The following is a 61492-nucleotide window of genomic DNA, read 5'->3' as shown; positions in this document are numbered from 1 at the left end:
GCACATGTATCACAGAAGAGCAAAGAGCAGGGTGACATTAACATCACAAAGGAGCAGCTCACAAATGAAATCATGAATTTGAAGCTAAATGGTTAAACATAGTAACTACATTTTTTGTTTGTTTGTTTGTTTGTTTGTTTGTCTTTTTTGTAGATTTCAAAACGCACATTTCTCATTGAGGACATCTCCATAGGTTGACGCTGTAAGGAAACTGCAAAGAATACAAGCTTGAGTCTAAAGGCTCTAAAATGGACCTTGTCATATGCTTAAGGGCAGAAATGCAAACACCTATGAAAAAGTGTTCAAAAAGGTTTTGGGGGCATCAGGTCAGTAAAGGCTTATTGATGTGTACTGTTAGTTATTAAAATCAGATTTTTAAGTCTTGATTAACATCTGAACAGTTTATGCAGAGCAATGCTTATGCTTCTGATATTTCTCCTTTTGAAAAGTAGTTGGGCAGTCATCATGTGCCCATGTGTTATAGTCTATTCAATGAAATTCAACATCAGGGCAGAAAGTCAGAGAGACTAGGCCGACATGCTGCTCTCATGGAAACATTTTCCAAATGTGGTGGTTTATGATTTCGCAAGGGGCTTAGTATACCACTGCAATGTGAGAGATTCAGTGAGGCTTCCATTCAGTCCCAACGAAGGACAACTTACAGAGGCATCCCCAGAGAACATGTCAATGGCAGCAAAAGAACAGCTTGAAATCCATTTGCCCTGGTTGAACATTAATCCGGATATTAATGGTCATCCAGTCACAGGATCAGCAGAGCATTACGCTCTGTATGATTCCACCAGTACAACACAGAGGGTGAGAAGGATGTGCTGGGGAGGATCGGCCTGGTTCCACAACTGCGTGGCTGGCTAAATTCTCAGAAGGCAGAGCAGTGTTTTTTTTAGAGGTATGGAAAAATAATTATTTCATGAACATGGTCTCTCCAACCAGTTATGTGTTCCTGATGACATGCAATATTCATCACCATAATTAATCAGATGGCACTGGCAGATTTGAAGAAAATTTCAGGAGAGAAGACAATCACTATTAATTCTCTGTTGTTTTTAAATATTTTTTGTCATAGCAGTCTGTCCTATGGGTTTCATGATTGTTATAACAGACAACAGGTTTGCTGTGTTAAAAAGATATTTCTTTAACACTACACCTTCTTTGCTCTCTTTTGCAGCAGTTCTTTCAGCTGTCCTCCCAGCAGCTCCTCCAGTTATCAGATTACCCCATATATGTGTCTATATACATATATATATTTATGTGTGTGTGTGTGTGTGTGTGTGTGTGTGTGTGTGTGTGTGTGTGTGTGTGTGTGTGTAACCTTGAAGTAATTTATATTTTGTGAGCATCCCTGATCAACATGGAAATCATTGTGAAGCTTTCACCAACCTCCAGAATGTGCAAGCCAGCGGATTGTGTTGAGGCTTTATCAAACACCCCAGACAGGAAAGAATTGTATGGACTTGAAGCAGCTAGATAGTAGCTGATGAGTCATGCTATTGCCATGTCATATGCCAGTTAAGTGGCTCCTGCATTGATTAGTTTGTAAGGTGTACAGCACAAGAAATGTCACTGTAGGACTCTTAATAAGGGGGCACAGCGATTGTTGCTGATTGATCATGAGGTAACAATGTTCACTGGTTGCCAGTGAAGAAATGGTGTCCAGGGAGGAAACAGTCTACCCAGCAGATGATGATTGTGTAAACTCCTATTTCCATTAGTTTCTGAAGCATGTAATCATGCTAAATATTGTGCTGTTTATGTGATGTTAGAGGGCTCTTATGTTTGATTGATATTCTACAGCCCCTACCACAGATCGACTATGTCATGGACAGCAAACAGCCACAAAATGAAAGGCTTTTGGAAGACAGAGGAGCCTGGTTAACATGAAAAGATCTCCAAACTACTGGACCAGAATCCTGGCTGGAATCCACTGTCAGTTAAGAAATAAATGGTAGATTGTATGTTGTTTTGTGAAACTGAACTACTGTTGAAATTTTTGTTTTTGTTTTATAGATTGGGAATGCGTGCTTGCACTTAGTACAACAAATTGCAAGCCTAAAGGTATGTATTATTATTACTAGGTATGTCAACCCACTTTGTAGGGTTTCACAAATCTATTTTTTGCTACTTCATGCTTAGCTTTGAGATAAAAGGAACAAGTTTTAGGCTCAAATGTGTGCTGATTTTTGCAGGGAAAAGACATTTACATGGAGGATCTCTACATCACTGCCCCCTATGGACTGACAAGTGTGGACCCTCTTAACGCTTCCCTGTGAGTAAAAGCAAACTTTTTTGATGTGTAATTGGGCCGACCTAAGCACAAACCAAAAAACTAAATGCTAACTTTTTGCTGGGTATGGAAAAAGGGTCTTCTTTATCATTAATTGTCGGCGAATGCTCACATGAAGGATGCACCTGGACATTATTGACTCTGTGTAAGTGTGGACCCTTTTTTATGCATTCACTATGATTGAAAGTAATTGGAATATGGTGTTCTCGGTAATGGGAAGAAGGTGTTGTGTAACAACTGGTCGGGCAAAGGCTAAATGGATGAAAATGTTATATTATGTATTGTTCTCCAATTTAGTTGATTAAGAGTTTTGAGCAGCAAGACCTTGCCTACTAGTTAAAGGGGAATTCCACTATGAAGCAATATTAAACTCATTTATCAGACTAAGGCATAACTGACTAATTCTCTCTACGTGATTGGCCAAAGCGATTTCTGCTCAGAAACATTGACCGCCAAAGTTGCTAATTTGGTAGAGCTATACGTCAGAATGATGCATGGCCTTACTCTCACTCAATTTTCAAAAACTACAACAATGGGTGGGTAATTTCAATTGCCTCATACCTCGATCGTCTTTCTCGATCTGCTTCCCACTCTCGCGCCATAAGGAGTAACTAGAAGTTAATGTTCAGCCCCTCCACTCCTTGTGTGTGTGTTCGGTAAGGATGGCAACCTTTGGCTGGCGTCTGACGCCCGCCATTTTTTGCTGTGTAGTCCTTTGTAAGGCTGGAACATGCACAGTAGTTTAGGGCTATTTCACTGGCCTGAAGATATGTAAAGACCTGGCTGTGAGCTGATTTTACTCTGTAGTAGAGCTTCCTTTCTATAATTAAAGAGAGACTCCCCTGAGAATTCCCCTGTCCACAAGTCAAAATTTATGGAATTATAGAAGGTGTTAACTATCTGATTTAAACATTGCCTCTAAAATGTAGGTGTTGAAGCCAAAGCAGACAGAAAAACTGTCTGGATTCTTTTTATGAAAAAAGATCTGACCCATTTGGATTTGGTGACATGTCATATGTTACTGTATGCTGGTTTTTATTTGACTCATTTTGTTGTGCCGTTGCGCACAATAGATTTCGCGCTTCATTAAAGCATTGGGTCCTGTTCAATTGACCGTTTCTGTCTCTGGTTCATTTCACAGAACTTGGGTCTTGCTCCAGACCTTTGAGTATTTGCAACAATGTAAAATGTCAATGTTTTTATTTACTTTTTATTTAGGTCTTGTTCCAGACCTGTTAATATTAAAGATCCAATCAGTGATCCAAACATAATACAAATGGGTAACCCCACCAACAAAAAGAATGCAGAGATTTTTTTTAATTCTCTAATTGATTGACTGGGCTCTTGATGCAAGGACTAACTCTCGACAGCGGGTATTAAGAGTTATTAAACTGGATTTGCTATAGTTTGTGGCTGTAAAATGTTTGTTTACACTGATAATGTCTGTAAACACTGGAGTAAAATGGATCAAGCCACAGATAAAACACTCAAAAATTGTACCTGGATATACCTCACACTGATATGGTCTAAAATTCACTGCTTGGGGCTTTAAGGTTTACACTGTTTATGTCATTGTAAAATGTCCCTGTATTTCCTATTATAGGAAAATTGATAGAGGAAATATAGTTGCACACTCCTCCTGTATCCACAAGTGACTTTATTCACCTCACACCTGACACTCTGATGAAGGCATATTCACACCTGATACCCTGCTGACGGCATATTTGAAATGTTAGTGTGAGGTGAATGCAGTCACTTGTGGATACAGGATGAATGTGTAACTATATTTCCTCTCACCTCATTAGGTGTGTGTCCTTGACTTAATAGGAAAATGCAGAGGTGGAATAACTTCTCAAAGGGACCAAATTTCATCCAGGATATTGATTCTTTTAATAAACTCGAGCCTTTTGGCCTTGGGAGATGTCTCTGTTTCCTCAGTGAAACCCCTCTGCGATCCAACTCTTTCATAATCAAGCAGACATCTTACTTGTAGGCCATGCTCTCTACATTTAGAATACATCCATCTGTATCCGCACAGTTGTCCTGAGTATAGTAACTGGTCACAATGAAACCGTCAGCATCCTGCAGATTACCATACTGCTTTCTTCTGGAGAGACCTGATCTAAGAAGTTGTTTAAGTTTACTTTCACTAATTATATAACCATGCCACGCTCATGCCTGAGTGGTAGTACTAATCAGCATACTTAAACCTGCAGTGCGGAACTATTACATATAAATGAACGTCCATTACATTCAAGCCCCTGCCAAACAACTTCACACAATGCTGGGAGCAGCTGAGCAGAAATAGACATATGGCTCAGAAGGAATGGAAGAAGAAAAGTAGTGCAAGGTAACGCAAAAGTATTGCAAGAGAATGCGAAACATATTGCAAGGTAGCACGAAATTTATTACGAGGGAACACAAAAAAAGAAAATCTCGCTGTGACCCTTGGGATGCTCCATAATTTTAACGTTATTCTAGGATATACTTCAGCAGTCAGAGTATCTCCCGGAAGAAATACTCCTTGAAGTGGTCCTGCAGGAAGGCTCTGGAGCTGTCTTGACCCTGGCCCCTGTGGGTTTGCACTCCAGAGATATGGTTGATACTGAGCATTTCAAGAGATGAGCACATTTTATTTGGCTTGATAGAAAGTGGAAAAAGTAATGATTCTGATTGTGGTACACCCATTGGGGTATGATGTTTATGTAAGGAAGCATAGTGCTCAGTTTTAATCACAATTTTTCTATGCAAGTGTTTCTACCTGGAGTAATTCTTCAGCAGCCTACAAGGAAGAGTTCTACATAGTGCACTCCGCTGAGGCCTGTTTGCTGTGCAGAAAGGGCTACAGAAATTGCACACCAGGTATGCATACAATACTTGGAAACATGACTGTTTCAATTCTCAGTTGTTAGTAACAAAAGTTAAAAAAAATATATGCATACATGTGCACTGTATATATTGTATTATGCATGAGGTGGTGAAGACTTGTAGCATCTGAAAATAAAATACAAAAAAGCACAAAGGCTAATTTGGAGATGGCAGAAGAGGAAAGCTGCGGCAGATCCACTCTGAGAATTTGCATATTGGTGTCTGCAGCAAATTCTGCACATTATGTGCCTGACTGAATTGATGAAAAAGGACACAGTCATAGATGTAAAGCAATGCAGGCTTTAAAGAGGAATGCGACCCATTTTAAGAATTCACATATGTTCTGCCTGTGCCCCAGGACAGTTCAGTCAGTATTTGTGAACATGCACCACTCTCTCCTAGAGTGAAGTCTACATTCTAGCATTACTGAACCAGAATTAAAACCTCATTTAGGTGTAAGAGCTCACACAACCATTTTATGGCCTCATAAAGTCAGCATCAATGAAGGAGTATAAATTCTTTAATCACTAACATTTCTACAGTGAACTGTCTTCATCAGGGTATCTGCATGCATGAATAAAATTATCATTTTAACACATTTGAAACATGACTTTTTCTTCCTGAAAATATCCTGTGTGTAGTCAGTTGTGTAGCTCACCACTTACAAGCTCACCACTGACTCTTAGAAGTATTAAAGCCACATATGAACAGGTTATTTGCCACTCATACTTAAGCCAAAATATAAGGTTCACTAGTACGCAATCTACATTTATAGTTCATTAGGTGTTCAATCACTGAGAAGTGTCAACCTACTCATTGGTGGAGCTGGAATCAAACCAGGAAACTTCAGACTACCAGATGACTGCTCTACCTCCTGAGCCACTACTGTTGTATTGAATGGTATGAAAAATAAATAATAATTAATGAAGATGAACCACAATAAATAAATACATTCATAAGTTGAAATGGTCATTGTTTAATAGGGTACAACTGCTCCATATCCCAGAATGTCACATGGTTATTTTGCAATTACTACACGCTGGGCCAAAGTGTGAACTTCTAAAACAATGTAAAGGTATAATGCAGAGATGAGCTATGTTTTTTTTGGAACAAGCCTTTTTTCAATACTAGTCAATGTAGAGTTAAATGAGAAATGCCAGACTGTTATGATCAAAAAAGGAGACACATCATGTTGAAGAGTTAACAAAAGATAGTTTATTAAATAAAATGAAACAACTTAACCAAATATTAAGAATATTGGGTGTGGATGTCCATATAATCAGTGGTGTCAGTGTGCATGGGTGGTAAATGTGTGCGTATGTGTGTGTGTTATAAGGTGCATGAAAGCAAAGACCAAGAACTAAAACAACATAAGGTGCCTGTAGGGGTGAAGAGCAAAGCTGCAAGCAGCAGCAAGCAGTCAGAGGAGGGAGAGAGACTGCCACAGCTGCAGCCCAACCTTTAACAACCTGGCAACCCTATGGGCCCTCGGGTGTCGCCAGTTGCCCTAATGAACACCTGCAAAGACAGAGCAGACAGGTAAACTACAAGGCCAAACAAAGATGACACCAGGGGTCATCACAAGACACTGAAACCTTACCAGGCTTGGCTATTACATGTCCCTGATGTGTCACCCACGACTTAAAAAAAAACAACTTCAATGACACAATAGACACTGAGTCATCCAAAACTTTTCTTTGTTGGTAGTCAGCACTGTTTGTGACTTAAGGAGTATCTACCTGCATCTGATGTGGCATGTTGTGCTTCCTATACTATAGGAGCCTGTAGCCTTTTCTGCAACAATGTTAGAGAGCAGACAGCTTTGTATTTTGTATTTTGTATGGTGTGTTCTGTGTGGGTTTTTTTTTTTTTGTTGCTTTGTACTGTTTGTTGTTGTGCTGTTGTATTTTTGATTATGGGGGACTATGGATGCAAATTAGCTTCAAGCTAACTCCTAGTGCAGTGCATCTTTAATGTTTAAAACTACTGTCCCAATCAATAAATCAAATCTACAAATCTACAGTAACATAATCAAATTATGTTGCCCCTAGGGATGTCAATAATTAATCAATCATCAGTTAATTGCCATTAATAACTTAACTGAATACAAATATATTAACCGATAACAGAGAAGATGGGGGATGTGTGGTGTACTTGTCAGAAAACGCTATGTAGATTTGCTGCAGTATGCAGTTGTGCCACCAGGTGGAGCCTCTTACTTTTTAATGAGGCTGAGTTACAGGTGTGTTTGGTGACCGTCTGAAAAGGCCACACAAACTGTGCAAGGAGGAAGCAAAAAGTTGCAGTGTGCCTCGATCTGCTTACTGTGGCAGCCATGTTAATAAACTCTGAAGCATAAAGTTGTGCAAATTCCAGAGTTGTTGTTTGGCAGCTGTGAAGTTTAGCTAATGCTAATGCTAAACTAGCATCTTGAACAGAAGCGGCTGCTCGGTTAATGCAGGAGATCTGAGTGTCAAACAGCAGGACTCTAATTACACATACTGACAACAAAATCAACACAAAAGTGTGCTGTATAAGTAACACTCCCCTGCCCTGAGTCTAAACGCATTTTAGCAATGGCAGTAAATGGTCTGAGCCACTGTTTGCAGCAGCTGGACTAACTTTAGCTACAGTAAACACACACACATCCATCATGTAGATCAGGTCTGCAGATTATTTTAATAATAAAATAATTTAATAATAATAATTTATAAACCAGTCAAACTGAAGTCCATTGTGGGGAGAATGGGGTAACCTGTTTCACATTTACATTATTTTGAATTGGCCGGCTAAATGTGAACTTGCCAAGTGCGAGGCTAACGTTAACTGGCCAGCTAACACCTGTAGCAAACCCTTATCAATCTGTCCATCGTTTGTTAACTTGTTTTCATTGACTGAACATTCAGCAACAATAATACAAATCTTACCGTTGTTATTCTGTCATGTTGAATTCCTTTGTTTGGTTCATGTTCAAGATGTAATTCTTTGGCCCTGAAAGTTATAAAAGTAGTGTAAAAAAAAAAAAAAAAAGTACAAACTTTCAGTATCTGCTTGAGCATTCATTCTGAAAGAAATATAAGCTATTGCCTACCCCCCTTTATTTTTTTGCCAAATTGGTAATGCAAATGAGTTGTGTTACTGTAAATTCTAAACTTATGTACTGGTTAAGTAAACTAACAAGTAGATGGACTTTAAGACTCTTAAATAGGCCTAATTAAGACAAAATGAAAACTTAGAACTGAATCAACTCAATGAGAAACAAGGAACTAAATAACAATTTAAAGGAACCTAGGTTGAAAATGATCTCAAACCTTAATAAATTCAAACCAAAGTGAGATAAAATAGGGAGAAATACTTATTTTTCTGAGATTTAGGTTTCATTTTGGATGGTTTCAAGGGATTAAATGCACAATTCCTCTGTGTGTGTGAGATGTGTGATGTGGTACCAGTTTATGTGTACTACTACTTGTCTATATAAATAAGCCAGCAGATCAAACTTACCCCTTGGTCTGCGGTCATTTATTCCTTAGTTTTAGTTATAAACTGCTCCTCTGAACCTAGACTCTGGTCCTATCTATCTATAAATACCTACAGTGCTACACTTATACATTCCGCTGTCACAATACCCTCCACTTAAAGTAATCTCTCAGTGATTTGTGTTTCTGTTATCTTTTCACTGGAGAGACTCTCTGGATGGCTTCAACCGTTTTTTTGTCATGGGATTTTTATTATTTTCCTGCAGCAACAGGCCATTTCAGGGCTGCTAGGGTCACTTTTGTGCTTGTGGAGAAACGTTATTTCAATAGAGTGCAGTTTTTCTATAACAAGGAAAGAAGCTCTGCGTTGGTAGATGACAGGAAAAGAGGGGGGAGCAGTCAATGAGAAAGAAATGAGAGAACGTCAGGAGGAAATTGAATTTTGAACATACAGTCGTACATTTCTGTTAAGGTGACTACTTCTTAGCCTTGACACAGCTTTGTACAAGCAGAAAAGCAACAGGGTAGTGTTCGACTGGTTGCGCATTTTTTTTCTGAATGCAACATTTTAGCATTCAGCTGCCAGGAGTGGATAATTTAGAAAGGTATTATATACCACATATATATGGTATACATATTGTAATATCTTTTTAGTGATGCTTTTACCAGAAGCTCAATGTGACGCACTGCCACCACCTTCACCCTCGTCCCAGCCTCTATTCATTTGCTTCCCCTCTCACTATTTGATGACTCCTCATCAGTATCTCAAGCTCTGCAAAACAACTACTTACTGTTTGAATGTCTGGTCTGTGATTGCTTTTTGTCATCTCCTCTACTGTGAAACACCCCTCACAGTGTCAAGAGAACCAAATCAATAATTTTAGACATTATCTCAGCTGTCTTGTTGTCTCTCTTAGATAACGGTATGATTATAGTTTTGAAGGGAGTTGTATAAATAAAGTTTACAAGGTGTGTTCATTGTGTCCACCAGAATACTTGTAGTGAGTCTAACAGGGTAAAGAAAAGCCTCTAAAACTTTTTTTTTGTAAGGCACCTTTCATACATACAGAAAAGCTCTCTATGATCAAAACCGAATGCTGATGAAATTGAATGCTGTAATTTGTATCTGCATTTTGATTTTTGGAAAGTTTTCTAACTCTTTCTGTCTCTGATCAGCCTGGTTGTGGATGTGTTGAGGGTTTGTGTTCTTTGAATAGAAAATTACTGTCAAACCTCTGCAGATGATACTGACAGCATAGTGGACAGAATTTAAGTAATTGTCTGGACAGTGGTCTTATATCTGTGTGTCACATTGCAATATCAAACCTGACAGAACTGTTTAAAGTGGTAATCCAATGACTCCCATAAAGTTCAGGGAACTCACGAGTGACGGTAAATAAATAGGAATAGTCAAAATGGAAGCAGCAGACATCAAGATATCCTGATCCAGCAAAAATGCTGGATCCTACATTTCCCACAGTGCAACCAAAAGCATTTGTTATCTTTTTTGTTTGATTGTCAATCACAGTCCTCAACTCCAGTTTGTGACTTTCTGTTGACAATGTTGACAGTTGTAACCTTTACGGCCAAACCGAGATAATCCTGGTGACATCAGTATTTTACATATTTAACAAAGAAGTAAAATAAAGACACTTCAGATAAAAACAAACAAACAGAAAACAACGTAGAAACAGTCATTTCAAAATGACTGTATACCTTGACGTCCAAGAAACTCCAATAAAGGTTTCCACACTTTTTCAAATTCTCCTGCCCTTCCTCTTGTTATGTATGTCAGTCTCTCCAATACAATACAATATGCCATTTCCTTCACCCATACATGTATTGAAGGTAAATCCATTTTTCCATATCCAAGATAAAGCTATCATCCTCCTTGCCTGCAGGAGTCCAAAGTTAATTAAAGTTACCTGTTGTGAACTAACAGTAAAGTTCTTTGGATATATACCTAGCACACACAATTTTGCTTGGTGAGGGAACTTCACTCCAACGATGTCAGATATCATTCAGATATCATCATTCATATCAGTGTTTTTTTAATTTTGGGCAGGCCCATACACAGTGAAACAGAATACCCTTTCCTTCTAAACATCTAATACAAGTGTCCGAGACATCAGGGGACCAATGGTTCAGCTTGCAGCTTGCAGCAGCTTTTCTAAAAAATTGCGATACAATTTGCTGTTGTTGTTTTATGTGCTGTTTTTGCGGTAAAATTGCGGGAATTGGGAAAAATTACAAGCAAAGGAAAATAATGCAATTTTTTAAAAAACTATTACCAGTGAAGAGTCATATGTAATCACTTCCTTTGATAAAAAGCATACTTCATATCACAGAAACAACTGTATTTCAGTGAAAATTTGAGAACCATGGGCTCAAAGTTATATAAAAAAGAAAATACTTTACTTGAGTTCCATTTATAAGCCTTTAGTAAATAAACCTTCACCTCAGCATTAGCACCAAATAAAATCAGTCAATAATGCCATTAAAATAATCCATTAACATAAAAATATTGTTTCATTTCCAAAGTGCCTATTTTTGTGCTTGGGGTAGATTATGTCCATTTTTGCTGTCTGAACAATGCATTCTTCTGACTAACTGAATGCATACCAAAGGCATAGTGCCGGTTAAATGAAAAACAAAGTGTAATCTCTTACACCTGTAGGGATGTATAGGCTACAACTCATGTATGAAACTACAATTCAGTGTCCTCTGAGTCATACTCCATCTCCTCTCTCTGAAAAGCTCCACTGTTGAGTCATTGGTTTTAGTGAAAGAAAACCAAGGCTCAGAGGTTCTGGTTTGTAGTTGTTTCTGCTCCTTGTTGAATGCGCATTGTGATGATGTAAGTTATCACGACACAAAATGCAACAATTGGTCAAAAACACAAGTAGCCTGTTGATTTGGCCATTTCATGTGGAAAAGTTACATTAATTTAGCAAAATTGCAAGCTCTCACAAATATTGTGTGAGATTTTTTGAATTTACATTAATTATTGCAATCTCAAAATGTCAAATTTCCTGGAAGCACTGACTAGTAAACTGATCTTCAAGTGTAAAAATCAATTTAAGTGGACAGCACCAGCCCCTAATGGTTGAACAATTGAATTGAACAAAATTTCCTCTGCCTTTGGCCTACTGTACCTACACACCTCTGCGTGGCCTCTCTTTTTGTTGCCAGTCTGGACTTCATTTTGGTTTAGTTGGTGTAGTTGCTACTTGTTGTGGCAAACTGAAGGCATTAGTTTGGGGAGTCTTTTGTTTTTCTTCTGTAGGGAGAGTAATTTCTAGCCCCATGTCCCCATTATGCATTTCGTTTTATGGTTTCTGTTTGGCTGCTGGAGTTTTTTTCTATTCGGCTTTGACAGCAGGTACTAATAATGAGCTTTTGTAGACTGAACTCTAAGAGTGGCAGTGACAGTGGGAGTTATATTAGCTCAAGATCATGTCCATGGCTTACTGGGGGCACCTCCATAGAAGGTGCTTTAGAGACCTGCATAGATCCACATTAAAACATACCCCCTCATCTGCACAGTAGCTGCCTAAAGATATATATTTATATATATTGCAAATATATTTTGCAAAGGACCGGATGCCTTTTTGTTTAAAAGTGATGTGGAGTCATGGAGTTGGCCGTGTCGAACATTATTTTCTTGTGCATTGCCTCAGAAACTCTCTGCAAATTACAAGTCTGAACAAGAGATGTTTTCAGTTTTTATGTCTTAATGGGGGTGTGTGACCCAGAGTGAGGTAAACTGGAGGTTGCCTTTTACTTCATGGGATGTGAAGTACAAGGAAACATCATAGCCTTAGTCTTTATTTACATATTTTGGGGTCAGGAATACTCAATTTTTCTCAGGAAAAAATCAAAGAACTGTGGTTGCAATCAACACTACAGGCTGGGACCAGAGCTGATTGATAGTGTGACTGAGCATATACTATAATTTACTAACTCAAAAGTGCATTTGATGTTATATAACTTATAGAGCTAGAGCAGTCAGCCAGTCTCGCCATATCTCTCCACTTTTGGTTGGGTTGCTTTTGGTTTTAATTTAAATTACAACTCAAGCATGGTCCCTTTGTGCATCCTTGAGCCTGGCCGTGACACTGCATTTCCAAAATGAAGCACAAATTCAACTCTCCAAGACTCTGATTTAAATCAAGACTTTTCATTTTAAAATCCACAAATTTAAATCACATTCAAATGAATGCTCAGTTACCTAATTAAGCTGTTTTTGTTCAGAGGTTATTTCTACACTGAGCTCATGGACAAACATACAAACACAGAGACACAAATTCATTCAAGTCTAACAGAGGCACATAATTTCACTGTCCTTTTAGCAAATTGAAGTAATTGGCCTGTAACCTTTAATAACCAAACAAAATTATGTTTCACTTTGTTGTCAATACATCTAATGTGGATACTGAAATATATGTACAGCTGTAAGGCGCCGAGGCAAGAAGCCCAATACTGCCATCCTGTGTTAGTTTAAAGATACTGCATCCCAGATTGCAGACAGTTTCGTAAGGTCATATTTTTCCGTCCTCTGTTGTTGAATCATTTTCAAATTCACCATTACTGTTCTGTTCTGTGTTTTTGTCACTGTGGCATTCCTCTATAGATGTAAAAACACCCCAGTAATTGAACTTTTTCATCCAAAAGTTAATGTAATAGTGAAACTTAAATATAGAACATACATACACACCGCTCTGTTAAACCACTGTGGTGGAAGTCTGCTGCTGTGTTTCAGTCATCGCCCTCACACGCAGATATAAAATCCTGTCTGTTGGCAGCCCGGTGCCATCCAAGCTGAGGCAGATGGCGGTTTAATCATGACTGACAAAGACTCAAACGCTCCTGTCAGGTGACATCAAACCCCAGCCAGTCTAATCACACCAGCTGACAGATACAGTATGTATGGGATAACAAATGAAGGGACTTTTGGTAACTACCAGAGTTTGTACACTGTTGTAGAACAAACATTTCAGGTCCTTCATTTAGTGTAAGTGAAAGCAGCAAAACCACAATGTAAAAAACACAACATCTGTCTTGTATTTAAAATTTTGCATGAGTAAACCACCTTTTAAACTCTAATATATTAATTTGTAAACAGTATTTTGATATTGTAGCTTATTAAGGTCATGCTGACAACTACATTAAACATTTTTGGCAGGCTCTACGCTGGTATAAGTTAATCATGTTTTGCATACCTTATTCTTCAAAGGAACTTAAATCTGGTAAGCCTTTTGATATAAAGTACAAAGTACAAGTACAGTGCAGTGTGTGATTGCTGAGCCTCTAACAGTATTATATAATCAATTGTTAGAAGAATCAATTTTACCTTGTGAGTGGGAAGAGGCCCAAATCAGTGCAATTTTCAAAAAACGAGACAAATCATTAGCAGGAAACTATAGGCCAGTTAGTCTGACATCTGTAGTATGTAAAACAGTGGAAAATCTAATCAGGACATATATTATTAACCATCTGAAGTCAAGCAGACTTTTTAGCAATAAACAGTATGGATTTATATCTGGACACTTAAGCTTCTCACGGTTCTTGATAAGTGGTCAGCAGCTTTGGACAGAGGACATTCAGTCGATTTCATATATATGGACTTCCAAAAAGCTTTTGATGCAGTTCCTCATAAAAGACTACTGTTAAAATTAAAATCCTGTTGCAAAGACAGAGTTACAGACTGGATACAGGACTTTTTATGCAATAGGAAACAGCAGGTGGTGGTAAATGGTACCACCTCAGGCAGGAAACCGGTAACCTCTGGAGTTCCACAGGGATCTGTGCTGGGCCCTGTACTCTTTATTTGTTGTCTATATAGATGATTTACCACGTGTCAAAAAGATGCATATCTTTTTGTGGATGACACAGAAATATTTAGAATAATTACACACATGCTCAAGGTATCAAATAATTTTGAACTTACACTGAACCTGATTGAAACTTGTTATTTACAAGCTATAACCTAATGGATCATTCTGTGTAGAGGGGTTTCCATTGACAACAGGATTTATGCCACGACATAGTACAGTCTCAGTCACTACATTTGTATTAAATGATATACATTCTCTGGACAGGAAACCGCACTGTACTTTTGATACTGTTGACAACTGCATTTACGAAAGAGATGTCACCATCTTTGTATGGATGGTCATGCTCAGAGCTGCTTTCATGCATATAAAACACAGATGATCTGTACTGATGATCTCACATCAACCTCCCTTTTAATAACCAGGCGGTGAAACACAAGTTTCTGTGCTTGATCCCTTATTATTTACAATCTACATAACAAAATTATTACTCCATTACAGACTCACAATATCAAACCATATCTAGATTACAATCAGCCTTTAACCTTCTTCAGACGTCATTGCAGAACCTCAAACTTCTACTGAATGTTGATAAGATGAAATGTGTTTTATTCTCAAGAACACATACAATACTTCTATCTTACATCTTCCTGCCATCCGTACACACAATGGTACTGAAACTGAAGTTGTTCAGTCTTTTAAATTCAGTTAGAAGTCTGACTTTTAAAGCGCATTTGGAACAACTGGCACGTATTCTGAAAATAAAAATGGGTTTCTTATATTGGAATAGAGCACGTTTCTCTATTGAGGACATCACTGTGCAATCAACCATAATGTCTGTGCTTGACTATAGAGACTATATATAGATTATATCACGTACTCTCATGCTGCTCATTCCACCTTAACACAACTTGATGCAGTTTACTACTGAGATCTTGTTTCATTACAGGAGATAAATATCCTACTCAACACTGTGTACTGTATCAACACAACTGTTACTGTTCATCAACTCTTGACACCCAACAAGTAAAAGAAAACTGAACTTTGGAAAATTGCCTTCAAGAACTTTGCAACATAGACATGGATTTAACTGTGAAGGACACTGAACGATTTTAATTTTGAACGAGATGTCTGTTTATTCCAGACACTGTTTGTATGTGCTTGTGTATGACTGGCTGTATTCTATTTCTCCTGCTGTATTCAGGTCTCTCTTGCAAAACATCTTGATCTCAATGTGACTGTCTGAATAAATAAAGGATAAGAGGTACAAAAAAATATATCATTTGATTATAATTCAAAGTATAAGCCTGTTTTAGTCAAGCTTTAATGATATATAACAACAGTAAAACTTAACATTACTTTGATCAATTCAGGAGTGATAGCAGGTCCCAGTCCTGTGTTTTTAATTTTTCTGCTTGGACAACCGTTTTTTTACACTTGGACAACAGATTGGGAAGCTGTAGCTCAGGTGGTGGAGCGTGTCAGCGATTAAATGTAGGGTTGGTCATTCAATCTCTACCTCCCTCTATCCACATGTTAAGGTGCCCTTGAACAAGACACTGAACCACTATATGTATGATTTGTTTGTACATAAGACATCTTCCAAATTAAAATGTAAAGATTGTGGCTTCAACATACTATTAGGATGCCTCATTATCTATTCCACCTTCAACATGTGCTTATTGTGCTTGGGTCTTCTAGCACTGGGAAGACTATTTATTACTGCCCAGGAGGAGTAAAAGATTTTTTTTTGTTTTTTTTTTAAACCAATAACCAATGGGAAAGTACAGATGACAACCAATCACCCATTCGACACATGCTGTTTTAATATTCTTCAAAATTTTTTATTGAACAAAAGTATTTCAATTCTCATCACGTTGTCGGCGATACAGTACCATAGTTTGATCTTAACGATTCATTTATGCACCTCATCTTATTCTGAATATATACATACAGTGGAGACAAGAATTAAATAACAATGCTCAATAACATTCAGATATATCATATAAAAGCTGAGGACCCCATGATCAACACTTCCATTGGTAAACGAATGCACATAGAAAAAGAAATAAATGTAAAAGTAAATGTTTGGTAGGACTAGAACTTTTTTCTATTACAGACCAAATGACAGTATATTTGGTGTCTTGACGGTGGAGAGATGACTATCAATAATAACAGCTGTTGCCTTTCTCAATTGTTGGGCTGGTTTTGTTATTAACATTGTTTGTTGACCTATGAATGATATTTTATTTAGGATTTATAAATGTATAAATGTAGAACTTAGGGTTGCCCCTTCTTTGTTGATTGGTTATTGGGGTCTCAGTTTTTATAGTTTTTCATGTGTGATGAGACTTTTCCTGCAAACTTCTTTGTAATCACAAAATTCACAAAGATATATTCTTCCTTGAAAAATACTCGATCAGAAGAGGTACTCTTTTATAACGGCATTCATTTGCAGGAGCTGGAGGAGATCAAGTGTAGTTACTCAAAAGTGTTACCAAAAGGTTGTTTTTTTATTATTATTCTTCAGTCAGTATCCTCATGTAATTACAGACATACTGGAGAACAGAACAGAAACATGTTCAATGTGACACAATATAAAGCATGAGCATAGAGCTATGAATGAATGCCAAGTTTAGTGAGTGCAGTGCAGACCTGGAGCCAGTAGTATGGGTACAGGGTGGCACATTTGGTTACATTGATAAACATTCAAACTCTACAGGAAATCAGAGGTCTCCCCTATTGCATTAACACTTCCCCACTGCCATTCAGAAACATTACAAGAAGTATTGTAGCCAGCTTTTTAATAATATTACTAATAATGACTGGAGATGAAAACATGGCGGAGTTTAATAAAAGTGAAAGACAAAAGTTTAAATGGGGAGAGAAATCAAGTAGAGCAATGGTGAAAATGAGGAGAAAAAAGGCAAGAGAGTGATTGTGGTCACTTTGTGAAGTCACTGAATGAAAGAGCAATGATTGATACCACCCAAGAGGAATTTAAATTAGCTTTAAAAAAAAACAAAATATTAACTCAGGAACAAGCATTTAGACATCTTTTAAAAATAAATGAACAAAACAAAATAAAACAATAGCTAACAAGTTGACAGGGCAATACTAGAGTAAGGTCCCTCAAAGGTTCAAGTCCTCTGAACTGTTAAACATTTTGTCCTCCTGTGTGGATTAAGAGCAATGGTGTAACCTACAATGTGCATGGTAGTAAATGGACATTATGTATGACATCAGAAGGAGAGCTTAACCCCCAACAAGGCCTCAGGCGTTCTGTTAGCGGCAGATGTGGTCACTGCAAATGTTAGCACATCCAAGACAGAGAGGCTTAGTATGCATTGTGCTGTACATGAAGGATGTGGCTGGATATTTGCTGACAGTGCATGCCATCTTGGGGTTAACTGCTTGGTTGTAGAGCTAGAAAGAATTTCATCTGATCACCACTGGAGGGCGACAGATAAAACTTGACTGTAGTACAGACGCCATAGCGAGAGGGTCCACAGCTAAGGCTTGGATTAAGACAGTTAGGGAGTGGCATTTTTATTACGTGTGTGTATAGTGTGTATGAGAGAGTGTGGAGAGTGTGTGTGTGTGTGTGCATGTATGTGTGTATGTGTGAGATCCAGTGTAAGTGTGAGGATGTGTGAATCACAGCAGCGCTTTGACCAGGTACAGCTTCTCTCCATGTTCGCTGGTGAAGATGGGGGCTTTCTTGTAGTGCTCCAGTAGTTCGTCCATGGAGTTGAACCTGCGCTGGCCGATACAGTACACTCCTTCTGACAGCTGCACTTTAAAGTGCTTATTCTTACCCACAGCCTTCAGAGACACAGAGAAATCACTGGGCTGAAAGACAAAGAGGGAGAGTTGTTGGAACAGTTAGAAATGGAGAGAGGAACATGTGCAGCAGGTGGCAGTATATTCTCACATTTAAAGATCTGGGTTCATTTTCCAAACTGATACATGTGAAAGAAAGAAAAGTAAAAATCAAGTAGCTTCAGAGGTCTCTTAAGTTGCTGAAGAGTAGATTCTAGATGGCTGCAGTACAAAAACACGTTTGACTGTGAATAACATTGGTTATGATAAATAAAAATGTTATGTTATTCAAATGCAATATGAATAATAAGCTGTAAATTGTAAGCTGTAACTTCCAAATGCACATTTGATAAAATGCTGAGCCACCTCTGTGGATTCATTTTGTTTGCAATCATGTTCCATGCAACTTCACTGTCTGCACTTTATTATACATTTTCTCTTATGAACCTCGCCTACTAGTAGCAGAATTTCCTTTCTGCTCCAGTTCAGTTTTATTTTTGTTTCCATTACAGCCAATTTGTGATTATTTTGTCATGATTTATTTATTTATGTTGTTTATTACACATATTAATTGCTACTAGACTCGTGTCTGTACAGTAAATCTGAAATTAATTAGAGAGTGGTCTGACTCAGCAAGACAGCCAATAAGTGTATTACCCAAAATGTCAAACTATTCCTTTAAAGATTTCAAATAAATAAAATTAACATCATTGTGAAGACTTTTTATGAGTGATTAATCTTGCAGATGTAGGTTACATCCCTGTGTGTGATTGGCTATTTCTTCTCTGAGCATGAGAGTTACATGAGAATTATGATGTGACTTAAGAGCGGCTGCTTCTACTAGTATGCAGGATGTTGCTAAATGTTTTTTTAAAGCATTCGAACTTACAATATAATTCTTACATTTAGTAAACACAGGTCCACAACATGCCTAGTGCCTCTAGTTCCAGAGTTCCTCCCAGCCTCTTTAAAGCAACTCTGTCATGACTTACACCGCACAGACTCACCGATGACTCGCTGTCTCGTATGAGGAAGTCGCCCTCCTCTCCTCTCTCATTGAGTATACTCTCAGCCTGGTGTCTGGTGATGTTGCCATAGTACCAGTCCCTCCCAGCGAACTTCCCTGAGCGTGCCGGTGCCACAAAGCGGTTCTGCGGGGAGCTCGACGTGGAAGAGGGCAGGCCGGGCCGCTCGTCCAGCACCATCACATAGTTCTTAGGTACCAGGCCCACCATGCCACGCGAGTTCTTACACCTCCACCACTCCGGGTCATTCTCTGGCTTCTCCACCACCTCCATGACCTCTCCCTTCTCAAAGTTCAGCTCCTCCTCGGTCACAGAGCTGAAGGGGTAGAGTGTTTGAACCAGGTGGAGCACTTCACCACGGCCGCCTGCGCGCCCGTTGGCCAACAAAGTCCCTTGAGAGCCTCCGTGGTAGCCCAGTGAAGAATCTCCCTCCCCTCTGTCATCTGCTCCTCCCATCTCCTCCTGGACGTAATTGGAGGGAAACCAGCCCACACGGCCCGCCTGGGTGCCCCGCCACCAACCGTCGCTGCACTTCTCCATCACGATGACCCTGGAGCCCTTCACCAAGGTCAGCTCGTCTTCCCTCTCTGCTGTGTAGGCAAACTTGACCACAGCGGGGATGTTGAGGTCGTAGATTCTCTCCGCGGCTCCTCCTCCCATCCCTCCGCCCCCGCTGCCATTGGAAGGATATTCTGTGTCTGAGCTTGGAGTTGGGGAAGCATCACGGGCGCTTGGCTTCCTCTTAGTTTTTCCCAAACCTGCAGCAAGAACAGAAACAGAAGAGAATGATGACACAGACATAGAGATTAGTAAAGGCTGCTTTTGTTTTTTAAACTTAAATAAACTTTACATTGACACATTATCACATTATAAAGTAGATATGGCAAACATGTTAGCAGCCACTGTACTATTTAAACATCCAGCAGATGTGGAGTAACATGAGAATTCATTTGGAGTCGTATTTGTGTCCATCTGACAAATGCAAGTCCAATATTCACTCTTTTTTTTTAGCTCTGGTCTGGTATCCACCAGCTAGTCTATAACTTTGTCTCCTGTGTAGTGCTGGTAAGTTTGTGTGTAGCAGGTTTTTCACTAAAAAAACCATCTGCGTGCTGCGTCTCGACACCAGGCTGATGAAAGTGGTGGGCCCAAACCAAAACTGTGAAGTTGTGTCCCTAAAACCTAAACAACAAGCTGAAAGACGCTAAAATGCTCTGTAGAGCTGTGGGGAACTGAAGAGCTGGGTGATAATTCTCTGTAGGTTTACTACTACAAGTTAATCCTTACATGCACACATGAACACAAACACACATGTAGTCATTTGATTAGGAATATAAAAATATTGAGTATAGCAGCTTTAAACTTTAAATTTTGGCATTAGAGCAGTGGTGAGAATAGATAACTGATAGCCAGGAAAAACCCGAGATTAGGTCGGCAGGAAACTGATTGAGGTTGCAAGTTCCACTTAAGGGCCCTCAAAAGCAAAGGATAAAGGATATCCTATGAGAAACCTCAGCAGTGAAGGACAGATCGATACTCCTGATAATAAAATTAATACCAAGGTTAAGTTTTTCTCATACCTGAAGAAATGAAAGCGCTCATTTCTTTTTGGTATTCTGTCGACACCGTCTACACGCAAGATACGCATCTATTCTAATGAAGGCTGAAAATAGATGATGCAGACAGCGAAAGAAAAGTGGAGCAGGCACCATGGGCTTGATAATGACAGGCACATCCAGGATCAAAGCTCCTGCCTTACCTGTCTCTGACTTTTCCATTCATGAACTTTCAAAGACGCTCCTTGAAACATGCGTTTGCACACTTCAATGAGGCCCTAAGTTTCTAAAGTCGCTCTCTAAAGTTGAACATAACCAAGGAGGCCTTCTTTTCACATTCATGTTAAAATAATAATGACACACCATATTGTAGACAATGTTTAACCAGTTCATATGACAGCTGAAGCTTTTGTCAGCATATACTCATGTGTGCTCCTAATAACTGAAGTGGGTTTCTTGACAGCTAATCACCCAGTTTGTGCCACAGAGCCTGCTGAAATGCCACAGAAATGTCATTGCTGAATAGTACATTTACATTGTTTGGAAAACTGCTGGGTTCACACAGAGTAGCATGAAACTTGTTGGCAGAGAGAGGAGGAGGAGGAAGAGAGCTGAGAAGAAAGACGAGAGGTCCCTTGGCAGCTGTTTCTCACACACACAGTAGACCGAGCACATCAGAGGCCACAGCTGACAAAAACGCAATGAAGAAGGATGAGACAGGAATAACAAGCAGATCATGTTTATGGATAGCAGTGTGTATCCTACATATCTGATGGCTCTGTGTGTGTGTGTGTGTGTGTGTATGTGAGATTATTCTGCATCTCCTGGCTGTAAGCTGAAAAAGTTTGACTCTTGGGCTACTTCAGGTTAGGGTTGAACAATTATTCAAAATTTTATCAAAATCGCAACATGGCCTACTGCAATTTTCAAATCACAGGAGGTGCAAAATTTATTTAAGGCAAAATGTGTGTCAAAATACCATTTTAAGATAAATATTGTCGTGCTGCTCTCAAAAATCACACCATTCCCTCTAATATTGTTAATCATATCACAATTGCAATATCAGTCAAAATAATCACAATTAGATATTTTTCTCAAAATTGTTTAGCTCCACTTCAGGTGATCCCTTAGGAAAAATAAAATAGACTGTCGTTGCCATGAGTTAGCAAGCAGAGACACACAAGAAAGCAGCAAACACACACTTCCTTGAGCTAAGTGAAAGCACTTTAACGCACACACAGATACACACGCAACTTTCTTCTTCACTTATTTCCACTTCAAGAGACTGGCCTGCTGGTTAGAGCAGCAGCAGGCTATATTCTCTCCTCCCACACATTCACTCCAAACCTTCACCTACCTCCTCATCTTGTGGAAGTAGACTAGGGTTTCAAGCCCAGAGGACTGCAACTCAGAGGGAAGTGAGTTGATAAGAGCCTGCGTGTCTGCAAGTTGCAGCATATTGCTTCATGCCACGGCTTACAGTGGAGGGATGTGTGACGGTTACTGCGTTATATGAGTCTGCACATTACCACCCACCAGACACATGGAGGTGTGTGCAGTGATGAAAAAGCACAACTTGGCCCTCAAATGGAGAATAAGTACTGTGTCAGCGAGTGATGTGACTTAAAAGAAGACTTTAAATAACCTTTTGAGTGATGCTGCATTCTCAATTTTCAACAAATGTCTGGGGTCATAATGCGCAACTTTGTGTAAAACCAATAAAACCTGCCAAAAAGCTTGAGGAGACAAATGAAATATTTGTCAGTGGGATCAGTGTTTGCACTGGAATAAAAAAAAAGGTGTACACACTCTTAAGCAGCAGCCTTGAAGGATAAGTTAAAGTCTGTCTTAATAACAGTCAGGTTGAACACCGAAAGGTTTTCCTTCCTGTAATAATTCCTCGTGTTCATACTGACCATTAAAAGATCCTCTTCAAATGCACCTGAAGAGGGATGAAGAGGAGGGGCCAAAATCCACAGTGTGTCCACAAAGTCATTTTGTGCAAAAAGGCACTTAAAAGTTTATCTCAAGCTTATATGATGCTTCAGCAGTCTGAGTTAGTCTTATCAAGTAGATATCTGACACATTTATAGTCTTTTTAGCATAAAATTCCTTCTTTGTGTTTCTCTGTTGAGCTGCGGTAGAAGTATAGTAACAAAAAGAAGGACTTTGGCAATAAAAAGACTGTAACATTGAAAGATATCTACTTGATTTGACTCATTTGGATGGCTGGAGCTTCATATGAATTTCAGATAAACTTTTAAATATATTTTTGCACAAAAGAAGGACTGTGGATTTTGGCCCCCGTCACTTACATTGTAAATGCATTATGAAGGGATCCTCTAATGGTCAGTATGAACAGGAGTGATTATAGCATGAAACATCTGTTACAATGTTCATTTGGACACCTGACTGTTGTTTTAAGATGGACTTGAAATATTGTGAACCTGTCCTTTAATAACATGCACATGCAGTATCTGGGGCCACCAATTGTGCACTAGAATAATTAATTTGAGGGTACAAATTACTTTATTTTTTAGCCACATCAGCAGCGTGGCTCTGTAGATGGCATCATCTGTGCACCAATTTCATCAACTGGTAGAGACATTCATTGCCCCCAGCAATGAATCTTACTGACTTTGGTGATCCCCTGACTTTTCCTACAGCACCATCATCAAAACTTTAATTTGTACAGTACTTTTATGACCAATTACCTGCGAAATTAATGTCATTCCTGCAGCCTCAGCTGTATTTTGTGTTTAGTGCTAATTAGCAAATGTCATCACTGTAACACACTAAAACTAAAATGTTGAACCTGCAAAACATCAGCATGTTAGCTTGCTGGTGTTAGCATTTAGCTCCCCAATAGGGCTGGGTTTAAAAAACTGATTTTCCAATTCAAATTTGAATGATCCGATATTGATTCATAGAATCACAAGATCAATCTTTTAATATATGCCTTTTCCCGTGGATGTGTGAAGCTTTAACCCCTGTTAGTCTCACATGGCCAGCCTTTGGTTCTTCACGCAACGACATCTGTCCACGTGAGAGACTAATGAACCTCAGTTGAATCAAAAAACATGGCGGGAGCTGCTGCGGGACTTTCTTGACATCCTACAGCTTGATAACTTACCATTTCACATTTGACTAAAGACTACTCTGAAAGTAAGGACACAAGAAACTCAGAATAATCATACATCTGCACTGGAAGATATGGAAGATATTTTTTGCAGTGCGGACAGTGTAATGTTAGCTGTCAGTCCAGAGCAGCATCAGCAGGAGTCATTGCGACATCACCACCTGATCAGCAAGAGTATTCAACATTAAAACACTCGGTCGTGACTAACACCAGACATTACACCAAGCCATTTTTTGTAGTTAAATTATTCACATCGATGCTCAAAAGTGTGTTGTGCTAATATCATTAGCTAGTGGTCTGTTAGCTAAAAGAAATCCAAGCCAAGTTATCTAAAAGTAATAACACACTTGTGTCGACATGACGTGTAGCGTCTCTGCACCACACCCTCTGCACTAAAGAAAGCACTTGTACTATTTTTATCTGGTCACTTAATACTCACTGACTGTAGAGTCTGTAGAGTTGCACTATATTGTGTTGACTGCCGTAGTGTGTTGGTCATGTTAAATAAAAAGTACATTAATGTAGCTGCTTTGGGGTCAATTCTTAATGTAAACATGAATATTTTTATTAATTCACCAGGTTAGAGGCTTCCTTGTACAGTTTACAGCATTAGGTCTCTGAGAATCTCTTTCATATACAAGCAAAATTGTTATTGTAACTGAAATATCCTTAACTGAATCCATATTGAATTGAGCCGGAAATCAAATTGATTTGGGACCTTGTGAATCGGAATTAAATCAGGAAATTAGTGGCAATACCCATCCCTACTCCCTGGGTAGAGCCTCTAGCATAGCTTTAGTCTTCATCTTGTTTAAGATAATTTTTGTCATTATTCGACAATAATAAAACATATCAACAAATGTCCCCGGCCAGAATCAAACCCACAGGGCTGCAGTTGTATGGTATGCATATTAAACCACTTGGCCATCATAATGTCCCACAAATGACTAATTCTTCACACAAAATATGGTAATAAATGTGCACAAATTATCAAAAAATGTACCTCCTGTCACCTGCTGCACTCTTCATGGACCATTTATGGACAGAGGATTTTTGAAAGCAGCAGCTTTCTGAGTGAATTACTGTAGACATAAATTGTGCTTCACACAGCTACACGGTTGTGTGTCCTCTTGCAGCGTGTTTGTACAGGAAACAAGTGGACAGGACAAATGGACTTCAGCTATATAATGCTTTTCATCAGAGGACAGGACAAAAGGCTTCACACAGCCTCACATTCGCCCACGCACACTCACACATCAATGGTGGCAGAGAGGTCACGCAAAAACTCAGGTGGACAGAAATTTAACATGTTGGTACATTGTACCAATAAGTGCTGGCCTGATTCGAACACTGAGTGGGACCTTTGCTGAATTTTTTAAGCCATTACTGATTTTTTCTCCACGTGAGAGAAAACTGGGGCACAAAGTAGCACGCAGCCATTCAATTCTGCCTGGATGGATGTCGATGATACAACGACATTAAATCACAGTAACTGAGGAGAGAAGTGGAGATAACAGTAATCATGGACTATCTGCAAGGTCCATAATAACAATGTGGACTCATCGAGGAGCTGAAAAAAAGAAGAAAAAAACCTGAGGACATATATATGGGATGAAGTAATCCTGCTGTCAGCCAATCAGATTCTCTATTTGAGTGTGTGAGTAAGTTCCATTAGCCCCTGACCTCACCTATTGCTCATTGCCTCATCAAGAAAATGTTCTTGCCTATTTGATTTGCTCAGGCTTTTAACACTAAAGAGCTACTGGCTGGAAGCAAACTACTTAGACTGAAATGGAACTAGGCCATAATGTTGTAGTCGATATGTAACACTCGGGTACAGAGGGGTGATCTATCATTCCAACGCAACCATTAGGCTGCTGTTTTCTCCACTAATCAATCTGCTGATCATAGTAAAGCAGAGAACTACAATGACAGAGCCTGAAGAGACGGGGGCTGATGAGGACAGTATTAGTGACGGGGAGTGAGTGGGGGTAGGGGGTAGGGGGGTGAATGTTCTTTCTGCGCACAATGAGCCCTGGTCAGGGTGATGGTGGCAGGCTGTGCCACGCTGGCCCACATAAAGCTGCAGAGTTTCCCTGAGGGCTGATATCCACAGAGCTGAGAGGAATCAGCACATAAGACCAGACTCCCTTCATCTCTCTGTCTATTCTCTCCTCATCCCCTCCCTCCACCACTACAGTTACTATTTTTATTACAATTGCACTTCATGATTATTCTGTCCTATTAGAGATTCCTCCAGATGTTTCTAGTTTCTCTCCATCTCTCTCCCTCTGCCAACCTGAGAAAAAGCGGTGACTTAAGCTAAAACTGTCAAAACAGATGACTTTCTTGCCTCAAGAAAGTAGATCATTTTTACATGAATTCCTTCCTTTTTGACTTGAACTGTATACCAACACATCCCACTTCAGCAGCCATCTATAAATGATGTCACCTCATTCAGTCAAGGCTGCTTCCCGCTGTTCACATCTGTGGCATCTGTATTCTGCGACTGCAGCCTGGCAACGGCTCTGATGGTGATTAGGGGAATTTTTATCTTCTACCCTCAAATTCCCAATTATAAAAATAAATTAGATCAGATGAAGTTGGGAAGCCTAATATCTTTTAGGAGCTGGTTATGAGCTCATTGGTCTTATTATCAGTCATAACAAATAAAACCAATTTTATGACGCCTGAGAGATTTAACCATGCATGTTTTGAAGCAGCACTTTAAGGCTCAGAGGCAGCGGTTTCTTCCAGACAACTGTGACAAAGAGTGCATCATTAAATATTAAAAAAAAAAATCTAAAAATACCAACACACAAGATAATTGCTCACTGACATATGGGAGAGCTCACACTCCGCTACTGGTACGCTCTGATTTCACGCACAACTGATTTGATTTTATGCACAAGATGATGTGTACAAACTAAGCAATGGCCAAACAGGTGGCTTAGTTACAGTGAGACTAAGTGTTAAAGCATGCACAATAACGGCTTGGGTCACCCCTGGAGTGAAGAATACATGTGTAAATTGATCATATTCGTAATGTTAAAAAACATAAAACATCAAATAAACATGATTAAAAGGTTAAGTAATCAGGCTCGATGTCTCAGTGCTTGACCGTTTTCAGTACTCGATGCTGTGGACATATTTCAGTCAGGACTGTACAGAGATGTCCAGCACTGGTGCATAAAATGAATCCTGAATTTGAATAAATTCTTTCTATTTAATCATTCATGAACAAGGTTGCCTATTGTTAAAAAAGAATACAATGTATTTTCTACATTTCTCAGAACTAACATGTTGGTTCTGTTTTCCTAGACGATTGTGACGAGAAAAAAAAAAAAGAGAGACTGGTCTGTTGTGCTCTGTGCACTTAAATGGTAAGATGCAGGATGAACCTTTATAAATTAGTGCATATGAAAGTCATCTCTTTGATGTACTATAACTTTCATTTTCATAGATCCCTTTTTATAGCTGGCTGCAAAGGAACCAAAACCAACCTTTTATTTTACAAGCAGACAATTAGTAATTTTGGAAAAGTATGAATGGCTCTCGAGCTCTATTCTCTCTATATAGCTAGTCTAATATATTTCAGTCAAGGCTTGGGACCGGGAGACAGTGTGCTGACAGTTGAGAGCAACAACCAACTCAACAGGATCCCTGGAGTGCACAGTGTCAGCTCCCAGCTAGGACAGAGACACATTGAGAGATTGATTTTACTTCTGAGGAGATTCAGGCCAACACACATGCATGCACACAAACTGACCACTGTTTATGAGCATGTCTTATCTCGTCTACCAGGGAGCAGAAAGTATTGAAAAAGGAAGTGTAGTAATTTTCCGCTTTCACTGAAAATAATCTGCTGACTGACAACTTGTACACACAGGCAACCTTTAAGTAGAGTGAAACTAAATTCCCCTTACCCAGTGTGTCTTTGATGTTCTTCACCAGCGAGCCTTTCTTCAGGCTGTTCTTGCGCTCAACGTAGTTTGATGGCACATAACCCGTTTGGTTGGCACCATTGCGGACACGCCACCAGGTCTTTGAGTCGTCCAGGAGGTAGAGACGCTCGTTTTTACGGATGTCAAGTTCCTGGTCCTGCTGGGCCGTGTAGTCCCACTTGGCTACAACAATCACCTCCTCTGTCATCTTTCATGGAGTCCCCCTGTGAAGAAGAAGGGCACTGGGGTGAGCTAAGGATAAACACCCCTTAAATACTGTCACACAGAGGTATACAGCAACTTCAGTGTGATTATTGGCATAGGAGCAATTTGTCACAAGATTAAAAACAAAAACAAGAAACAAGTGTGTAATTTGTGGAGATGGTCACACCTTAAAATGGCCACTAGGGGGCAGATAGGTTGATCATGAGTAGTGGAATGATTGATTCTTAAGAGATTATGTGTGTGAATGCGTTACAAACTTGATCCATTAGGTGATTCACATTTTGTTTTGGTTTATAATTAACTGAGGATCAGTTGTGCCAACTTCAGAACAATGGTAGGCATCAACACTGAAACAAGACTCAAAAACATTCCTATTACATGACATTTCAATTTATTATTATAATATTACTATAATATTTTTACAGGGTAGTTTTAAGGTGTGCGTGTGTGAGACTCAGTTTTGCTGTAACAAGTGACAAGTCATTACAAATTAATCCATATCCATCCATGCACACAATTTTTAAACCGCTTATCCCAGCTCACATTGGGCATTAAACAGGATACATCCTGGACAGGTTGCCAGTTTATCTCAAGGCTAAATTACATAACCAAGCTAAACATGAGCTTAAAGTTCACGGTAATATTTAGTGTCTAAAGCGACACTAAAACTCCTTGGATGAAGATTATCACAACATTGCTCAAAACATGGAGTCACATAAACAAAATGCCCCTGAAAAGATGCTACATAAAACCAACAGTTGAAAAGATTAAAGGCACGCAGGCTTCAGGACAGTAGTTGCTCTAAAATGCAACTTTCATCCAAAAAAAGCATCTCTAAAAAGGCTTCTTTGGTAGAGAGCAGCACAAACACACAAAATCAATTTATGTGCTCATTCTGCATGCTCTCTCTCTCTCTCTCTCTCACACACACACACACACAAAGCCTCGCCTATTAGTTTTGGAGACAGACTGAGCGATTACATGCTCTATTTCACCAGGCCTTAGGTGAGGTGATCTGACATGGGTTTGCTGGACCACCTTAACTGCTGAGGAATTACACACGTCTGTTGATGAGACAGGCCAACTGGAAATTGTCTATTTAAGAATATGCATGAAGCGATTGGGCAAGTTCCTTTTTTTTTTTCCTCTTCTCAAAACTTTTTCTGTGATAAAGGAATCTCACGGTATGAGAACCATTCGAGCAATCCGGTTTATATTTAGCACACCGCCAAGTTAACAGTCTACAGGAATTGGAAACAAGATCACCGGAAGAAATAAAGGATGTAAAAATGGTGCAGGAGAAAAAGGGCAATGTGAAGATAAGGGTGAATGCACAGATATAGAATGAATGGTCATGTTGTAAAGCTATTATGTTGGCGATTGTCCAAAATAATCACATGAAACTGTATTTCATATCCAATCTGATATATGGCATTGTGGGACACTGGGGTTTATGGCATTGTTTCTCTACAGGGGGTGTAACTGCAATAAAAAATATATATATTTTAATGATTTTATGGCCTTTACAGACATAATGTATTACCTCAAATAGTGACCAGGGTCTTTATTTACCTCAACTGCAGAAGCTAACAGGCCTTTATTTCCTCTGTTTGATAAGTATAATTAGTCATATTTTAGTACAAAGCCTCGTTTTGAGGGGGGGGGGGGGGACCATTTAATTATGCCAGTAACATGTAAATGAATGACATCCTACAGTTTAATTTCCTCTACAACACAACTGAATTAATCATAGATACGTTTTACAAAAGCAGTTTCATAATTGTGTCAGGTTCAGTTATTTATGAATGACTTACAGTGTGGTAAGTTTCAGAATGAAAATACTTGCTAAGTCAAACACAGTTAAATGGAAAAAAAACCCCAGTACTGATAAGTTTGTGTGGGTGAGTTTAAGATGCAGGGGATTACCACACACTGAGGTTTGTATTTAAGTGGAAGTAGTCAGTTTTAAGTAGACTAGCAAGGAGTTGCAGCTGGGAGCTAACTGAACTATTCTTTTTGTCATTCATTTACATTTATTCCTTAATGAGAGGGTAGAGTGAAGATAAAGTGTAGCCACAAAAGAGAATTATGACTCATGAGAAGTGTAGCTGCACAAATTAGGCCACATATAAAAGATTCCATTACTGGTGGAGAGACTGATATCTTCTATGTAGGCTACATTTTATGAAATGCAAATGGAGGCACTCTCTAAAGCGCTGGCTGTTTTTTCAGCTGAAGATATTAAATTCCACTTCAATTAGGCCACAACCACAGAGACAGCACAGCCATCCGCTGCATACATTTTAACAGTTACAGTCACGACCAAAGACAGGGTTATGTGGCACTCCATGAAACGTGTCTCAGATGTTTTCTATCGCTTCAACAAACAGCAAAAATTCATGTGCAGCAGTTTGTACAGTAGAGCGTTGTACTTGTGAATGTGCCTCTGCTTGTCGTCACTAAAGCTGTCAAACTAGATTTCTTCACAGGCTGGGACAGGGACAGCTGAGGAGGTGAAGGAGGGGGAGGGAGTTGTTCAAAACGCTACTGGGCAAGTTTATGTCAAGTTTGCCATAACTTAAGTTACTCGACTTTCCCAAATGTCACTTTTACTGCAGCAACAATGGCAGCAGAAGGGAGAGGGTGAAAGGGTCGGTTCGACTATACAGGAGGAGACAAAAGGCAGCAGCTGTGATTCTTTCGAGAGCACAGGAAATAGAAGTGGAAGAGCAGATTTATGACAAGATGAGGGATGGTGACATCAGCTCTTCCAGGAGACAGGAGGTATGTGAGCATGCTGTGGCCTCTATCTGCCTCAGGCTACAGCTGCTGGATTAGACCAGGCTACTACTTTCCTTTCTTTTTGTTGTAGTGATTCCTCCTGGTGTGGATGGATGGATGGATGAGCAAGCCTGATGAAGTTTGTTGTGAAAATGCTCCACAGTATTTTACTGTTGCTGCATTTGAGGTCTTGACATATAAAGCAGATCAGAAGTGTATAAGCCTATATGTCGCTTGTAAGATTGTTTCATGGAAAATTCATTGCCAGAACATGGATTTAATCATAGTTTTTGGCTGGACCGGCCACAGACCAGCCCGATAACTATGGATGTCTGTCCAACACTGACTGACTGATTCACTGAGTTATGAAATTACACCAAGGGTTCGCCAGCCGAGTGTAGGAGTTTCCCCATTGGTCGTTGTTCTTTTAAAATGATTGGCATGAGGTGATAGAAGCAGAGGACAGCAGTGTGACACAGAGTGACTGGGTTTCCTGCTCCGAGCTGTGATGCTCTCAGCTGCGGTGTCAAATGCAGCGAAGTCGGCTAGACTCCTGTTTAAACAGGCCCGTACCAGTGTCTCTACCATCCAGTGTGATCGATTCATCAGCTGGCAGTGCTGGCAGCAGCCGGCAAGAGAGATGCTCTGTGGTGCGTTTGGATTTTATAACTGAACTAATACCAGAACGCAAGCTTTTTACTTCTCTGATGTTTTCACATCACAAACTATGAACAACAGTATTAAAACACAAGTCTTGCAAAACATGAGACTCATGTATCTGTTGTATCAGTTTAGTGTGGCTGCTCTGCAGGTGCTTATACAAATGAATATATATAAGTATATAAATACTCAATGCAGAGTGAAAAACAAGAGACATCCTCAGAGTGAAGCAGATGAAAGAGCAGGGGGAGTTAACAGATAATTAGAATAGTTATAATTAGAATTAAAATGAGTTCTCTTTCAAATCAAACATCCCAAGATATGAGTAAGAGGAGGAAAGTACTGTTCTTACTCAAACACAGCTTAACCATGTCATGTGATATTCTACTTCAATGCACTTTAACAACAAGTATTCCTGGGACTGCTACAGAAAATTGCAGATGAACAATTAATATCCAGGAATTCACTTTGTAGACACTACCACTGACTATCCCAGTAACAAACTGGCCACAATTTCACATACTGACCATACACAGTCCAGCCATATACTAGGTTTTGACCTGGTCTTGTTCTATTGAATTTATGCTAAAATCATCTACTATCATAGAATCCTGTGGTCTTTACTTTCACACCACAAATGAACTACATCACAGTTAGCTTGAAAGCAGCTGGAAGGTGATCAATTAACACCCGCCAAGCGTCAAATGTGGTTATATTTTCCGTTTGGCAAGTTAATCTCGGAGGGCTATTTGCCACACCAGCAGGTAAATATTTGTACCAAAATAGTAATGTAATAAAACATCTGACATGATGGCTCGGAGGAAATTAATCATGTTTGTCCATATACATTGTAGACAAATGAACTATATGTGTTGTTTTTACATGCGTCTAAACATTGCTGCGAAACTGTAGGAGCGCTCAAGACGGTCTGAGGCGAAGGAGTGCCTTCAAGTTTATATTTGACATAATACCTTATTATGTCAGCGAAATGTAGTGAAACAAATGCATATGTGACACAAAAAGGCAATTTATTGTTTAGGCTAGTAAAAATATGCTTGGCATGTGGATTTTTTCATTTACCAGTGCCCTTGGCAGGTGAGTCAAAAAGTTAATTTCAGACACTTTGATTCATATCAGCATTTTAATCTGAGCAGTTTAATAGTTCTGAACCAGGAACTTCTGCATTTGAAGTGAATACCTTCTGAAGCACAGTAGGCTACAGCTGTTAATTAAATGTCAGGTACATATAATCGACATTTAATATAATATGCTGCTCATCTCATTTTCAGGTTGTAGATGCAGGTTGTGAACATTAATTAGGCTGCCACTAAAAACTGTCGCGTTTCTGCCTTCTCATCCAACAAAAGGTGATTAAACATCTTTGAGTTGTAGTTATTTTAGTCTTTAGTTACTTACAAATGTTGAAAGACACATAAGATTCAATAAGTGGATTTGAATTTGAATCCTTCCACCTTAGTGTCATTTCTTGCCGCTTGTGTCTCCATGTAGGTTAGCAGAATAACACGTGATTTTCTCCCATCCTGACATGAGTACTTTGCCTCCCTTCATCCATGATACCAATATCTCTGTCTCCTTGACAACCTTGCTCATTAGGCAGAGTGATGGGAAGGCCACTTCAAATCAAGTTCATCCTCCTCTGTGGGCAATCATGTATGTCACAGTGGCAGCTACTGAGTAACACTGCTCGTTCGGATGTCAGTAAATGTGCCGTCACTCTCGACAGCTTATACAGAAATCAGTCTGACTCTGTTTTTAAAGCACTGGATCCACTAAACATAAAATTTCATACAAATACACCCATTTAATCAGTCACAATGAGTTTCCTTAATATGGTTAAACAGATTTGAGGTTCGACACAAATGTTTTTCCTGTGAGGGGGAATACTAATATACACAAAATAAAAACAAACAGATTTCAGAAAGAGCGGGTTTAAAAAGAGAAAAGCCTGTGGGCTCATGCTCCTTGTGAACCCCATTCCTCCACTGAGAGTTAAAAGAGGAAAGATGAGCGACAGACTGCTGAGCTGGGCTGAGGGGGGGGGAGAAAGCTCAGAGGCTCTTTCAACACCACACAAAGAGAAAAGGAACGTAAAAGAGGATTATAAAAAAGAGGGGATGTTTAAAGGAAAAAAACGTCTGGCGGAGCTTTCTGTGTTTGGCATTCAGGTCAAACACAGCCAGTATTCAGCCAATGGGAGAACATTTCCACCTCCCCCCTCCATCCCACACTGTTTGCTGTAGTTGCTTCTCACAAGAGGGAGGACTGCTTTACTCCCTACTGGCAATAAGAGTCTGAAACATTTGGAGTAAACTGAACAGCAGACCCAGGATCTGTGGACAAGAATCTGTCATTTTAAGAGGTCCTTTTCACAGAACCATTTCTCTCTCACAACAAAATAGGCTGCCTTTCACATGCAGTCAATGTTAATAACATGTTCCACATGTACGGCAGCTGCTACACTCCTGCAGTGCATATGTTACTAAAAAGCTAAGACAAGACATTGAGTGACAGCTATATTGTGAAACAGGCAATATTTTAGCAACAAGCTTTCAATATGTCACTCCAACATGTGCACATTTCCACACGCTCAAAGGCCCTAAACTGAGGGTAAAAATAGAAATAGATGCCATCAGAATGATTAAAAAAAAAGCTCCAAACCACTCAGCGACAGTTCAAATCTGACAACAGCAAGGAGGTTTCTTGCTGTCGTCTCAAAATAGGGCTGAGAAGATGGCACACTCAGTGAACACAGATAGAGCCAGGCCTGCCATCACCCCACCGTATGACTGCACATGAAGACAGAGGGCTCTTCTTTATCAAACTCAGCTATTCTAAGCTACGATGTAAACAAGAGAGCAAACACAACCGAGGTCAGGAATAGAACCCTGGATTAGATATAAAGATCCATATGTTGTGGTGTGAAAACAAGATCATTTACAATAAATTCACATGCTTCTCAAACATGCTGCTTTCCAATTTAAGGGTGCTTTCAAACCTAATCTGTTTAGTTTGTGAAAGCTGTTGATCAAACTCTGGTGTGGATTAAACAAGCGGACCAGACGCTGGTGTGTTTTGGTTGTGATGTGAAAGCGAAGCAGACCAACCACAGGACGATTTGTGAGTAGAGCTGTGATTTTAGCATAACTTCAAAAGCTAAACTAGTAATCAATCCAACTGCTGATCATGAACTATTAAAAACTATCTGTATGAGCAATCTATAGTCTAAATTTAGTAACCATGGTGATACATGCGTGTCAGCACAAGAGAGCGGGGATTTTCCATGATCAATCATGAAGTGAAAAGGAGTGTTTCAAGGGTGTTTAAGCTTGTGTCATACTCTGTGTATTGTATCATTTCACGAATAAATAGTGAGAGGAAGTAATAGTAACTATCTGTAATATTATAGTACAACATGCTTCTTCTTTTGTCCCATTTCTGTCTGTGTATATAAGGTCCAACTGCAGCCTGGACTAATAGTGCTCATAAAACGCACGTGGCAGGAAAGCGCAGCATGACTTGCACTCAGTCGCCGCACTTTGATTTTGACACATTGCTGATGATGCAAGATAAACTGTCCAATCAGTGAGTTAGCCATTAGTCCGTATGACTTCCTCTTGGTTTGACCAGAACTAAAAAGGCAGCAGTGTATCTTTTTCTTTTCTTCAGTTTGGACCAAATTAACTGAATTACAGATGTGAAAGCACCCCTAAGATGCACAGCCACCTCAAAACTGACAGAATGTATTTAATTAAGTTTTATTTTAACCCAAAGAATGTAAAACAGTCAAATTCTGCAGCACAAAACACAGAATTGTACTCACCAGCAATCATCTGCTGTGTATTCTTAAAAACAATGGGGAGATTTGACCTTGTCATTTTATCCAGAATCAATTACACAATCCAAGGAAAATGCACAAAATTACACCATAAATTAGAAAAAAAAAGAAGGAAGAGTTATATTTGCTGAGCATTCAGCACACATGACTTCATGGAGGACAATACTTCTCAAAAGCATCCAGTGTTTCCAGTATAACTGCACAGCTGTTCATGTTTAGACGACATTTAACAGCTCAAAACTTTGGCTTCTTTTGTTAGATGAAAAAAGGTTTTGTAGAAAAACATGTTCATATTTATTAAAGCAAGATATTGAAAGAAAGTACCGTTTTATTCTTAGTACCACAACTCAGGTGTCATAGCGCTGATAGTATTCAAATAATTCAAACAATACATAGCCCTTGTGCAATGCGCCAACCCAAACTTTGAATAGCTTGTTCTCATTAGATGAATTACCAGTGTGCACAGAATAACAGTTTAAGCACACAACATAATATCTTGTTTGCACTAGATTAAAAAAATATATACATTTTAGGACTTTTGGGGCTCTATAAACATGCATCTACAATATATAACTGTATCTAATATAGAGCTGAAATAATTATTCGATTAATTGAGGTGGATCGACAAGAAATTAATTGGCAACTACTTTGATAATGAGTTGATCGTTTCAATTATTTTGCCAAACATTATCATGTTGTAGCTTCTCAATTGTGAGGATTTGTTGCCTGTATTTGTCTTATATGGTGAAACTGATAAAAACAGACCAAACAGTTAATCGAGAAAATAACTGGCAGATTAATCACTAATGAAAATTTCCTTTAATTGCAGCCCTAATCTAATTTATCACTTTTGCTTATGTAATGGGTATACGGTTATAGTATATAGAAAACAGAATTATGCAGTAGTGTTATTAGTTCACTCATGTTAGCCACTGAAGCAGCAATGTTGCACTTTCACACACTTCTACAAAAAAGCCTAAAGTCTGAACTTGCTTAAACGGGTGATGAATGTGGAATTCTCTTCTTTTTTCAACCAGGACCTTCCTTCCCCCATCCTCTCTTTACAAGCAATTTTTCACATGTCACTTTCATTTTCTGTCAGTACTTCAGCCCTCCTCTCCTGAGCAGAGCCGACATTGTTAAGTGAGTCTCCATGACAACAATCGCTGGGTGGTCCCATTTTCACTGACAGGGGCGTTCCCAAAGAATCTGACTTTTATACCTTCCCTTTTTGATTTTCAATATTTCTTTACAAAGGATCAACTTTAATTCTACACAAAGGCGAATGTAGGTTTTGCGCCCACAGAGTGGTGGTTTTAACAGCGGGGTTCCTTTCCCCCCCAATCAAGTCAAAGCCAGGAAAAGAGATAGAGAGCACATAATCTCCAGGAGTCTCTCCTGAGCGCCTGTGTATGATGGTGACATCCATTTTCAAAAGGTGTTACCAACATGTTTATGTACTGCAGGCTACAATTACATGCATTTAACATCCTATTTGACAGCAGAGTGGTGGCAGTGCAGTAGGCTATGATTGTGCAGCACCACTGTTATTTTAATCCCTGCATCACACATTATCTGTGTACACAGATGGTAGAACATGGTATTGATGTTTTTTTTTCTCTACTGAAAATTCAAATTCAAGTCCCTAATTTGTTAGATCACATTTTGTGAGTAGCTGTTGTGATCAGTATCGGTTTAATTTAGTCAGAGTAGTGCATCATGTTAATTTGAATCACTATTCCAACATAATGATTGCAAATTGTGAATCCCTGTTGCACTGAGTTCTAACTATATTCTTGTTTTTCCTCTTCTTCTCTTTCAGACCCAAAGATCTGACTTCAAACGTGGTTTTCTCTGCTCCTTGATGCTCACTTTACCTCCTTCAGTAACAGTGGAGTGCTTGTTCACTTTGCACACCTCCCTGCCCTCTAAACACATGATGTCTCTTCTGAGCAGCTTGTTCTCAGAAGAGAGGTTGTGTAGCTCTCTATACAACCTCTTTCTGCCACAAGCCATTATCTATTAGCATAGATTTCCTGATATTTCTTTTAATCTTTTTTGCAGCTTTTATTCCTCTGTAGTGGGAACTGTCTATATTTTTTTAATTTCATATGCAAGTGTCTGGTATCCATGTCCTCTGGCACAACAACAAGAGGCAAGAAAGCACATAGTGCTGCTCGTTTTCCTTTGACTGAACTGACAAAAAACTGAGGTGATGGTGTGTGTGTCCACAACAGAAAGAGAAGAAAAAAAAGAGAGAGAAATAAATTGTGGATGTGTGTGGGAAAAAAGCGGGTCACTTCCAGGTCAAACAAATTGCAGCAAAGGCTGTAAGCTGCCTGCCACACATTATAGTGTGGGCAGAGAGAACAGAGCTTTTAAAAAATTATGAGGTAAAATTTGGTGTTTTCCACTTGTATTTATGTATGAACTTAAAGGTTAATTCTTGACTCTGGAAACTTTTTTTGTCAGTAGTCTGACAAAACTCCAACTTGCTTATTTCCAAAGCTTTCAACCACATCTTATGGCCGGCCTCAGTGGACGAAGTTACTCAGTTGTCATTGAGACTGTCGACTAGTCGATCGACAGAAAATTACCAATTTGCTAATCGATTAATTGGTTTAGTCATTTTTTAAGAAAAAATGCCAAAAAATTGCTGTTTCCAGCCTCTCTAATGTGACGATTTAATGCTTTTCTTTGTCAAACCTTTGGGTTTTGGACTGTTGATCAGACACACATCTGAAGAGATCAGCTTTGACTTATAATGGCCATTTTCACTATTTTCTGCCATTCTTTAGACCAATCGATTAATCAAGAAAACGATCTGCAGATTAATTGATGATGAAAATAATCTTTAGTTGCTTCCGTAGTTTGTTACGGCATCAAATAACAACAACAAGTGGATGTACATGAGGTAGGCCACAAGTTGTAGTTCACAGCTTCAGAAACAAGAAGTAAGATGTGACGTTGTGCTGAGAACCATATTTATGTTATTTTGTGATCATAAAATAGTCATTTGAAGAGAAGAAAATACTGTTCGCCTGAAGCCTGAAACACAACAAACAACAGAATAGGTCTAAAATCAGCCGGCAAAATCGACCTCTAATTACATTTAGTCCATCTAGCGGCCGTAGTAATTATGACCCGGGGAAGTGACACAACTCAGATGACATTTGTTGTTTGTTGTTTGTAAACACACAGCATTCAAAGTTGGCCCCTCCTCACCGGCTCGACACTAGAGCGAGACAGAGAGAGGGAGAGCAGCAGTGGCCAAGTGAGCTAGAGAGTGAACGAGGAGAGCGAGCGGTGCTGGCGAGAACAAAGCCGTGAATAAGATAGATGAAACGTTATTTCCAGATTGTTTCACAGCAGTTACGTTCTAAAGCACAAATAAACATGCCCACACCTCCACCCAACCCTGCAGGAAGCTGCCACATTGCCAGATTTAGTGTGAATGCAGAGCTTCATCCTGTCCGCTGTGGCCTCTCTGCTCTGCGTGTGTGTAGCTCAGCCCCGCCCTCGCTCAAACAGACACACAGACCGGAGAGTGGAAAGAGAGCAGAGGAGAGAGAGACGGAGACAGTGATGTAACCTGGTCATTACGCTACGAGTCCCGACCTCACACCTGCACGCTGTTATTGGCTGAGGGCTACACACCCACTGACCAAAGGTTGACGACCAGAAGTGTCCTGAACAAAGCTGAATAATAAGAAAATAAGAAAATACAGGCAGAGGGTAGGGTCTGCGTAGATACACACACCGCCACACACTTGTAGTGGGTCATAAATGATGATTGAATGTCTATACATTGGTTTTGTTTTGTTTTTTTGGAAAATCCTGTACAGTATACCTTTAATGTTACGCTCCTATGGGTTGTTCTGAAAACGCCATCTGTCCTACAGAGGATGCTGAAAACACTCATATATGTCACTACTAATAGGTAGCCTTTATCAAATCAATGCTTGTTCAATTGTCTGATAACAGAAACAGAAAATTTGTAAAGGAGAATAACTAAATCACGACTTTGGCTGTAGAGCAGGAGGGGACTGAGTGTAGGTTTAACCAGACACAGAGAAGTGTTTGTCCCACGCATTAACACAAGTGATGTGAGAGTTTTGTTGTTTGCCAACCTAAAAGGGATGGAAAAGAAGACATTTAACCATTTTCTTTCTGTTCAGGCATTATATGTGGAGAGAAGTCCTGAAGCATGTATTAACAGCATTTTCAAAATTAGCCAGTTTAGTGTGAATATAGTCCCTCTTCAAAGCTTTGCAAATTTATGTGCTGTCAAACATGGAAAGACTGCTGGTAGTTTTGAAACGCTTTCACCTGAAGCACTGATGAATTTAACATGACCATTCAAAAAATGTGCTGAGAACATGCAATGCTCGATGCCATATAAAGCATTTTGAGACTTGAGGCAAGAAATATTTCAACACTGCAGAGTATTACTGGCCAGGACTCTTTACTTTGTTGAATATGACCAGATTGTGGAATCAAATAGTCAAAATAGCCCGATCAGAACAAGCCATGCAAATAAGCTTTACTTACACTTTGAACAGTCAATAAAGTCTATCAGCAATCCGGAAACAATATAAAAAGGAGCACTCAGTGATAAGAGGATATGCTGACTAATAAATGTAAAAGAGTATAAAGATGCTATATATACATGTTCTTCATGAGTGAATGACCGTGGGAGTCAGGCAACTGAGGGGTAATGAAACTACACTTATGAAAGGAATGATGTCACGATGTTTTGTTACTTTTCATGGTACTTTTTCATTTGGAAAATTACACAGAATTCTGCCAAAAATGACTTGTTCATACAATCAAATGTGCCTCTCTGCAGCTGTCAAAACCTCTTCTTTCTGACTACAGCTGTTGGCAGTCATGAAATGTTGCCAAGTAAATAAGGCAATTATTGTCTCAAAATTATTCCTTCTTCATTTAGGTTGTTTTTACAGATGTACGTATGTTTTAATGATGTAATTAAATAAAATTAGGAATAGATAAATAGTCAAAATAAACATAGACAATGTTTTAATTATGAGCCTTTCCAATGAGAAAGCTTACTGTTCTAAAATACAAACATTTGCCAAGGCAAAAGTGGGCCTGGTATTGAACTTCAATTCTTTTTAGGTAAAAATCAAAATGTTTTTATTTCACGGTATCAAAAACTGACAAGTGCTGAATGTTGGTAATGAATAGTATAGTAATACTGATTCATTTCACATTCAACTCAACAATATGTTCTCGCATAAGGAAAAAAAAAATGAAAGAATGGTTTCTTATTTCATTACTCAGAGAAACATGGCCTACTCTGAGAACTGGTACTTATTCAAATTTAAACAAAGTAAAACTGGCTTTTTGTGTTTTTTTAATTTAAAGTTCTTTGAAATGTTTCAACATTTGTACTTTATATCAGTTGATGTAAAGTGTACAGACAACAAATCAAAGAACAACTATCAATCAACAGCACAAGTTTGTAGAACATTAAAAGGAGCCTGTAAACTCTGCCACAACTTCACAACTGCTTATCAGACGATCAGATAGCTTTGGTGACCTCCTCCCCCAAAACCGACGATCTAACATTCACACCCACTTGATGCCGTGATCGGCCAGCTGTGTGGAGGTGAGAAAGAAGCCGGAATTGGAGCTTCTCTCCAGTTTGTTTTTTTTCTTCCATTGTTGACAACAATTTCTGACACTTTTTATGTGAGATAAACTGAATGCGACACTACGAATGTCTTCCAGGAGAGACTGTCTGGAATTGTGAGCCGTTATCCCCACATTTAAATATCATGTCTCCCCTCTCTCTATGATGGATAATTTTTGTCTGGTACAACTGGTAACACTTTTTATTTCCAATGCAGTGGGACAACACATCAAATAGTTCTGATTGAACATAAACAGACCCTTATAGTCCTTTGTGTCAGTACACAGAAGCAAGCAAGACAACCACAAACCCAACCTCAACAAACCGTCATGTCTTAATCTCCTACGCGTTATTCTCAGAATATCTGATGACTCGATTTTCCTGTTACCTACAACTTCCTCTCCTGAAAACATTTACTCATTGGCAGAGCCACACAGTTAAATACACTGCTAACTTTGTACTTTCCCAAAGGGTGTGTCTATCAAAGTTTTACCTACAAATACAAACCTCCACAGAAGAATACACAAGTTCTTCTAATTTCACTCTGCATGGAAGCATAAACTCCATGCAACACAATCTAGCCCATATTTGATAACAACCTACAACATACAAACACAGAAACTTACTTTATTTTAGAGTTTTGGAAAGTTGTACTTGTTTATGCATATTAAGTGGATATTGACTTTACTAGTTTGTAGTGTGTGACATTTGTCTTAGCCTGTTTATGTTGTTTGCATTTATTATTGTAACAATCTTCATGTTCAATGATCTTAATCTCAACAATACATTTACCTGGTTAAATAAAGGAAAATAAAATTAAATGTTATTACTGTGAGCCACTTCATGCTGTTCTGCTTCTGCTCATGAATTGCTGTGTTGTTTACATCTCCCCTCTATGCATAGGCAGCAGCATTGGTTTGTTTATACCTTTCAATTGTCTCGTACTACTACAAGCCTCCCAAAATTCTCACAGCCCTGACAGCTCCTTTTCTTACCTTTTGCATTTCAGTAGAAAGTGATACACACAGTGGACAAAACTACAAAACAATGTGACCCTGGGTATATTTAAGGGACACTTCATTCAAAACACAAAATACAGGCATTTCCTTACTCTTTCTCTCTTTCTTTAGTGGCATCTAGCCATGCAAGTAGTTTTATTGTGAAGATAGTAGAGTAAAATTGCACTTGTGGTGCTCACAGCAGCATTAAAAATTTGCAATTCAAAGACTCAACACCAATGTCTCTTTCCAGAACTGATGTCCCAATTACTTTGGATAATGCATCGACCTCATGTGGATCTTTTTGGGGGTCTAATAAATGCATGAATTCCAAATAGGACTGGAACAGGGAAAACAGATTATTAGTGAAGACAAAGCTTTCCCTTAGGCAGGCGCTAAGGGGGTTCACTCTCAAACAACAAACTCTACAGTCCCATGCAGGTTAGCATATACATTAACATGCATCTGTGAGTACCCCTGCAAGCAATAAATGGCAGGCAGAAATTTCCTCTTAATGAGGTAACATGGGAGGGTAACTAAATAAGCTTCTATCATCTATCATTGTGTGCATGATTGTGTTGTGTGCACAGTTTGCAGCTTTGAGTTAATTCACTGCATGCTTCATAGGTGATGACTATGCAAACCATACCACCTATGCTGTATGAGGAAATCAACTTGCAATTACCCAATGGGCTCAATGGGTTGCCAAATTAATTATAAAATGACCTACTGGAGGGATAAGTTGTGAAAGATGATGTTGTAAAATGAGGTTAGCTCATGTGGAAACTCCCGTAAAGAACTCGGTACAGAAATAGTCCCCTGAAACTCTCTTACTCCCTTTCTTCTTCCCTGTGTAACACAAACCACTGTTGACTCGTTCCCGGTTTGAGCTTCACCTTCTCTTTGTACCTTCTGCTCCACTGGTCTTTCTACTCCTCCCTCGGATATGGACCTGAATTATTCTCTTTGATCAGGGACTACCTTGAGGCTCCCGAGAGAGAGCGGACTGATGTAGCAAGAGCACTGCAGAAAGATTGGTGCAACACAATGCAGACCTGTTGAACGTCTTAGACCGCCCTCGCTCAAGTACACAGGTGGAATATCGACTCTGGCCTTTAACTTATAGTCAACTGTTGAGTGGATACACAGTAATAGTAAAACAGTAAATATTTTAATAGTTTGTGTTACAAACAAGAAGTAGCTTAAAGGTGCAGTGTGTATGATTTAGTGGCATCTAGCAGTGAGGTTGCATTGTAGAAGTGTTTGGTTTGTCCATTCTGGGCTACTGTAGAAACATGGTGGGCTCCGTGGAAGAGGACCCTCTCCCTACGTAGATATAAAGGGTTCATTCTAAGGTAACATAAACACAACAATTTTTATTTTAAGGTGATTATACACTAATTAAAACATGACTATTATATTCCATTTCTGCCGAGTCAGTTCTGCTAGATGACACTAAATTCTACACACTGCAACTTTAAATCAGATTATAAAAACCAAATTGTGTGAAATCATTTCCTACTGAAAGTGATAACAGTCAACATCTGGCTAAACAGATCAATGATCAGTTATCCCCTGCTGCAAAGATATTAGATAGTCTTGTTTTCAGCAAATGGAAAAAGTGAGAAATTGTCAATTATTTTCGAAGGAAAAGAAAACATTTTACTATTTTATTTGTTTTCCATGACTGACTAAAAAAACAACCTAAATTTATCCAGGTTTTCCAAGACACATGGGAACTCTTTCTAAAGGAACACAAGCAGAGAGTTGTTATTGGTATCCTGCTTGTCTTTCTTGCGTATGTTTGTTTGTCTATGTTACATAACGCTGTGTTGACGTCAGAGCCACTCGAAGAGAAGAACAGTATGTTGAAAATGGAAATGGCATGTGTAAGAGGTGCGTCTCTCTTTTCCATGAACATAAACCACATACATCACGTCTAGAGAGCCATATTTTAATGTCAAAACTGCATGAAATTGCTGTATTGCTTGCACTCTATCACAGCATTAGACCCGGCTCTGCCAAACATCTGGAAAACACATTGACACGTTGGGATGTGTTACCGGATTAAATATAGGAAAACATCTACACGGAAAGGATGAGGGGAAGATTGTGATACCTTACTTTTTTTATGCTGCTCACTCCACATTTTCTTAATTTAGGTGTGTTTGGTTGACTTTGATAAGTCGATAAACAGAAAATGAATTAACATTGTTAATCTTTTCTGTCACCAGTGTCTGCACATAGAATTAGTTGTCCAGTATGATTGCTCAAGTAAGAAAAGAAACAGAAAAAAATGTTAACAGAAAGTTAAGTTAAGAGAAGTATTCTGATTTGCTGAGTTAGATAAGACTGATAACACTTTCATGTCTATACACTAAATATGAAACTATTGCCAACAGCCAGTTGGCTAAGCTTAGACTGGAAACTGCTAGCCTGCCTCTGTCAAAAAGAAAAAAAATCCTAAAACACTGAGGTGTGAAAAAGTGAAAATGTCAAGTTGTGGTTTTATCGGGGGGAGGGGGGGGGGTCTCTGCTAGTTGCCTGGCAACCACACAGTGACTACACTACACTATACTGTATTTTTTTTATTGTAAATAATGATCCCTAAACACAGAACACTATATTGATAGTTTAACAAAATGAGAGACAGAGCAGGACCTAAGAGTGAAAACTATAGACACAAAGACATAAACAGTTATGCCAATTAAAAAAACAAAAAAAACAAAACATAAATCTGATTCAAATACTGTAGAGAATTCAGAAAAATTGATACGGCTGTTAAAACCAATCATCCCAAAGTTCTCTGTACCTGTAGCCTCTGTGTGTGTGTGTGTGTTGGTGTGTGTGTGTGTGAGACTCGTCCCTTTCCTGCTGGCTCGCTACTATTCCCCGATCCCACACCTGCTTCAAACCATCCGCCGCATGCCCACACTTAAATAAATGTCGGTATCACCGTTCACTGCTGCCTGACATTTATATTTGCAGTCTTCAAAATGTGCAGCAGTATCATAAAATATGTTGGGGGAACCATACATCTTGCTACTTATTCATGAAGGTGATGTGCATGCTGACGGAAACGTACCGAAACGTGCAGTCGACACAAGGCGAACACTAGCGTTAGCAGTTAGTTCTACTACCAACTGAGCCATATCTCCTCCTGCTTGAAGGCAAAACTGTTACTGAAGCCATGAGCGGGTTTATTTACAGGGACATAGACCATTATTCAAAATACCAAATTATTAGTGGAATTCCTCTTTAAAATACTTCTTCTCACCCAATGGACTCTCCCGTTCCTGTTACAGTTTTCTGCACTGTAGATTTCCAGAGCATGACATCTTACCATACACTCCAATACCACTATAGTGATTTAGTGTGGCCAGAGCGTAGGATGGCATTTCTCCTTCTTTGACACGGAGATGATATCACTCCTTCCACTGAACTGCTGCCAAATAAAACACTAAAGTACCACATTCAGCCAGCAGCTCTCCGTGCACTGCTGAGGAAAACCGAGGTCACACTGAAACAACTGTGGTTCTGCCAAACCAAAACAGCAGATATGGTAAAAAGATGGCCCGCAGCGAGTGTATATGACTGTGTATGTGTGAGCAAGAAAGAGAGAGTCCACAGGCCAAATACTGTGTGTGCAGTCTTGAATTCTCAAGAGAATTCTGTGGCACTCTGAGCTATACATCTCATAAATAAAGCAGGATTTCCTTCGGCTGCAGCCATGTGTATGTGTGTGAGAGAATAACAGAGAGAGAGAGAGAGAGAGAAAGGGCACAAATGGATTAGGAGAGCTATCATATTGCTCCATTCAGCAACTGAATCAACTCCCAAGCACGCAGCAGCACAGTTCAGGACAAAATAAATGAAGAAATAGGGTGCACCCCAAGTCTCTTAAATTGCATCCACGTTTCCCTCACTTGCGTCTTTTCCTTGCATCTTAGTCCCTCGCACCGTGGATGCAAGGAGAGACACAAGGAAACCAAGCGAGGAGAGAGGAAACGAGGAAATTTGTTTTAAGAGACATGAGACGTCCTCTCCTCTGAAGCGTCATGTGAAGCGACGTCCGTTTCTGATGATGACGACAACTGATCACAACTGGATCAGCTGTCAGTCGGCTTTAACAGGTGTAGAAACTTCTGATGGAGTTTGTGTCTGTACACATGTGCACTGTGCTAATGCTAATAAAGGTTCACAGTTATCACCACTAGAGCAGCTGTTTCCTTTCTGCAGCCTGTTACCTGTTTAACAAACACCTAAATAAAAACCTGCATTCTGCATTTATACTGTGTCCTGCTCAGACGCACAGGAACCATTTCTACTTGCAGAATGCGTTATAGTATTTATTGATTATTTGCATCTGTATTTTTTGATAACCCTGATAGTGAATTCATCATTCAATAACCCAGAATATGATCAGGGTGTCTTCTGAACACTGGAAAATATGTATTTGGCTAAATGTTTCAGGGCAAATGGAAACAATTTCACTCATATCAAACCCGACGCTCAGGAATTTTCAGCCTCACATGTGACTGAATGGAAATGACGATAAATGATGTGTTTAACTGTTATTATGGATAAAATTAAAGTCAGGAAGAGTCTGTCTGTCAGCAAGAAACACTTTAACGGAGGAAATAACATCATGAAAAAAAAAATCTTTCTTATAAATGAAGAAAGTTCTTTATGGTTCTTTTGTTGATCAGACCGACAATTAACAGATTTTTAACTATAATGAATCAGAAAACAAATAAAACATAAAACTTGGGAATGATACACTTAAATTTAATCTCTAATCTGTCTCCACTTCGGTATGAAACTGTAGTGATGTATCAGATCAGTCAGGTCAGCTGCAGTGTCCAATCAATAACTGATATCCAATAAGGGGGCGTGTCGGCCGGTAAAAGACTTCCGTGAAGGCTGCTCTCATGTTTCCTCGCTCCTCGGAGCAGAATAAGAGGCTTGGGACGCCTGTCCAAATGGCGCATCAGGAACAACTTCCGGTTCAGGCGAGGAGCGAGGAGACATAAATTAAGAGACTTGAGATGTACCCATAGTGTCTTTGTAGACATATGTTAAAAAATGGTGGTGATTCCACTTGATAGTCTGTCTGATCTTATACGGTTACGGCCAAGAATACGACCATACACGACCATTAATTGGTTGGTCTATAAAATATTTTTAAAAATTGTGACAAATTCCTCACAAGTTCTGAAAGCCCAAAGAGTCATTTTCAAATGCTTTGTTTTGTCCGACAAACAGTCCAAAACCCAGTTTACTCAGTTTAAAAATATATAAAAACACACAAAGCAGGAAACCTTCATATTTAAAGCAAATACTATTTTTGCTTGAAACTGTTTAAACTGTGACAATTAATCAATTATCAAAATAGTCAATTGGCTAATCAATTGTTTCAGGTCTAAACAGAAGAGATATCAAAATAGAGCTGTTGTTTCTAGAGCATAAATCTGTCCATCACATTGAAATATCAACCATGATTAGCCAGACTGTTGTCCAGATGGTTGGTGTGACTTATTTTCAGACAGGCTGACAATCTCTCTATGCACAGTTCCTCCACTTCCTTCATATGACATCTAGCTGGACTAAGCTCAGATATGAGCTTGGGAAAAAGACATTTACAGTCTATTGCAGCTACTAACATAATTATTTCACGGGTCAGTGACATGAGCAGCTCAATAAGCCTGACAATATGTTACAAGCCGCAGTCTGGATCTCACACACACACTAAATAAATCAACAACAGACATACATCATCCTTTTATTCTCTCTGTTCCCCCGGTGAACAACAACCAAAAAAACAATGGTAGTGGCTGGTAAAATTTGAACATTCATTAGTCATTTGGCCGGTGGACAAAAACGTTAATTCTGCACCCTGCTAACAATACCCATAAGCAATATCAATACTAGTATCCATAAAATACTAATGATACCCATCTTTATTGCAACAGTCATGTCGTAACCTGCTTGAAATAGAGGTCATATTACAGAGTAATCTACCAGTGTGCTTGCACGCATTGTACTGGCCAACAACACAGCACCATGCCAGATGTCATATTGCGTTACAGTAAAAGTTGAGTGAGGCTGAACTCTGCACACTGCTGGTTGTCAGGTCTCAGATTCAGATATATAGCTACTTTCACTTGGCTGTTGTGTGCTGTGTCTTGTCTCACTCATTGTGTTATTCTGACAACGTTGTTTTGCTCCTGAATTGTAGAAGCACCGGATTTGGTGGCAGGTTTTCACTAGAATTGAATTCCATCCATATAATCCCTCCCATCGTGCATGCCCCAGCAAACGCACACACTACTGATGCGCCTTGAGAAGCTCGCTTTCTGTTTCTTTGTATGTGGGCTAGTGTGGGCACTTCCCTTAATCGCAGAGTTTTCTCAATTATCTTGTGGAAAGCTACTTAGAAACGAATTCTCTATTTCTTTGCAGGCTTAAGTCACGTGTCACCGTGTGCTTGCTCTCAAGAGATGATGATTATGATGAAAATACAATACTTTTCATTTAAGATAATCAACTGCTCATCCAGTATTTGCATATCGGATCCTGTGACTCAGAGGTTTTCACGCCATTGGTGCAGAAAGCTGAGTGTGTGCATGTTTTTCAGTCCAACAAACTGCAAAGCAAGCTTTTTCCACTGATCCCTGTCTGGTCAAGGGTGTGTTAATCTGTACCTGCACAGCACTGAACACCAACCTTGGCCCAGTTACACAGATACAATTTCTCACTAATACCCTGATTTTAAACGTCATCAAACAGACTCACTGAAAAAAAGAGGAGGAGCGTGCAGATGGGCAGACCAAAAAAAAAAGGGGGAATGGGTGTAACGCATGTATGTAAATAAACTTTATTTATAAAGCACCTTTCAAAACCAGAGTTACAAGGTGCTTCACAATGCAAATAAAAATGAGAGATGAGAAATGAGAAAAATAAAATAGAATAAAAATAAAAATAAATAAAAAGTGTAACAACACATATCAATATAAAAACAATAAAAGCATAATAACTACGCAGAAGTCAGATACAACAATAGTGATAATGATCAGTAGACTGCGTATTAGTTAGCAGTCTGTAGACCCGCGTCATAGGCACATCTTCTGTCTGAAAGGGGAATTAATCTCATCTCAAATCAATTGGACCTCTTCAAAGTTTTTATTTTTCTCCCATTACACACCTTAACTGTGAAACTGTTTACATTGTAAGAGAGATTTTGAACAATATATGGGACGAGTTAATATGTTTTTTTTGAGAGGTGACAACCAAACATTTTCTAACCCCTTATGTTACAACGTTATTTGGTAGTCATTGCTACAAACATGATAATGTGAGGCTTTACAACACTACAGGGACACAGCATGATTTCTAGCTTTAAAAACTATTTCAAGGGGGCGCAAACAGGGTAAGGATCCACTTACTGAATCCAATTAGGTTTAGCTTTCCACATCTGCGAGTGACTACATTTAGAAATAGCTAATATTCAAAGATTAAAGCTTTAAAAATCGCCTTTGTTGGCTAATAAGGCAGAAGCACTTTCGATTAATACCCTGATGAATATTCACAACCTGCAGCTACAACCTGAAAATGAAATGAGACTCCAGGAAGTCACTGCTCCCAGCTAAGAAATAGTCCCACAATATACCATAACGCCTATGTAAAACTGCAAATTGTCAGTTTTACACTTTGGCTTTGTATGGATTAAACATATGAGATAAGGGTTGATAGTAGGCAGATTTTGTTACCTTTGGACTGAGCCAGGCTAGTCCACAAAGACTGCAGTCCAGTCTTTGTGCCAAGCTTAGCTAACCGGCTGCTGGCTCTGGCATCATATTGAACATGAATATCAGAGTGGTATTGATCATCTCATCTAACTCTCTGCAAGAAAGTGAATAAGTATATTTCCCACAATGTCAGACTATTCCTTTAACAGGGCATCGGTAATTCAACATTCCAAATTGGGAGGAAACAGGGGACAAGATGAAAAAAAATAGAAAAAAAAGAGGGAATATATAGAGAATTTCATACAATTAAGACAAATAGAATTACCTGGCTTTTTTTCAGCTGAAATGAACATGAAAAAAGCCATAATTGAAGTGACATGGTTGTGGTAGAAATCGAGTCTACCAATGTATATCTCTGCCAATCACACAATTAAGTGAGCAGCATGTAGAACGATTCCCCCATCGCTCATCAGGGAAAACCCTTAACAAATGTGAATCCAAATGTTTACTAGAGCCTCGGTGCCTTTCGACGAGTCCACAGGAATGGCAAGAGATTGTTAATGAGGATGAACCTCAGAGGGATGCATGTAACGTGGGCTGCATCGCTCTAAGGGAAACTCAGAACGTGGATCATTCTGTGAAATACAGATAAGCAAAGCCCTTGTGCTCTGGGTGAGATAACTGAATGTTTGCCTGCATACTGCCTGTTCGTCCATTAGTACAGCCAAAGGGGAAAATGTCCACTTAATTAAATCAATTAGAGCATGAAGGGCCCACTGAAGCCTCCACTGAAAAAAAACATGATAGAACAAACTCACAGACAATAGTTCAACTCTTTTCATGAGTCACAGAAACTCAGACGATGGATGAGCTACAACCTTGTCTTTATATCATACCTTTTAGATGATGCAAGCCATCTGAACAAGATGCAACCAACAATTATTTTCATTATTAATTCATCTGCTGTGTATTTTCTTTGATTGATTAATCGGGGTTGTAAAATATCAGAAAATGGTCAGATTCCCACTACATCTGTCATTTTGAAATTGCTTGCAAAAGCAAAATTGAGAAGCTGGAAACAGTCAATTTTTGTTGTTTTTGCTTAAAAATGACAAAATGAATCAATGATCAAAATTAGGGCTGCAACTAACAATTATATTTTTCATTATCAATCAATCTACTGATTAATTACTGGTTTAATCAATTAATCATTGTCTGTAAAACATCAAAAAAAATCATGAAGCATTCCCATCATAAATTCCCAAGCCAGTGATATCACAGAAAACTAAGAAAACCAGCTTTCATTCTCATTTGTAAGCTGGCACAAGTGACAATAAAAGTGACAGTAAAAATTACTTAAATGAAGATTCAATTATCAAAAATGTTGCAGACAAATTTTCTCTTGATTAATAAACAAATTGTCATTGATTTAATGCAATTGTTTCAGCTCTAATATTTATATTTTTGTCTGTGTGTGGAGGCACCTGAGGTCCTGAACTCTTGTCCAAAGTGGAAACTCTCCCACTAAGTAGTGTTGGGTTTCATCGCTCGCTCTGTCTCACTCCACGGCCCAAAGTGCCATTTTTCTGCTACGTAATATGAACCCACTGAGGTTAAGTGTGAGGAAGCCTCGGATCCTCGATCACTACTCTTTACTATTTAACAAGCAGCTCTCAGGATGTTTAGGAATTCACGGTCACTCTTCTCTGTTGAGGGTGGAGGAGTCAGATTAACATTCTCCAAAGTAATGTCACTTAGGACCTCGGAGGGTGCCCACAATCTCATCTTTTTTTAAATGAATCCATGAATTAAGAAATGCTACAAATTAAGAGATTAATCTTCACAGATCTCTGCAAGAATCTGCTGCCATTTTCTTCTGAGTTTGACATAATATGCCCCTCGCTCCCCACATTCTTATATTTCCTTCATCATCATGTTTCAGATTCTCCTTCACTACTGCGATCACCTCCTGTGCCATCTCATGCCTTCACATCACCACCAAGTGAGTGTAAGGCTGAGATACTGTACCACTGTGCTGAAGCCAGCTTTACTCACTCCCAGTTCCCTCTCTCCCTCCCTTCCTCCCTCACTCTCACTCTCTGCCCTTCATGGTCTCCCCCTCTGTGTCCCAGAGTAGGATTAGGCCTGATGCCCAGTGGTGACACAAGGACACTGGAGCTAACAGACTGTTAGTTCAGTTGTTGGGCATGAATTAGGAACTCAAGCCGTGCGGCAGAGGAGGGAGGGGATGATAGAGATGAAGGACGAGGAGGAGGGAACGGACAAACTTAAGGAACAAAAGAGAACACTCAGGACAAAGAGCTGAAACCTTAAACTACTGATAAGAAGCTATGAATAAAGTCATGGAAAAAGTAAGGTGTAAATTACAGGCAAAAGACAGATGCTCATGTCTAGATGTTAAAAATGCTTTTCAAACAGATTTCAGAAATCATGACAGCAATTAAGAAATGAATAATCATTGCTGCTCATAGCTGCAATGTGGTGTGAAGTAAAACTCCACTAATACCAGGAAGTTATATAAATTCTAACAACAAACACAGAGCTGAAAGGACTGATAACTGTTCATGGTTTAAACATTTATCAAATAAAAACCTCAAACATTCTCTGGTTCCAGTTTCTCCAATGTGAGAATGTGCTGCTTTTCTGTTTTATATGATTGTACATTTAATATTTTTGGTTGTTGGACTGTTGGCCAGACCAAACAAGCAATTAAAGGACATCACGTTGGAATCTGTGATGGATATTTTTTTGTTGACCCTTTGTAGATCAAATCAGTTTTCCCTCTGCTTAGCACAAATCCTCTTTCTCCTTCCTGGATCATGGGGTTATAGAAAAGGGGTCCATTGTCTTAACTGTAAATAAATGTCAGTTTAAGGGCTACACAGATTACAGACGATTATAATAACAATAGGATGGCCTCTATCTCACTACCAACATGATGCTCTTCATGAGTATCCCTCTATGTCTCCTGATCGCCCATCTGTGCCCGCACTTCTTAATTCCTTCTCCTCTCCAACAGAGATTAGGATTTCCTGAGGGAGGCAAACATTACGCTTTCAACAAAGCCAAAATATCAATTCTGACGATGATCTCTATTCCCTGCATGATTTCTCCTGCTGCGCACTCGCTTCCTAAAGGAGTGCTCCAAGTTTAACTCGCAGTCCAAACTATGAACTTCAGAAGAACTTTAAACTAGTTTGCATCAACAAACGAGAAGCAGTTTGACATGGAGATGTAAAAATTGTAAAAATGTAAAATATGCAACTCAGGGCATAAATGTATAATACAGTAGCTAATATCTTTCAGCATAGTAAACATCAAGGTATGGAATATAAATTTAAAAACCTCAATGAAGTCTCAAATACCATACTGTAATTAAGAGTTTTAAAAGTGACATGTAAATCTATTTAGAGTTCATTATCTGAGAGAAACTCAGTTTACCTGTTCTTGAAATTATTTAACCACCAATTATAAATTATTATTATTATGTATTATTTAAGTATATTATTCTTATTGCTAAATTATCATAAGCTACTAAAATGTATTAATTATTGCACTTCATTATGTGCCATTCATATATGCTAAACTCAGTATATATGGTGTCTATTTACGTTTTACTAAATAGATGCAGTCAAGTTCACATCACCCAAAACAGTAGAAAAAAAATTAAAAAGCAAAAACATTTGCTTTTAAAATTTGTGAGGATGTTACATAGACATGTCGTGTTTCCACCAGATCTAACTCCCAAAAAAATAGATGAAACTTTGTGTAGACTCTGCATGACATTTAATTACCAACAGTGTGTGAGGATATTTTAGGCTCATTAAGCATCATATGAGAGAAACACAAGCAGAGTAATTAGCAGTGATTTGGCTTATCATCTCCTCCGTAAAAATGTAGCACAAATGACAAATTCAACATAGTTTTTGACATAAGAAAGAGAAAAAACTAAGTGTGTCACGTAACCTATTTCAATGAAAACCAAATCCGGAAACAGGGCGAATGCTTACACACTCAATATTTTCGGTTTTCATGCGTCATCTACTAACGAGTAACACCAATCCCGAGCCTTGTTTATCTGCACGTACATCTGAATCAAAGAGATAGAAAGAGTGAAAGGTCTGTGTGTCAAATCAGGGCCGGCTTCCTTCAAAGTCAAAGGAGCAATACATCATAATGTGTAGATAAGGTTGCCTCACACCTAACTACTCAGCAAGCAGCCGGGGAAATCCTGCATTCTCCATCACATGCTGGTCACTTGTCAAAACGTGTGTTCAAGTTGGATAATTGGAAAAACATATGACTACATTTTATTTACCAGGAATTTGTTTTTCAGGTGGTCAGGAGTCACTGGTAAATACATCACATCAATTGGACCGATGAACAAGTCACTGCAAGGTGACTGAAAGTCTGTTTGTTCTTTTTATCAGCTTGGATATGTTTAATAATTAAATGTAGGCTAGTACAGTCACTTACACACATGATGACAGAGAAATGAAGTCATACCAATACATTTATCATTTTGACACAGACACTATAATGTGTACTGTAAACTTTATACGTTTATCTCTGGTATTTACCACTTTGTCGGCTGCTTGAGGGCAACCTCCTTGGATTAACTTTCAAAATGTTTGACATTTGTAATTGATAAGGGCCGCCTGAATGCACCATTAGTTTTGGTCTGTGAGGCCCGGCGAGGCAATTGAGTCATTCACAATGATTCGTTTCGAAATGGGTCTCCTCTCTGTCCTCTCAGGGCTACGCCTTTGTAAGCTGTGTACTGACTGCACATCAACTGCAGGGCTGCATCTAAACGTTTGTTTCAATATTAATTAAACCACCAATTCTTTTTATTATTAATTAACCGGTCAATTACTTCACTGCTAATCGTTTAGTCTATAAAATGCCAGAAAAACTGGAAAAATGTCCACAAGTTTGTTAAGCCCAAGGCGATGTTTTATAATGTCAACAGTTCAGTTTACAAAGCTGTTAAAGAGACAAAAGCTGCAAGTTCTCACTTGACCGATTATCAAAACAGTTGTCTATTATTTTTCTGTCAATCAACTAATCATTTCAGGTTTAATTAACTGTAAGAATTCCCTTACTTGTACATGTAGTATGCACCAATTAAATAATGATTCATCAAACCCTTCAACTTTTAAAAGCAACCTGAAGGGTTTGTTTTTTTGAAGAGAAGTGCTTAAATAGTTTGCTAAAATTCCAAGGACAGATGTCTGAATGAATGGGCATCTGTCGAACTTTATTTCAAGAGCCAGTAAATGTTTAATCTAATGCTTTCAAACATATTTGACTTCCAGGATTCTTATTATTTACAAGCAGTAAGTGGTAAATGGTTGACAGCTCAACTTACAAGGGACTTGAAAGACTGTTTACAGAGTTGTACGACTTGACAAGTACCTTACATAATACCTTACTGAATATTGCTGGGAAGTCAAATAAATACAACAGAACAGCCTGTTCTGAAATCTACTATACCAGGGACTGTGAAACAAAAGCTTCTGACACTGACTTCATTCGGAACCCTACTTATGTTAGACTGGATTTTAAAATGTCTAACATTTGAAGTATGCAGGGCATTTAAAATCACATTTTTTGCCTTGAGAGTTCTTAACTTATGAGGTAAGATAGGAAGTTTCTGCAATACAGGCCCAACAGTCTATTATTGCCCTTTCCTTCTACATACCTGTCATTGCTGAGCGAACCTTGTCCTGGAACTCTGTGTTACCATGGCGCCCTTAACAAAGGTGTGTCTGCAGAATAGGTGTGCCATGAGTTATGTACCTGTACCAAAACCTGCTGTCTGTAACCTTGAAGTATCCTGTATCATTACATTGGCAACAGTTGGTGGGGAAAAATACATTCCTCCCTGTCTCTTCAATTAAAAAAAAATGAATTTATAGGCAATCAATAAGCAACTACTCCAGCCAAGCATGACAGATTGTGCATCCTGTCATCCACTGGGCTTGTATAGAGGGATACATGCTGTAGTTACCACGAAGAGCCACTAGAAACATTACCAAGCTCTGCATGGGGCACCAGTCACCAATCTGAGGTGTTTGGGCAAATAGATTTCATTGTGTCAGCTTGTAACAGATACATTGACCACTAATAATGAAAAGATGGGTACATGTGGATTAAAGCAAGTAAATAAATAACAGAAAACAAGAAAACAAGTCTAACACAAGAGATGTCTTGGAAAACAGACATGTCTAAAGACCTGCTTGTAGATTGTAGCCAACGCTTACAGGCCTCCATGAAGTCGTCCTGTACAAATAATTCAAATGCTTCCGTGGATGCATTTAATCTGTCTTTTTTTATTTAAAAGAACCAAGAATTAAGCCATTCAATGTGTGTGTTATTTCATCGAAACAAGCCCAATACGCATGGCAACCCGAGGCTCCCCAGCACGTCTAGTTAAACCACATCTGAGTGGACAAAGACCCAGCGTCAAATCTAGAAAGTGAGAAGAGTTAAGCTGCCATTTGGTCCCAACTTTCACGACTGTTTGTGATTAAAACTTTCAGAAGCGAGTGAAACAAAAGAAGACACGTTTAAAGAGCGCTTGAGTGGGCAAAGTGAACCGTCCAACTTGCACAGTTCATTTGCGGTTACGAGCTTACCTTAGTGTTCACTCCAGTGAGAATGGGCAAACGGCGACACACTCAACGCGAAAAAATGAAAACCCGCCTAGCAAACAATAAGTAACTAAGCCCGCGTGAAAGCCACAAAAATAACGTTTAAATCCACATATCCTTGCTTTTCACAATTGTTCTTTCGTTTAAAACGTGGACTGATCATATACTGCTCGACCTATCCTCGCTTGTTTTTCTGTCGCAGGCTGGCTGCCTCCGCCTCAATCACACGCACCTCAATCACACGAGGAACAATTGACTTCCGTTCTCATCCTTCAAAAGAAAACAGTCAGAACCAAAGTCAGAGTCAGAACCAGAGTCAGAGTCATAGTCAGAGTCAGAGTCAGAACTAGAGTCAGAATCAGGGTCAGAAGCAGAGAGAGTCGGAATCAGAGTCAGTACCAGAGTCAATCAGAGTCAGAGTCAGAATTAGAGTCAGAGTCAGAACCAGAGTCAATCAGAGTCAGAGTCAGAACCAGACTCAGAGTCAGAAGTAGAGTCAGTGTCAGAATCAGAGTCAGAGTCAGAACTAGAGTGAGAATCAGGCTCAGAATCAGAGAGAGTCAGAAGCTGAGTCAAAGTCAGAACCAGAGTCAGAGTCAGAATCAGAGTCAATCAGAGTCAGAGTCAGAACCAGAGTCAGAGTCAGGGTCAGAATCAGAGAGAGTCAGAATCAGAGTCAAAGTCAGAACCAGAGTCAGAGTCAGAACCAGAGTCAATCAGAGTCAGAGTCAGAAGCAGAGTCAAAGTCAGAACCAGAGTCAGAGTCAGAACCAGAGTCAATCAGAGTCAGAGTCAGAGTCAGAACCAGAGTCAGAGTCAGAGTCAGAGTCAGAACCAGAGTCAGAGTCAGAATCAGAATCAGAATCAGAGTCAGAACCAGAGTCAGAGTCAGAATCAGAATCAGAGTCAGAGTCAGAATCAGAGTCAGTCAAAGTCAGAGTGAGAACCAGAGTCAGAATCAGAGTCAGAACCAGAGTCAGAGTCAGAATCAGAATCAGAATCAGAATCAGAGTCAGAACCAGAGTCAGAGTCAGAGTCAGAATCAGAGTCAGAGTCAGAATCAGGTTCAGAATCAGAGTCAATCATAGTCATAGTAAGAATCAGAGTCAGAATCAGAATCAAAGAGAGTCAGAATCAGAATCAGAATCAGAGAAAACATTCTTATACATCTCTAAAACATCTTATAACTATCTCAGCCAAACTGCATGTATATAACTATTAATTCACCATCAAAAGGCCAAATGTTTCTGTTTCTCATGAAGAATGAGATCAATAGAATACTTGAAGACCGTTAAATCTTGCAGCAATAAGAATTTAACGGCTGTAAAGGAGTGTGTCTTTATTTAATTATCTACTTTTTTTTTTTTAAACAATGTTTCATTATTCATTCTTAGTTTTTGCTCTTGCTTCTTTTTTTCTCCCCGAGTCACTGGCACCGTGTTCTCGGGATTTTACTAGAACATTCAATTGTTCTTAAAGAGAAAACACTTATTTTGAAGCAATACATAATTTCCGGGTTGATTCTTCTGTCTTTGGTAGCTTGATCGCCGGTTTGGTTGGTGACGTCACCAACGCCGGGACTAGTACAGGACAACGCCAGAGGAAAAGGGACAAACTCTGGGGGACTATATCGCCCCTTGCTGATGACAATGGGTAGTATGAGATATATATGTATTATGATTTATATAGGATAAATATATTTTCAATGTTCTTCTTGCTCTAACTATTTTTCATTAAGAGATTATTTTGAGGAGTCTTGTAAACTCCTAGAAGCCATGTCATCCCGCCTCTCATCACATTAATTCATTCAATCATTAATTAATTAATTCAGTCATTCATTCGTTCATTCCATAAAGTGATTAAAATAGTGATTTGTAACTGTTACAGACCAGAAACATTTTTTTTTAAAACTGTTGTGAGAAATTATACAGAAACATCCATATTATTATACTAGCCATATTACAAAGTAAGGAGGGAACTTTAAAACTCACATACATATGCCATTTCCAAAATTTTGGAATAGGCTGAATGACCCAGTAGCAATATAATAGGTACGAGTCTAGTTTCACAACAGATACTCTACTCCATATTATTTAATTACTAGACTGAGATAAGATAAAGTTAATTGATCCCACACACGGAAGTGAAAGTGTTACAGACATTAAATGATGTACAAGTAAATAAAAAATCTAGAGATAGCACAGATGAGGGAAATAACCTAGTAAAACTAGAATACTATATGAGCTTCTACTATATGCTACACCAAGGAGAATGTGGGTTTTATACACTGTACACATATATAGATAATGTTTGTGAAAGAGTATTGTTATATAAAGTAAACACAGTAAATTTGTTTCAGCAGATAGCAATGTCAGCAGCATGAAAAATTATGCTATATTTTTACACTCATGTCAGAGCGACAAAAAAACCTGAAACGCACACTGAAATACATTGTGTATGTAATGGTATGACTGAATAGCTCTCCTGGTGTCCTGAAAAGATGAGTAAACATTGAGTATGTATCTAGGGACAGAGAGGGGCTGGCTACATAATAACAGCTTATACTTTACAGTTTGGTAAAGACGAGCCAATCCTATTTTCAAATTCAAAGAAAGTTCATATTTTCTGTGAAGACATCTGTACTGTGTCACAAACTAATGTTGATCTGACTCAAGAAGGCTAAGTTATTATCCAAATGTGCAACAAGCTTATTTATTGTACCAGGTTATTTAATGCTTTCAATCTGTGCCACCATACTTGTGCCACCAATCTTCATATCATTTTACGTCATAAAATAATGCCTTAAATCTCATATTACTCTTTTCCATAGAGACTTTTCATGCAGCAAGGAAGTCATCGAAAAATGCTCCACCTCAGTGAGAAATGTGACTGCGAAAAACAGACAGAATTTAGACAGGTATATTCAGGTGTATTCTGTGAGATATTGACTGTCCTTTGTGTCTTAGTGTGTGTATGTATTCATGTTTTTTTATGACATAAATGTAAACATGAAAAAAAAATCATTAAGAATACATCTAAACCTAAACCACACATCACAGGATTGCTTTTTGCCACCTGGTCAGCCTCCTCATCTTCGACACACTAAAATGAGTCTAAACAGCCTAAATACAGCTCATAAAATACAGCTCTTTGATAAAGCTTTTTGATACTCACCTGAGATTCTGGACAGAGAGCTAATGCAAGCTTTACCAAAAAGAGTAATCATTCTGACATCATATCTGAGGCAAGGGGTACAAAGTGTCTTGCAGAATAATTTGACTCCTGTTTCATGTTTCAGTCACAAGGGGGCAGAGTATCCTTAGCAGAAAAGCTGAACACTGTCTCCATCATCATCATCACACATTCCAACCTTTACTTGGTCACTACTGTGGTGTCAAGATGTTAAAATAACCAACCCACTGGTGAACTTTTCACCCACACACAACTCCCTAATCTTATTCAACACAGACAATTACTTTCATACTCTAACAAATCAATCTAATTAGACGAGTAAGTGCAAGCACATGCTTTTTTTTCCAGTTCTACATTTTAGGCTAGGTTTTTTTTTTTTTTAAACACAGTTGACCCAAAAAAGATAATTAGAAAGTGCTGAGGTGCACGTTTACACTACCAGTTAGTTTTATTAGATTTCATGGTTGAATTTCCTTTAAATATTAAATTATACCATAAAAACATAAATATCTGCAGGTCTGAGAGGTAACATTGTATGAAAAAATACTACTGCTGTATGGGGGGTTAAAATTGTATGAAAGTGTTAAATTATTGGAATGGTTTGTCTTTCGTACCCCTCCTTGCTTGAGCCCAAGGAGAACTTGACTTAATAATCGAGGTTGAGTTACACTTGTCAACACTCTATCTGCCACCGCCATAACCAGGATGTCTTCCATTTTAGTTCCACACCCCTTCATATTCTCACTTGCTAAAAGCAAATCATCCCACTGAGTGACTGCTGAGAGCTGTGCAGCTGAGCAGAGCTATAGTTACAACACTGATCAAACTAGATGTTTATTTTGGCAGAAAGACCCCCGTCTTTAAGTCCACCTGACTGCAAGTGATGATGAACGTGATGAACCAGTGGCTCCCATGCTATGTTTGGAATTCTGCGCCCCACAGGCACAGTGAAAAGTGAATCATATGAAATGTAGATTATGTGAATGATAAAATGTATGGTCATGTGCGGTTTTTTTGTAGTTGTTACAGCTGTGTCGTAATCCATTTGAGTAATTGATTTCAGAGGACGCAGAGGACATAATCCTCACAGATAAGATTCAATTATCTGATTCAATCTTGTAATTTATTTGCACACACATTTACAACTGGTTCAAACTGATGCAATAACACAACAGTCCTGCTATAAATCTTACGCTTTTGAAGGTTATAATCAGTTTTTGCTGAAACTATTTTAGAGAGCTTGCTAATGAGCTAACTGGGTGCTGATAGTAGGTTCGTATTTACTGTACACACACGAGAGTGGTATCAATCCTTTTTTAACTCTTATGATAAGCTAATAAAGCTAATGTTCCACAATTTTCAGCTTCTACTTTTTTTCAGTATGTGTTGTAACAAGTGTTCTTTTACTCTATGTAAAATTGTATAACTGTACACTAGCTGTGCATTTTTAGTTTGACTGACTTATTGTGAACTAACTGTGGATCAGAGGCATCTTAACTCTTAGATAGGCAGGCACTCAAACCAATCTATACCTTTAAAAGAATACACATTGGTTTAGGACTTAATACACAATAGAACCCTCGCAACACAAAATTCATGGATACAATCTGCCTATATTGTTGCATGCAGTTAAAAACCGAGTATTACAGAGGTAAAGTAGTGGAAGTATTGATTCAGTTAATTTAAGGTACCACTTAAAAGCCACAATTGGATTGTCTTAACATAGTTATGTT

At 38.9% G+C, this 61492-nt stretch overlaps 1 protein-coding gene across 2 annotated transcripts; it reads right to left on the bottom strand.

The window, feature by feature from the left end:
• Window positions 1-16972: 16972 nt before the first annotated feature.
• nck2a (NCK adaptor protein 2a) lies at window positions 16973-56804 on the bottom strand. 2 transcript variants are annotated; one of them, XM_044366237.1, is made up of 5 exons: window positions 56553-56804; window positions 55616-55682; window positions 27949-28190; window positions 19310-20085; window positions 16973-18332 (listed from the first exon to the last, which is right to left on the bottom strand). In XM_044366237.1, exons 3-5 carry the CDS (start codon window positions 28172-28174, stop codon window positions 18138-18140), a joined length of 1197 nt encoding a protein of 398 aa, XP_044222172.1. In that variant the 5' UTR covers window positions 28175-28190; window positions 55616-55682; window positions 56553-56804; the 3' UTR covers window positions 16973-18137. The 2 variants fall into 2 exon arrangements, with proteins under 2 accessions (XP_044222172.1, XP_044222171.1); XM_044366236.1 differs by lacking the exon at window positions 55616-55682 and having other exon boundaries at window positions 56553-56803.
• Between the last annotated feature and the right edge of the window lie 4688 nt (window positions 56805-61492).

Source organism: Thunnus albacares, chromosome 11 (assembly GCF_914725855.1).
Source record: "Thunnus albacares chromosome 11, fThuAlb1.1, whole genome shotgun sequence".
NCBI classification, from domain to species: Eukaryota; Metazoa; Chordata; class Actinopteri; order Scombriformes; family Scombridae; genus Thunnus; species Thunnus albacares.
The sequence above is the reverse complement of the archived record's forward strand: the minus strand, read 5'-3'. Positions and strand labels throughout refer to the sequence as shown.

Excerpts from the sequence above, each read along its gene's own strand:
- nck2a (XM_044366237.1), bottom strand. The coding sequence starts at position 28,174 with ATGACAGAGGAGGTGATTGTTGTAGCCAAGTGGGACTACACGGCCCAG. Across the intron at positions 20,086-27,948 it reads GAACATCAAAGACACACTGG|GTTTGGGAAAAACTAAGAGG; the intron begins GTAAGGGGAATT and ends TTCTTGCTGCAG. Across the intron at positions 18,333-19,309 it reads TACGAGACAGCGAGTCATCG|CCCAGTGATTTCTCTGTGTC; the intron begins GTGAGTCTGTGC and ends TTTGTCTTTCAG.